Raw genomic sequence first — 72,089 nt, forward strand, 5'->3', positions numbered from 1 at the left:
ATATCTATATCTATATATATATATATATATATATATACTCTGAACTTCATGTATTTTGTATATATACGCTTGTGTGTACATAAATACACATAAGCACGTGTGTATGTATATATGTATATATACACATATATACATATATACATATGTATATACATATACACACTGTATTATTTTAAAAACAAAGAATTATTACATCTTTCTATAAAACTACAACATCAATTGGACATATTACCTGCTTTTGCTATATCTATCTATATCTATATCTATAATCTATATCTCTATATATGGATATATATGTATTATATAGAGAGATATACATATAGATAGCAATATTTATAAATCTATATATAGTATATATGTGTATATTATATATACTGAATCTGTACTATATATATCTATATAATCCATATATAGACACATATAGATATTATATATAGATAGATATTGATATTTAAATGTATTATCTCTCTATATATAATACATATATATCCATATACATAGATATAAATAGGTAGATATAGATAGATATAGCAAACACAGGTCACATGTCCAGTTAATGTTGTAGTTTTATAGCAAGATTTAATAATTCTTTAAAAAAAAATACAGCGTGTATATGTGTAAATATCTATACACACAAACATATATATATATTCAAAATATATACATGAAGCTCAGAGTATACATATTAATCTATATATATATAGATAGAGGTAGGGAGCTGTATATAGAGAAATATCAAGTATATAATATCTATATATGTATCATACATATGTAAATATATATACAATTAAAATGATTAAGGAGCACAAATACAAGGGTAAATTTTGAGCAAACTTTTAATGTGCAAAAGTAGAAACTATTTTACCAGCAGAGTTATGGGCCCAAATGGGTTGCAAACTTTGAGACTGATGTTTAGGGTTTTTAGAGACTGGGAATAGAAAGGGATGTTCTTATCTTGTCAGCTGTCTTATAGATTATGTGACTCGCCTTGACCTGGAACCAGTTAGAAAACTTAGCCTAAGACTTTGCTCTGATACCAATCAGTGGCTGAAGTGGTGATTTATAGAGACTTCTCAGGGTAGCCCAGGACCTCCTAAAACCTGAAATAAATGATCATCAGTAGCCTAAGTGATAACTGTGATAATTCATAAAGGCTAGATTCACTGTCCAAAGAAAAAATAATAACAAGGAAAGCACCCACCAGAACCCACTGAAGCTCACTGTATTGATGCCCACAAAAGGAGAGAAAATCTTCTTCAGTGATGGAGCACACTGATTATACAAAAGACAACAGATATTCTATGCACACCTCTTTCATTTGGTAAGCCAGAAGAAGCCTGTGCAAGTTTTTTCAGACTTTAAGCATTCATTTAAAAATAAAAGACAAATTGAGTCATTTTCAGGCTAAAATAAAGAGAACTTATCACCAATTGGACTGCCCTTATGAAAAATAATGCTCAAAGGAGTGGTTCAACTGAACATAAAAGGATGATCATTACTGTCATTCAAACAAAAGAAAGTTTACAACTCACTGATAGACATAAATTTGTAATAAAACCTAGAGTACTAGAATACGATGATGGTACTCTGAAAGTCTTTAAAACCCCAAGTATAAACATGAAAAGCCAAAGTAATCAATAATAATTACAGCTATAATTATTAAAAAAGACACAATAGGCAATTCCCAGTGAGAGCGACACTAAGACAACTGATTGCCACATTTCCAACTGAGGTACCAGCTTCATCTCACTTGGACTGGTTGGACAGTGGGTGTAGTCCAACAAGAGCAAACTAAGCCAGGGTGAGGTGTTGCCCCACCCAGGAAGTGCAATGGGTTGGTGGACTGCTCCCCCTACCAAACAGGCTTTCAGGACCTTTCCAGCCACTCTAGTGCTTCAGTTCAGATGCTGCACTTCTCCAGCTGTTTTTGCCACACAGAGACCAGGGGATTCCTGCAGGGCAGATAGGTAGGTTTCCAGTGCAAATCTGGGCAGCTGATTCAGCTTGTGCTGTGAGTTTTCAGGCAGAATCTTAGTGGCTGTTTTGGCTGGCGCCTGGAATGCCTGTGAGACAGAGCAACCCATACACCTGAGAGAAAAATGCCTGAAAGCTAGGGAGCCAGGTGATCTGGCTCAGAAGTTTCCACCCCCATGAAGACCAGCAAACTGAATCCCAGTGACTGGAAATATTCTCAGTCAGCACAGCAGTTTAATCTCACCCTGGAAGGTCAAGCTTGGGGGTTGGACCATGGAAGGTTTTATATTGTGGGCCTGCGGGGGAGAGTGTTCACCATTACTGAGGCAGCCTGCCATTACCAGGGCAGGTTCCCATTACTGAAGCAGTCTGACATTACTGAGGCAGTACTAGCCTTGCCAGTGTAAACAAAATAAGAAGGACGTTTACACAGAAGCTGGTCAGAGACTGCGGGAGCTCAGCAATGCCCCTGCAGGCAGACTGTGACTAGACTCCCTCCTTCCTGGGCAGTACATCTCTGAAATAAGGCAGCAGTCCATCAAGGACTTATAAATAAAGCCCACCACCCTGGGACAGAGTACCTGGGAAAAGAGGCAGCTGTGAGTTCCACTGCAGCAGACTTAAACTTCCCTGCCCTGCAGCTCTAAAGGGAGATACTGAGCTCCCAGCACCATACTTGAGCTCTGATAAGGGACAAATTGTCTTCTGAAGTGACTTTCTGACCCCTGTATATCCAAAGAAATGCCTCATACTCGAGGGCTCTGGCTGACATATAGTGAGCACTCTTCTGAGATAAAGATACCAGAGAAAGGAACATGAAGCTACCAGAGGAAGAAACATGTAGCAGCCCCTGCTGGTGATTCCCAGGAAAGCAGGTTCTGAAGTGGATCTCCAGCAGTCCTGCAGCAGAGGGGCATAACTATTAGAAGAAAAAGCAAAACAGAAAGAAATAGCTTCAACATCTACAGAAAGAACATCCAGAGACCCCATATGAAAGTCATAAACTTCAAAGACCAAAGGTAGATAAACCCACAAAGATTAGAAGAAAGCAGCACAAAAAGGCTGAAAACACCAAAAATCAGAATGTCTCTTCTCCAAGAGATCACCTCTCATCAGTAAGGGAGAAAAACTGGATGGAAAATGAGTCTGAGCAATTAAGAGAAGATGGCTTTAGAAGGTGCATAATAGCAGCCTTCTCTGAGCTTAAGGAGTATGCTCTATTTCAATGCAAAGGAAGTAAGAACCTTGAGAACCTTGAGAACAGGTTAGATAAAATGCTAACTAGAATAACCAGGTTAGAGAAGAAGATTAACCACTTGAAACAGGTGAAACATATAGCACAAAAACTTCGCAAACCTTACACCAGATTCAATAGCTTAATCAATCAAGTGGAAAAAAGGATATCAGAGACTGCAGATTAACTCAATGAAATAAAATAAGAGGGCAAGATTAGAGAAGAAAGATTGAAAGGAAATTAAGAAATACTTCAAGAAATATGGTATTGTGTGAAAAGACCTAATCTATGTTTGATTGGAGTACTGAGTGTGATGAGGAGAATGAATACAAGCTGGAAACACTCTTCAGGATATCATCCAGGAGAACTTCCCCAGCACAACATGGCAGGCCAACACACAAATCCAGAAAATGTAGAGAATGCCACAAATATATTCCTCAAGAAGAGCAACCCCAAGACACATAATTGTCAGATTCATCAGGGTTGAAATGAAAAAAAAAAAAAAAATTGCTAACAGCCAGAGAGAAAGGTCGGGTTACCCACAAAGGGAAGCCCATTAGATTCAGAACAGATCTCTCAGCAGAAACCATACAAGCTCAAGAAACTGAGAGCCACTATTCAACATCCTTAAATAAAATAACTTTCAAACCAGAATTTCATATCCAGCCAAATCAAGCTTTATAAGTAAAGGATAAATAAAATATTTTACAGAGAAGCAATTGCTGAGAGATTTCATCATCATCAGGCCTGTCTTACAAGAGCTCCTGAAGGAAGCACCAAACATGGAAAGGAACAAGTACCAGCCACTGCAAAAATGTGCTAAATGGTAAAGACCACTGATACAATGCAGAAACTGCATGAACTAACGTGCTAAACAAGCAACTAGTATTAAAACGGCAGGATCAAATTTACACATAATATTAACTTTAAAGGTAAACAGACTAAATGCCACAATGAAAAGACACAGACTGGGAAATGGATAAAGAATCAAGACTCATTGCTGTTCTCTAATTAGGAGACCATCTCACATGCAAAGACACACATAGACACAAAATAAAAGGATGGAGGAATATTTAGCAAGCAAATAGAGAGTAAATAAAAGTGGGTTGCAATGCTAGTATCTGATAAAATGGACTTAAAACCAACAAGAATGAAGACTCAAAGAAGGGAATTACTTAATAGTAGAGGGATCAAGGCAACAAGAAGAGCTAACTATCCTAAATATATATGCATCCAATACAAGGGCACCCAGATACATAAACGTTCTTAATGACCTATAAAGAGATTTAGACTCCCACACAATAATAGGTGGAGACTTAAACACCCCAGTGTGAATCTTACATCAATGAGACAGAAAATTAACAGATATTTAGGACTTAAACTCAGATCCAGACCAAGACGACCTAAAAGACATTTACAAAACTGTCCACCACAAATCTACTGATTATACATTCTTCTCAGCACCACAATGCACTTACTCAAAAAGCGACTACAGAATTAGAAGTAAATCACTCCTCAACCAATGCAAAACAACGGAAATAATAGCAAACAGTCTCTCAGACATGGTGCAATCAAATTAGAAATCAGGATTAAGACACTCACTCAAAACCATACAACTACATGGAAACTTAACAACCTGCTCTTAAATGACTACTGGATAAATAATGAAATGGAAGAAATAAAGATCTTCTTCAAAACCAGTGAGAACAAAGACACAATATATCAGAATCCATGGAATACATTTAAAGCAGTGTCTAGTGGGAAATTAAAAGAGACATAGCAAATGATACCAAAAATATAGAGAATGTCATGACAGATTATTGTGAAAAAATTATATGCCTACAAATTGGATATGTTCAATGAAATATAAAATATTGGACACATAATTTCCCTAAGATTACATTAAGAAAGAGTAGAAAATCTGAACAGGACAATGAATGAGGAAATTGATAGTAATAATAAAAAAAAAATTCTACCAAAGTAAAACTCAAGACTTTAGACATAACTGCAAAATTATACTAAACTTGAGAGAAAAACAAATACCAACTTATCTCAATCTATTCCAGATACTTAAAAAAGATAAAATAACTTCAAACCCATCCTATAATGCCAACATTATCATGAGGAAACTAAGATTATAAACAGATAAAAAAATTTTAAAACACATTCAAAAGATAATTTTCTATAAATAAGTGACACTTTCATCCCAGGTCTCCAAGGATGGTTTTATAAAGACAAAATGATAAATATTCATTAAGAGGGAAGACAAAAAATTGATCATTTCAACAGAAGCAGAAGCATTTGACAAAAATTTAACTTTGCTTTGAAAATTCTCAACAAAGTTAATATAGAAGGTACATAAATCAACACAATAAATAGAAACTCACAGAAAACTACAACAAAAAAAGTGAAAACATTTTTTTCTGATATAGAATAAGACAAGGATGTCTGTTTTCACGATTTCTGTTCTACCTAGTGCTGGAAGTGCTAGCCTAAGAAATCAGTAAAGTAAAATACATAAAAGGTATTCAAATGGAAAAAAAGTAAAATTGTACCTGTTTTCAGACATGACTTTATATATAAAAACCCCAAAAGATGCCACCAAAAAACTGTTGGAACTAATAAGTTCAGTGAAATTGCAGTATACAAAATCAATATACAAATATCAGTAGCATTTCTATACACAAATATTAATAGTAAATAATCTTTAAAAGAGTTTGACAAAACAATTCCATTTACAATGGTTACAAGACGTAAGCTATATATAAATATAAATAAATATAACTAAGACATAAATGATCTCTACAATAAATACTATAACATATAAAATATTAAAGACAGATAAAATAAATTTTATTTTATTAAATTCAGTTATGCATACTGTTAAATTTTCTTTTTCTTTCTTTTATTGCATTTTAGGTTTTGGCATACATGTGAAGAACATGCAAGATTGTTGCATAGGTACACACATGGCAGTGTGGTTTGCTGTCTTCTGTCCCCTCACCTGTATCTGTCATTTCTCCCCATGCTCTCTTCCCACCTCCCCACCCCACCGTCCCTCCACCATTTCCCCCCAATGGACCCCAGTGTGTAGTGCTCCCCTCCCTGTGTCCATGTGTTCTCATTGTTCAACACCCACCTATGAGTGAGAATATATAGTGTTTGATTTTCTGCTCTTGTGTCAGTTTGCTGAGAATGATGGTTTCCAGGTTCATCCATGTCCCTACAAAGGACATGAACTCGTCATTTTTGATGGCTGTGTAATATTCCATGGTGTATATGTACCACATTTTCCCTATCCAGTCTATCATCGTTGGGCATTTGGGTTGGTTCCAGGTCTTTCCTATTGTAAACAGTACTGCAATGAACATTTGTGTGCACATGTCCTTGTAGTAGAATGATTTATAATCCTTTGGATATATACCCAGTAATGGGATTGCTGGGTCAAATGGGATTTCTATTTTTATGTCCTTGAGGAATCACCATACTATCTTCCACAATGGTTGAATTAATTTACATTCCCACCAACAGTGTAAAAGTGTTCCTATTTCTCCACATCCTCTCCAGCATCTGTTGTTTACAGATTTTTTAATGATCACCATTCTAACTGGTGTGAGATGGTATCTCAATGTGGTTTTGATTTGCATTTATCTGATGACCAGTGATGATGATACTTTACAAAAGAAGACATACAGGACGCCAACACACATATGAAAAAATGCTCATCGTCACTGTTAAATTTTCTACACTACCAGAGAGATTTACAGATTCAAAAAAATCTTCAACAAAATACCCATAGACTCATAGACATTCTTTATATTGATAAAGAAATAAGAATTTAAAAATGTATCTGGATTAGAAAAATAACCTCAACACTGTAAAAGTGCTTGAATTGAGGAATTTTGAAGAACAGCAATCAGTGTGACAACGAAACTCGCAACATCACACAGTACCTGACTTCAAAATATACGTCAAAACTATGGTAAGCAAAGCAGCATTATATTAATATAAAAACATGGAACAGAGAGTCTACACATAAATTTACATGCATATGTAATAGTTTATAACCAAGTTGTAAAATAAAGACACATTAAAGAAACATCTCTTCAATAAATGGTGCTAAAACAATTGGGTATCCACTTGCAGAAAAAATGTACTCTGACCTCTCTCAATCACCATACATTAAAAAGTCACTCAAAATGAATTATAGCCTTAAGCATAAGACTAAATCCTGAAATTTCCAGAAGAAAACATAGGTAAAACTTTTATGGCCTTGAACAAGGCAAATAATTATTGGATGAAACCTCAAAATGAAACAAGGCACAAATACACTAATGAAAGTGCACTGTACCCACCAAGATCCATTCTTGCATGGTCCTAGCACCTCTGCAGGCCCTAGGAGGTGGCACCATCACCATCTTTCCACTCTTGCTGTGCAGCTATGGCAACAGGACTGCAAGCTGCATGAGCAGCCCTATGCAGCCCAGGAGCAGGAATACACAGCTGAGAGTTGTCTGTGTTCCACTTAATAGAGTCCTCCTAAACATTGACTTTTTGATATGAAACTGAAAATACAAGAAAACATTAACAAGGGGAAAGATCTACCTTAAATGCCACTATCCTGATAGTTTATAATGAGGAAATGATAACATAAATGAAGATTCAGTGCAGAAAACAGAACAATCCTCAAAGGTTAACTGTGACTCAACCAGAAAATAATCCTCTCAGAAACATGTAAAGAAACAAAAAGTAAAGAAATCTTTTCCAAAGGCAAAAGATAAAATAACATTTCTCTAAGCTATACCACAAAACTGGACTGCAGTGATAAGTGACAGAGCAAGCCAGGAAGTTCCCCTTCACGGTGGAGTCCAATTAAGAGCTAAAAGACTCAGACAAAGATGTTCTAGTTCAGTCTATGTTATGGTACTGCAGAATTGGTACAGTCTTCTGAGCACCTTATTAGGAGACTGAGATTCCTACAAGAAAGGAAAAAGAGAAGCAGGATCCTACATAGAAAATGATTTAAAAGAATCCTGTCACCCAGAAAGCCAAACTGCTGTTTGCATTGGAATCTGAGCTGGCCATCCCTTCTGCACCATCTTAGAGCTCTTTACTCACAGTAAAGGAGTCTACAAAAAGCCCAGAAAACACGAGGACCAAAATAGTCTTTCCACTTTTCAGTGGGTCAGAAGGAAATGACCAACTCTGCCTGTGGTGGGAGTGGGATTGGGGGAAAGAGAAAAAAAGACAAAGGAACTAGAGATGCCAAAAAGGAGACACCTACCAGCACTGAACCATCATACGGCTGAGGGTGCTGAGGTGAACCCCAAGTTCCAAGGGAATGATAACTTTTGCATGTCACCACCAACAATGTGTATTACAAGTTTGGTGACTTTCCTGGACCCTTTACATGTCTGGTGTTTCCTGACATCTGGGTCATTCTACATTCTCTATTCATTATCTTATGCAGTTTCATGATTTGGGGGGTAGAAATTGAAATTTTACCTTTCTTCTTGAAGACCTTCACGTCTCCTCTGGTTTATCCTCAGCTTTCTCATTCCCAGTCAACACTTGGACAGCTTCTAACCATTTTTATAACAACCACCATCTAAAAAGCATATGTAAAAGACTGGTAAAGCCATGTATCACTGGTTGGGTTTTAATAAATGAAGTATTACACCAAAAAAAAATGAAGGCCTTCAGGAATTTCTCCTGGTCCTTGGTAAAAATAACATGGAATTGTTAGACCTGTAAAGCAAATCCATCCAAGTTGAGAATAAGGTAACATCAAGATATATGGCTATAGTAAAGGATAGTTGAATCAAGATTAGAAAAATGACCATTATAACCTGGAGAGGAGCAATGAGCACTAAGAGGACCCAGCCTCCATGAAAAAGTACCAGTTTCCAGATTTGAACTAAGAAATACAGGTAATGTTCCTGACACCCCTGTCCTGCTAGAATGCAGGGCAGTAGACAAACATAGCAAAGATCTTACTGAAGTCATTACCAGTGTCCCATTAAAGAGGCCGCCTTTTCACACGGGGGACAGTCTAAGTGTCCTGAGGATAAGAAGCAATGAAGCACACAGAATCACATGTGTTGACATCAATTATGCCTTTTTATAGCAAACTATGCCTGATTATTTTGGAAGATTGCTGGAACCCACAACACCTAGAATAAATTAACATAGTCAGAAAATGACAAGTCATTGTGGTGACTGATATGAGTGATGTCAGTCTGTTACATATATATATATATATATTTTAGATAGAGTTTCACTTCATCACCAGGCACCAGGCTAGAGTGCAGGGGTGTGACCTTGGCTCACTACAACCTTCGCCTCCCAGGTTCAATCAATTATCCTGCCTCAGCCTCCCCAGTATCTGGAACTACAGGTGCACATCACCACACCCAGCTAATTTTTTGTTTTTAGTTTTTTGTTTTTTTTTTTAGTAGAGATGGAGTTTCACAATGCTGGCCAGGATGGTCTTGATCTCTTGACCGACAGTTTGTGATATATTATCCTAATACTGTAATTTCAGTGTGGACTAAAGTTGGATTAAATTTAGTATTTTACTTTAGTTCTGTAAATATCACAGTCTTGGGCATATGAAATGCCGGCTAATAATAATAGTAATAATAATTAATAATAATAAACTGTTGGACAGGGCCCTAGATACCTCACTGAAGGATTCTATCATTCATATGACTACCTTACTACAAAATTCAAGCAACAAAAAATTTATCTTACCTTCTGATGTAAATAAACATTGAAAAAAAAAACAGTGTTCAGAAGAGAAAACTTAAAATCTTCTGCACAGCAGCAAAGAAAATAATGAGACAAAATATAGAATGGGAGAAAATGTTTGCCTAAAAAATCTGAGAATAGGTTAATAGCTAGAATACACAGTGAATTCAAACAACTCAATTAGCAAAATGACAAATAACATGACTTTAAAATGAACAATATATTCAGAGGAAGGAAACTAGACTCCAGCTATCACTATATACAAAAATTAACTGACAATTAGTTTAAATACTTAAATGTAAGACCTCAAACTATAAAAATCCTGCAAGAAATCTTAGGAAATAACTTTCTCAAAATCCATCTTGCTAAAAAATGTATGGCTAAATCCCCAAAAGCAATATAAATAGAAACAAAAATTGACTAACTTGTTAAACTCAAGAGCTCCTTCACAGATAGAAAATTGATGGAGTAAACAGAAAACCCATGGAATAGGAGAAAAATATGTGCAAACTATGTGGTATGGTTTGGCTGTGTCCCTCCCAAAATGTCATATCAAATTGTGGCTCCCATAATTACCAGATAGTGTGGGAGATACCTGCTGGGAAATAAATGAATCCTGGTGGCACTGTCTCCCATAATATTCTCATGGCAGTAAGTTTCAGGAAATCTGATGACCCTATAAAGATTTCCACTTTCACTTGGCTCTATCTGTTGCCTGTTGCCATGTAAGGTGTCTCTTGATATTTCCTTCATCTTCCTCCATGATTGTGAAGCCTCCCTTGTTATGTGTAATTAACTGTAAGTCAATTACAACTATTTAAAAAAAATTCCTCAGCCTCTAATACACATTCTTTGTAAGCATTGTAAAAAAAAAAAAAAAAAAAAAAAAAAAAAAAAAAAAAATAGGCTAATATGGCAAATTGGTACCAGCAGAGTCGGGCACTGCTATGAGATACCCAGAAATATGGAAATGACTTTGGAATTGTATAACAGGCAGTGGTTGGAATAGTTTAGAGAATTCAGAAGAAGGTAATAAAATGTGAGAAGGTTTGGAACTTCCTAGAGATGTGTTGAATGGCTTTGGTCAAAATGCTGATAATCATATGGACAATGAAATCTAGCTGAGATTGTCTCAGATGGAAATGAGGAACTTATTGGAAAGTGGAGCAAAGTTGACTTGTGTTGTCTCTTAGCAGTGGCTGGCAAGATTTTGCCCCTGCCCTAGAGAGCTGAGGAACGTTTCACTTGAGATAATTCATGGTATCTGATGGAACAAATTTTTAAGTAGCAAAGAATTCAAAATGTTACTTGTTGCTCTTAAAAATGGTAAGTTTTAAAAACAAAACAAGGCATAAAATTTCAAAAATTTGTAGCCTGATGATGTGACAGAAAAGTTTATTGTTCAAGGCAAAATTTGTGCTAGCAACACAAATTTGCATAAGTATTGAAGAGTCAAATGTTAATGTCTAAGACAATACAAAAAAACAAAATTGCCAGGGCATGTCAGAAATTTTCACAGCAGCCACTCCCATCACAGGCCCAGAGGCCTAGGAGGAAAAAGTAATTTACTGGGCTAGACTCAGGGTCCTGTTGCTGTGTGTAGCCTCTGTCTCAGTTGCTCCAGATATGGCTAAATGGGGACAACAAAGTACAGCTTGGACCATGGCTTCAGAGGCTGCAAGCCTCAAGCCTTGGCACCTGTCACATGGTTTTGCACTTGTATATGCACGAAAGTTAAAAATTAAAATTTGGGAACCTCCATCTACTTTTCAGAGCATGTATGGAAATATCTGATATTCATATAGAAGTTTGCTGCAGGGGTGGGGCCCTCATGGAGAAACCCTGCTCAGGCAGAGAAGAAGGGAAATTTGGGGTCCAAGTCCCCATACAGTGTCCTAGCTGGGGAAGTGCCTAGTGGAACAGAGAGAAGAAGGCCACTGTCATCTAGAATGACAGATCCACTGATAACTTGTACTGTGTACTTGAAAAAGCCAAAGACACTCACTGCCAGTCTACACAACTAGCCTGGAGGGAGTCTGTTTCTTGCAGAGTTACAAAAGAGAACTTTAGTGATTTCCTTAGTAGATTTTGGTATTGCATGGCATCCGTAACCTCTTTGTTTTGGCCAATTGATCCTATTTGGAATGGGTATGTTTACCCAATACTTGTATACAACTTGTATGTAGCAAAAACAAACTTGATTTTACAGGCTGATGGGCAAAACAGACTTGTACTGTCTCAGATGTGACATTGGACATTTGATTTAAAGTTGAAATGAGTTAAGACTTTGGGAGGGTGTTGGAAAGATACAATTGATTTTGAAATGTAAGAACATAAGATTTGGGAAGAGCTCGGATTGGGATGATATATTTTGTCTGTGTCCCCACCCAAATCTTATCTTAAATTGTACCTGCCATTATTTCTGAATCTTGTGCAAGAGACTTGATGAAAGACAACTGAATTGTGGGTGTGGTTTCTTCATACTGTTCTGTTGGTGGTGAATAAGTCTCACAAAATGTTATATTTTTCATAAGGGGTTTTCGTGATCACTTGGTTTTCATTCACAACATGGCTTTTGCCTTCTACCATGATTGTGAGGCCACCTCATGCAGAAGAAATTGTGAGTCCATTAAAGTTCTTATTCCTTATAAATTACCCAGTCATGGGTATGTTTTTATCAGCAGCATGAAAATGGACTAATGAACCATGCATCTGACAATGTTCTAATGCCCAGCATCTTTTAAATAGGGGCAAATGCATGAACACACATATTTCAAAAGAAATATAGGCAGTTTGCTAACAAATATATGAAAAAAAAATGCTTATTGTCACTCATTCTCAAAGAAATGGAAGTCAAAAGCCACAAATTACCATGTCATAACAGTCAGAATGGATTTGTTAAAAAGTAAAATAACACTAGTTTTTGGCAAGGCTTCATAAAAATTGCTGGAAGTATAAATTTGTTCAGCCACAAATGGAGAGCAGTTCAAAAATTTCTCAAAAAACTGAGTTGAACAGTCATTAGAGTCAGCAATCCCATTAATAGGTATATATCTCTATCTCTCTCTCTCTCTCTCTCTCTCTCTATATATATATATATATATAGATAGATAGATAGATAGATAGATAGATAGATATAGATATAGATATAGATAGATATAGATATAGATAGATAGATAGATAGATAGATAGATAGATAGATAGATAGATAAATAGATATGTATATATATAACATAAATTAACTGGGTGCTGTGGCTCACATCTGCAATCCTAACATTTTAGGAGGTAGTTGGGTGGATCATGAGGTCAGGAGATGGAGACCATCCTGGCCAAGATGGCAAAACCTTGTTTCTACTAAAATACACAGAAAATTAGCCAAGCATGGTGACACACTGTAGTCCAGCTGCTGGGGAGGCTGAGGCAGTAGAATAACTTTAACCCAGGAAGTGGATGTTGCAGTGAGCCAATATTATGCTACTGCACTCCAGCCTGGTGATGGAGTAAGACCCCATCTCAAAATAAATAAATAAATAAATAAAATTTTAAAATCAGTTTGCTATAAAATCATATGTACTTACTTGTTCATTGCTGTGCTGTTCAGGACAGCAAAGACATTGTATCAACCAAGTTTCCAGTAAATGATGGATTGGATTTAAAATGTCATATATATACAGTACAGAATATCACAAAGCATTAAAAAGAACAAAATCTTGTCAAGTCATTATCCTAAGTGAAGTAACTCAGAAATAAAAACACAAACATCACATGTTCTCACTTATAAGTGGAGCTAAACATTGGGTAAATCATAAAATTAGGATCAGTAAACACTGGAGAATGGAAGAGGCAGGATGTAGAGATGGAGGTAACAGTAGGATAAAACCACTAATAAATAAAATTGCTATGTTTACTTTCTGGATTCAGTCATTTGTTCTTCAAAGCTCATAAACTGATTCTAGCTTCTGTTCCTCTGATTCCCTAATATAATTTACTAAAACATTAAAGCCATAAAATAAATGAACAAAAGAGTTTGATAATTTTTTTCTAAAGAGTTTATACAAATGTTCAAATGGCATATGAAAAATGCTTATCAATTATCAAGGAAAAGCACAATGAGACATTGCCTCATTCAAGTGTGAATGGTTATTCTAAAAAAAATGTGACCTCAAGAATTTGGAGATAAAAATATCTCCATATAACCTGCTTAATGTAATGAAAATGTAATGTAAATTAGCACATCATTATAGAAAACAGAATTGTGATTTATCAAAAAATTTAAAATGGAGCTACCATTGTATGCAGCAGTCTTACTGCTGGGAATACATTCAGAGAAACTAAAATTAGTATGCTTCTCTGATTTTATGCTTATTAGCTGCAATTCCATGTTTATGGAGTGGTAGTAACAATAGCTAACATATGAAAAAATCCACTTCAATTCCCATAACAGATAAACAGAAACATCATTTAAATAGGGTCAAAAGACATGAACACACACACACACACACACACACACACACACACACACAAATATATATATATGTATATGTGTATATATACATATAATTCTCTTATGTATGTGTATGTTTATATCGATATGTAATGGATTATTCTTAGTCCAAAAACAGAACAAGATTATGTCACTGTGACAATGTGAGTGTTCATAGAGTACTTTATGGTGAGCAAAATAAACTGTACACAAATGAAAACAACATGTGTTCTCAAGCATATTTGGAATCTTAAAAAGTTCGTTTAATTGAAGTAGGAAAGGACTACCTCTTTTAAAGTTAATAAAGGAGAGGAGTCTGGGAAAAGAATACTCAATGGTCTAAAGTTACAAGTGGAAAGAATAATTTTGAGTGTCTTATTGTGAAATAGATTGACTATAATCAACAATAAAGTATATCTAAATATAGCTAGAAAGAATGATTTTGTATGTTTCACCACAAAAAAGTTATGAATGTTTGAGGAGAGGAATATGCCAATTAACCTTATTTGATCATATTAATATGTATGTATTTGTCAGGGCATTATATTTTCTCTGTAAACGTGTACAATTATTATAGATTAATATAACATTTTAAAAATTATACATTATATCCAAGTAGAATTTTCTGTGTCATTTAAGGCAGGTTTTCCATGTAGGTGTCTATGTGATACAGCACATTAACACAACAAAATAAAATGAAACGGAATCTCAATTGATATAGAAGCATTTGACAAAATTCAGAAGTGATTTTTGATAAAATATATGTATTTTTAGATGGAGTTGTACTCTTGGCATGCAGGGTGGAGTACAATGCTGTGATCTCAGCTGACTGTAAACTCTGCTTCTGGGGATCAAATGATTCTCCTGTTTCAGCCTTCCAAGTATCTGGAATTACAAGCACCCACAACCACAACTGGCTAATTTTTGAATACTTAGTAGAGAGGAGGCTCCCCAACATTGGCCATGCTGGTCTTGAACTCCTGACTTTGGGTGATCTATCTGTCAAAGCCTGCCAAAGTGCTGGAAATACAGATGTGAGCCACAGTGCCCAGCCAATAAAATAACTTTTTACAGGTTAAGTATAGAAATAGTTTCTTTCAGATAATTTTTTTTTTTTTTTTTTTTTTTTTTGCAGAAAAAGTCAAAACAACATCATACAGGAAAAACAAATAAAATAGTTTCAACTATAGTACAGTACAAGCCAGGAATACTCACTCTCTTTTCTTCTGTTAAATAGAGTCCTGAATCACTAACAAGGGCAATCAGAGAAGGAAAAGAAACAGTGTTCGAATAAAAAAGGAAGAGGTAAAGTTGGATCTATTTGTCAATGACAGGATTCTACATGTAGGAAATAGCAGATTTGTGGGTGTGTGTATTTTTTAAAAGAAACCTTTAGAGCTAGTAAAAAGTTTGAAAAGATTCAAGGACAAAAAATCAGCATACCAAAATCAATAGAATTTCCAACAATTAATAACCAAACTGAAAAAAAAATCAAGAAATCAATTTCACTTACAATAAAATCAAAACACAATAGCTAAAATAAGGAGGTAAAAGATTTATACATCAAAAATTATAAAGCATGATGAAAGACATTTAAGAATACACAATACGTAGAAAAATATTCAATGTCCATACATTAGAAGCAGTAATATTGTCAAAATGTTCTTACTATCAAAGGCAATATAGATTCACAATGAATGATGTTTTACATAGGAATAGAAATTTGAAAAAAAAATTGAAAATCTGCAGAAAAAAAAAATTGAAAATCTGGATAGAACTATCGAAAAAACTCAGATAGCTAGAGCAAAACTGACAAATCAAACAAAGTTGGGAACATCACATTTTCTGATTTAAAATAATATGACACAGCTATTATGTAACAAAAAGAGTACAACACTGTCATAAAAACTGAAACAGACCAACAGAACACAATAGAGCCACAAAAATCAACCGAAGCATATGTATGCAATTTACCAGTCTTTAGCAAAGGCAACAAGATGACACAAGAGAAAAAACGATCATCTCTTTTATCAATGATCCTTGGAATACTAGATTTCCACAGGCAAAATAATAAAATGTGATCCTTGTGAAGAATGATACAAAAAAGTGAATTAAACGTGAATAAAAGACCTAAGCCCCAAAACTGCCAGAAGAGGATATAGGGAAATAGCTCCTGGACATGGCCATGGTGGTTCTTGTTTTCATAACACCAAGAAAGCTCAGGAGAGGCATACAAAGATAAATAAGTGGGACTGCATTAAACACAAAATCTTCTGCACAGAATGGAACTAATCAACAAAATGGAAATGTTGACTGCAGACTGCAAATAATATTTGTAAACTGCATACGCTTCCAAGTTCACTGTAGAAACAAATTATTAATTAAAAACTGAGTGTATAGTTTGTTCTTACACTGCTATAAAAACCTTCTCCGAGGCTGGGTAATTTATAAAGAAAAAAAGCTTAAATGACTCCTAATTTACAAAGAAAGAAAGTTTAAGTGACTCAAAATTCTGCATGGCTCAGGAGGCCTCAGGAATCTTACATCTATGACCACGGGTGTATAATTGAGTACCTTCTTCACAAGGCAGTAAGAGTGAAAAGCAGAGAAGGAGACTTGAATGCGGACACAGAGCCAATCAATAACACTGAGTAAAGGTCCTAGAAATGACATTTCTCTAAAGCATACTTTAAAATGGCCAACAGGTATATGACAATGTGCTCAACAAAGTATTAATTACTAATGCACATTAAAACCCTCTGAAATATAACCTAACACCCATTAGAATAGCTGTTATAATAAGATGACATAAATGTTGGTGTGGGTGTAAAGAAATAGAAACCCTAGAACACTATTGATGAGAATGTAGGCTAAGTTCAGTCATTATTGAAACTAGTATAAAGGTTTCTAAAGAAAATTCTATAAAAACTATTATATAACAAAAATTTATTTTCTGTGTATATAAACAAGAGACAAAGTTACTATCTCCTGAAGCTATCTGCATTACTGTGTTATGCATCATTATTTGCAATAGCCAAGATATGGAAACAAGATATAGACGATATCTGCATTCCAGTGTTATGCAACATTTTTCACAATAGCCAAGACAAGGAAAACTATATATGTGCCTGTAAACAGATTAATGAATAAAGAAAAGGTGTGCTGGACACAGTATCAGAAATCTATAATCTCAGCACTTTCGGAGACACAGTAGGCAGGAGGATTCTTTCAGCTCAGGAGTTCTACAGTATCCTGAGTAACATAGTCAAACCCCATCCCTATATACAGTGGGAAAAAAAAAAAAAAGCTGGGCATGGTGACATGCACCTATAATTCTGGCTACTTGGAAAGATGAAGTGGGAGGAGCCCTTGAGCCTGGGAGATTGAGGCTTCAGTGACCTATTGTTGTGCCACTGCACCTCAGCGTAAGCAACTAAATTTCACCCTCTACAAATCAATAAATAAAAAATAAACAAAACTAAACTAAAATTTAAAAAGGTAATGCATGCATGCATGCATATATACGTGCATATATATGTAATATAACATATTTATATGAAATATTATTCAGCCTCAATAAAGGATAGAATTCTGCCATTTGCCACAACAAAGGTGGATCTGAATGGCATTATACAAAATGAAATAAACACGAAAAAGGTATTGGAGGATCCCATTTATATATAAAACCTAAAAAAAAAAAAATTGAAAGTTAAATATACAAATGGAGTTAACTTGTATTTACCCAGAGGGTGGAAATCAGGAGAAATATGTCAAAATATTATAATTAGTAAATATGTAGAATAAGCAAGATTAGATTTGTACATCTTGAATAAAATTGTGTAGTATAAGGAATATTTATGGAAAAAAGTAGATTTTTATCTGTTCTTATAAAAATGTAGCTAGGCAAAACAGCATGTTCATGTGTATATTCCAAAATGACATGTTGTAAATCTCAGATTATATAACAAGTTTTTAAAAGTAATAAAAATCATAGCAAAATAATAAATATTGTAATAGTTATCAAGTGATAACTTGTGGCTTTGATATTTACATCTTCAATGACTAGACATTTTTAGCATTTTTTTTGTATACTGTTGGCAATGTATATTTTCTTTGAAGAAATATCTATTAATACAATTTACCTAAGTTTGATTAGGTTGTTTCTTCTGCTCTTGTTGAATTTTAGGAGTTCTCTACATAATCTGGAATAAATACTTTTCAGCTATATAATCTATACATATTTTATGTCATTTTCTGGGTCGTATTTTACTCTGTTCATAGTTTTTATTGATGCACAAGTCTTTTTATTTTTATTTTTTTTAATAAATCCAATTTGTACTTTTATGTTGGTCCTTTGGTGTATTCATTCATCATCACACTTCCATAATGACCACCCAAGACTTGGTAATTTATGAAAAAATATTTTCTTTATTAATTTCTTTTCTCTTTCTTTCTTTTTATTTTTTTATTCAGCCAGCTTCTTCTCTGTTGTCAAGACTGGAGTGCAATGTCACAATTTCAGGTCACTTCAGTCTCTGCCTCCCAGGTTCAAACGATTTTCCTGCCTCAGCTTCCTGAGTAGCTGGAATTAAAAGCATGTGCCACCACATCCGGCTACCTTTTGCATTTTTAGTAGAGACGGGGTTTCAGCAATTTGATGGAGGCTGGTCTTGAACTCCTGACCTCAGGTGATCCACGCATCTTGGGTGCCCCAGGGTGCTGGGATTACATGTGTGAACCACCTTCCCAGCCACGAGAAAAGGCTTAATTGACCCACAGTTTTACATGGCTGGGGAAGCCTCAAGAAACTTACAATCATGGTGGAAACTGAAGGCAAAGACCTTTACTCTCTTGCTTTTGCTTTCAGCATGACATGCTTGTTTCAGTTTCACCGTTCACTGGCAGATGCCAATGGCATGCTTATACAACTTATAGAACCATAAACCCATTAAATCTCTGTTCTTTCATGGTGACAGAAGAGAGAAGAACAAGCACGAGCAAGGAAAACTGCCTTATAAAACCACTGAATCTTGTTAGAACACACTCATTGTGAGGAGAACATCATGGGAGAAACCAGAAACCATCCCATAATTAGTAAATAGGTAGGATAAACAAGATTCGAGTTCTACAACATCTCTAGTAAATTTGTTTTTTTTATAGATTCCATCACCTCCCACCTGGTACTGGCCTCAACCAGAAGGGTTTCTGAGATCACAATTCAAGATGAGATTGGGGTGCGAACACCCCATATCATATCTTTCAGAGCCAAAGCATATCTTTCAGTGACATATTTAAAGATCATTAACAAACTTAATTACACGTAGCATTAGCATTGTTATATTCTGTAATGTTAAACTTCATTTCTCAAATTAAATACATAATTAAATGTAAGCTTTTCTTTTTAATTAATAGAAATAACTATATGTATGGAGAACAGATCACATAAATCTATTTTAATTTTATGTGAAATCTCTATATTGTTTTGAATATACTAATCACCATTACCATGCACAAGGCACAAGTGCTCTCTTTTGTCTCCACTCTTACCCATACTTGTTATCTCTATTTTTCTTTTTGGCAACAACCATTCTACCTCAGGTACAGTGTTACGGATGTATGATTCTGTTTTGCATTTTTCTGAATTACTAGTAAGAGTAGGAATTTTTAACAAAATAAAACTGTTGGCCATTTATATAAATGGCCATTTATATAAACGGTCTTTTGTTTTCTGTTCTTTTGTCTGTTCTTTAATTGGATTTTTTCTTATATTGAGGTTTTTATTTGTTTGTTGTTTTTAAGTTTCTTATATAGTCAGGATATTAACCCTTATCAGATGTAGAGTTTAAAAATATTTTCTTTTCCTCTATGGGGTGTCTTTCACTCCGTTAACTGATTTTATTCTTATTTGTTTCCATGTGCCATAGGCTTTTAAGTTTTATGTCATCTTATTTGCTATTTTTGCTATTGTCCTCAGAACTTTCAGAATCATATACAAAAAGGTCAGGAGTTTGAGACCAGTCTGACCAACATACTGAAACCCCATTACTTTTGTATGTGATTTCAGAATCATATACAAAAATCATGCCTTGGACAGACCAGTTTCGAGATAATGCCTTTCTATATGTTCTTCTAGTAATTTTATAGTTTGAATCTACGTTTAAGACATTAATCTATTTTGAGTTGATTTCTGTACAGGAATTTTTTGTGCAATTTTACTCTTCTACATGTAGATGTCCATTTCTCTCAACACATTTATTGACCACTGTTCGTTCTTCATGTGTATCTGAGAAATACTTGTTGAAAATGAAGAAAAATAAGTGTGTTTATTTCTTAGCTTTTCCCCAGTTTACTGATCAATGTGTATGTTTCTATGCTAGTTTTGATTTTTCTTATTGTTTATATTGCATTAGTTTGATACTCAACCATGTTCTGTTTAATTAAGACTATTCAAGGTCTTTTGTGTCTCCATGCTATTTCAGGATGCCATTTCCTATTTCTGTGAAAGGTATCAATAAAACTTTCCTAGCCATTGCATTGAGTTTGTAGAACACTTCAGCATAGATATTTTATCAATTTTAAGTCTCTCAATTTGTGACATTAAACATTTTTATATGATTTTCCACTTGGTTATCAATATTTTAGAGATTTTTAAAGTTCAGTTTTCACATCATTGGTGTGAGTTATTTCTATTTTCTCTCCTTTTAAAATATATTGTAAATATCATTGTCATTGTATTTTTTTCAATAGCATATTATTATCATATAGAAACATTACCTTTATATTTTTTAATTGGAATATTACTCTGTTGCCTAGACTGGAATGCAGCCACAGTCTTGGTTCACCACAACATCAACCTCCCAGGTTCAAGCAATTCTCCTGCCTCAGCCTCCCAAGTAGCTGAGACTAGATGCATCTGACACCATGGCTATTTTTTTTCTTCATATTTTTAGTAGAGATGGGTTTTTAGTATGTTGGACAGACTGGTCTCAAAATTCTGACCTCACATAATCCACCCACCTTGGCCTTTCAAAGTTCTGGGATTACAGGCATGAGCCACAGTGCCTGGCCTATTGATCTTTATATACTAAGGGTTTATCCTACAACTTTAGTGAATTTGTTCGTAAACATTCTAAATTATTTTTGGTGGAGCTTTTAGTGATTTCTACACATATGACAATGTCATCAATAAATATGACAATTTAACTTCTTCTTTTCCAAATTAGATGCTTTCCATTTCTTTCTCTTGCCCGTCTTATTAGAAATTCAAGAACAGAAGGGTTTAGAATGCACATTGCTATTTAAAAATGTGTACCATTTTCCCTCCAGTTCTCTTGCTTCTGCTCTCAACATGACATGCTTGTTCCAGCTTCACCTTCCACTGGCAGATGCGTGTCATGCTTATACAGCCTATAGAACCATAAGCCCATTAAACCTCTGTTCTTTTATAAGTAGCCCAGCCTCAGGCATTTTTGTAAGCATGCAAGGTGGGCCTAGTGCAAATACATTTATCCATACTGATGACCATATATATCCTGTTGGTCCCATTTCTCTGTAGAATCCAAACTAAGACAAGCATAATACTAATGCCCCAATCATCTCTACATTAACCTTGAACAGGTGTCTTCCTTCCTAGGCAGAGACATGGTGGGCTCTGAGGCTTGGCAAGATGTCTGGTTAGGGATGTAAGTGAATTAGAAATGCCAATTGTTCTTCTGTGAATCAGCAGCTCAGTTCTGCAGGTTGACTATGCTACTGGCTGAGCAGATGGCAGCCATTAGTGATAGAATCACAATAGTGCCACAAACATCTACACAATGGTTGAACTGTGCACTTAAAAATGATTAAGTGTAATCCCAATTACATGATCATTACACATTGTATGCCTGTATCCATGTATGACATGTACTTCCTCATAAATCAGAGTGTCCATTAGTTGCTTACCAAATACCAACACCGTAATCAGATGCTTCTCATTGGCAACCTGGGTACAATTCAGCAAGTCTGTGCACATGTGTACAGAAAAAAGAAAACAGAAAAAAAAAAAAAAAGCAGATGGGTGGATGATATTTCTATTCAGTATTCATAGCTGTGAAAAATAAATTCTTTTTCAGAGGAGACACTAAAGAGAAATGATGGACACATACAGGAGAAGCAAACTACTTGGCCTGTGGGTTTGAGAAACCGTGAATGTTGTCACTGCAGTTTCAGGAATCATGGTGATCTAAAGCATGATTATAGAAAGTCAGTATGTATACATTAACAGAAATAAAAGAGAAAAATCATGAAAATTCCCAAAACAAGTAACTGAAAAATAAGTGGATTACCCTGATTTGATCACTACACATTACATCTATATATCAAAATGTAGGAAATCCATGAATATGTAAAATTGTGTCACTTTTTAAAAAGAAATTTGTATCCCACAGTGCTAAATTAGAAGATTTTGGCATTCTGATAGCAGAGAAAGAGGGTAGAAAAATAAACACAGTGGACAGAGGCTGGTGTCTGGGGTACTCAAAAATAGTAATGATGAAAAACTGCCTATGGGGGGAAAAATCTCCCCACTTGAACTAAACGCCTGACATCAACACTAAGTATCTTCAATTTCTAAAGCAACTTCTACTCCATTTCACTGTCCTCTTAGAAATAAAAATACCAATGGAAAAATGGAGTCAAAATAACTGGTCGCTTAAGAAGGAGGTGGCCAAAGTGTACTGTGCTAAGAGTCTGAATCTAGCCCTGAAGGTGTACAGACAAGCAGCACTATAAGTCAGGTCAAGTTCAGGAATGCACTTGGGCTATACCTGATACCCAGGGTGAGTGGAGAATTAAATACACTCCTATGTTGAAGAGAGAAATGAAGTCTTATCGTTACAACAGTATGAGTAATATCCTCTAGCATCCTGTGCTGGTAACAGTGTGGGAAGACACAGATAGCGGGGCGACCAAAAAGACTGGTGCCTTTAACTATTTGGAAATCTCAGTCAGGGATAATGGCTGGGTGTGGGGTCTAAAGCTCTGGTGAGGGCCAGCACTGAGACTCCTCTGAGATAAAACCACCTTTACCCTCCACATCGTGGTCTTTTCTTGATAGTGATAAGCCTGAAAATTCTGAAGACAGGAAAAGATCTAGGGTTGAGAGAAACAGTGTAGAGCTGGAAAAGGTTTATCTTCCACAGCTATTAGCAGTAAAATAATTTTTAAAAGTACTTGTGGAATGTCTTAAGGCACTGGCCTTTCTCATTCCAACAAAATATATATTCCTCATACAAGGAGAATCATAGTTATCAAAGCTTGGCCAGAATCTGAAAGCATCAACATGGTATAAAACGAAGCCCAAGCATAAAAAGAAAAGAAAAGAAAAGAAAAAAAAAAAAAGCTTTCAAGCAGCTAACACAAATGCTCATGTCAAAAATAGCAAAAACCAGAGTAACTTCTGCACCATCCTAATAATAGGTGCCTGTGCAAGCTCATTATGGACCAAGTACTAAGCATTTGACAGACACAAAATCCCTTTATTTCTTCTAGCAATCCTTTGTCTACACTTTAAACATATGAAATTGGAGGAGCAAAACAAGTTAACAGAGGTTATATACATTGGAAAAGTTAGCATTCAGACTTAAAATAATCCAGGTCCAGAATCTCTACAACCTCACAAAATCCACTACAGCAGGCAGTTTGAAGTTGGAATAAAAATATTAGAATTGTAAACAGATTTAACACATGGGATAAGAGCAGATATGCTCTGCAGCCTTGCTAATGTCTTCATTTTTCTCTAAGAGGACAAAAAGGGAAGTGAGTAATCCCAACTTTTGTGAGAATCACTGGATTTAATCTTCTCTGCCTTAAACCCTGGATTCTGAGCATGTTTCATAAAGGGTGGGATTGGACCTTCTGGACTGAGTATCATCTTGATTTACGAAACTGCAGAAAAGCCCACTCCTTCTGAGATGACAGGATAATGGCCTTTGACAAAACAATAACATGCCAAATTTAAATAACTCTTTATTATGAATTCCAATGACAAAGAGTAGGATGCAGCAGCAAAACACATTCTCAGAAGAAAGTAAAACATGTATGTCTGGCTGGGTTCAGCTTCTGTTGCAACTAGAAGGAATCTGCAAACAGGTTGTTGAGAGGAACCTTGGGTAAAGGGATAGCCAGAAGTCAGCGGGTAATGTATCGTACGTAAGGGACCTTGATGTCTTCACCACTCTTGTCACTGCGGCACATCTCAAGCACCAGGGTCCACACATGGTGGCTCAGTTTTCACTTTGACACACAGCTCACAAGCTCTGTCATCCTGAGGTAGAGAACAGAGATTCAAGAAGGCAGAAAAAAAGAGGAAGAACATAGGGGCAAAGAAGTCAGGAAAGAAAATAGCCATTGTGTGTTCTCATCCCATGTCGGGACTTCCCTATCCTGCCTGGCAGCCAACTCACGGCTGATCCAATCATTTCTTAAGCTTGGAAGCTGGCATGAAGAAGGAATACAGCATGGATACACCCTGAGACAGCATGGTAATTTCTAATTTGTGCTCCATCTGGAAAGGACAGGAAGGGATTTGGGGAATAGAGTTAGTGAGACGGACAGTACTGGTCACCTGCCCAACCACCATCTCCTGCAGTGTGGAGAGAGAGAGGAAGTGGTCTTACCTTAAAGTAGGCTAGAAACTGCTTGAGGGTCATCTCTTTACCATTAGGTTGTATGCCTTGTACATCAAAGCGATCCCACAGTGTCCACTCTTGGTTATAGTACTGAGGGACAAAGGTCAGGGGAGTAGAACAGAGGCCATCCTATATAGCCCTACCCTTATTACTCAACCTGACATGTCCAGTCAGACTGATGACAACCCTGTTTTGTTGAAAACCATCTCAAAGGCTCATTTCATTTTAATCAAGCCCCTAAAAACTTTAATCAAAATGATGAGGACTAGAGCTGGCTGTATATACAAAGATACATATATCCCCTCCCCACATTATACAGTCTCACGGATACCATTAGTGTTCATGAATGCTGGCCATACCTGGTGATGAGGTGGGGCAAGGCGCTCAGAGAAGCTGAAGAAGGGCAAGGCCAAGTTGATGAAGCTATTCTTATAGGACTGAAGCTTTCAATGTCCCTGTACCACCTAGTATAGCTCTAGGCACACAAGGCCAACAATGGCTGCCATGGTTGTTGCAATTGCTGGAATGATTTTTCCTGCAATCAGCTTACTCTGTGAGGCAGGATTTGAACAACACAAATAGTTACTGAGAGAATCAATCTACAGAATTGGTCAAATGTGGGAGATTGAAGCATGAGTAAAAAAAGGTAGAAGCTTAGGTTTATACCACCACTACCTTATGTAGGTCTGCAGGGGGAATATCATAGTTCCCTGTCCAAAGGTTAGATGCAGCCATAATGAAATCCATATGGAAGTTACTGTCATCATCCTGTTTTGAGTTGGGGGCAGTCAAAATAAGAAAATATTTCCCAGCTACTGGTACACAGTAGCTTTCACCAAGTTACCTGCAGGTCTCCCTAGTTGCCAGAAAATGTTGTGCTCCTCTGAGCCTCTCTTGACTGTCTTCCCTCCCTCTGCAATCCTAACAAAGGCCCAGGCCCATACCACTGTCTTGCTCAAGACCCCAAGCCGGCACCTTGTCAAAACCGATGGGATACATCTTGAATCCAGCAAGCTTGTCTGGACTAGGAAGCGTGGCCTTGAGCTCCTCTAAGTGGCTGTCATCTGAAGGAAGAGAGAAAACATTATCAGCCTTTTAGATATCAAGCCAGGGTCTGACGTAAAGAGAGGAGCCCAGACTAAGGCAGAAAGTGTTCAGGCAGTGGACAAATGCCTTGCTTTGCTAATAGCAAAAAGTAAACACATAACACAAAAAAAGAAAGTATTCAGGCAGATAAAGAATTTGAAAAGAATCTATGTCCTGGGAAAGAGTAGACAAAGCAGTGGTAGAACTGACATCACCACCCCGAATCAGAGAAAGAGGCACACATGTGTGAGGAACACAAAAGAATTAACTCTGCATATGCTGAAGAATGGAGATGAAGACAGTGTTGAGGGATGTACATTGTAGCACTATTCAAAATAGCCAAAATACAGAAGCAGTCCAAATGTTCCCAGATAAACAAATGGATAAACAAAATGTGGTATGTGTGTCCATGCAATGCACTGGTCCTCTTGGACTTAAAAGAAAGGAAATCCCAAGACGTGACAATATGAACATAATGCTAAGTGACATAAACTAATCACAAAAAAGACAAACAATGTATGAGTTCAGTTACATGAAATGCCTAGTGTAATCAAACTCACAGAAACAGAAAGTATATGGTAGTTTCCAGAAAGTATGGGGAAAGAAAAATGGATGTTTTAAATATGAGTACAAAGTTCTGAGGGTCCAAGATGAAAAAGTTCTAGATTTGCTACCCTATGGTGTAAATATATTTAATGCCACCAAACAGAAAACTCGAAGGTGATTAAGATGATACACCTGCATTCTGACGACAGTAAAAAGACATAAGAGAAATCAAAATGAGAGTGTGATCTTGAGGAAGAATGATGTAGAAGTAAATTAGGAAATGGTACAGGAACATGAGACACAGAGTTGGAGGAAAAGGACACATTGACAAGAATTGTGGACAAATTCATAGACAAAATAGAGGATAAATTTTGTGTGAAATAATTTGAAGGAAACATCGAGAGGGAAACACAGGGAAAGAACTGGAGAGGTAAGACTATGTATAGAGGGTAACATGGGAAAATACCTGCAGAAAAGGTATCTGGAGAGACATATACAACTACAAGAAATCTGCAGAGGGGAACAGGGGCAGGTATATATTGCAAAAGAAAAGAACATAAGGTAGAAAGATAAATTCACAGACAAAATGATAAGAGGAATGAGACAAAGATCAAAAACAGGGAGAGACAGAGGAAAGTAAGAGCTGAAGTTGTCAGATGGAGATCTTCAAAGGAAGATGGGCGGACAAATGAAGGGCAACAACATAGGGTAAATATGGACTCAGAGAAGTTGAGGCTAGATATATGGATGGGGACAAAGGCAAGTCATGAAAGCAGGCTGCAGCTGCTTACAGATCAAGTGAGACAGAACTAATGGAGATCATACTTCTTTGCCCCCTAAACAAAACAGATCTATAAGAAATAGATGAAAGCAGAACAAGTAAGGCAAACATGCACAGGGAAAGGAATGTACTAGTTTTCCTGATAGCAAGACTGTAAAGAAGAAAGGAATGAGAGAATAATTCTGTATTTCAAATATAGGATATGAAGCTGAAAGGATGTGCACTGGTAAATCTCAAATCTACTGTCATAGATGATGGCCAGTGGCAAAAGACTAATGGGGAAGCTTAGCTGGACAGGGTACAAACTCATGGCCAAATGGCCAAATACACTCACCAACAGAGGCACTGGTGCTTTGCAGCTCCTGGGCAGGAATGTGGACTTTGACACCAGACTTGGGAATTAATTTGTGGACCTGCATAGACTGCAGCAATGTAACCACAGTAGCTTGGTTCCGAGAGCCTATCAGCCCATAGGTCTGGGCAAACAGGTTGGCAGCAGCCATCACATAGTCCAGGCACAAGGTCTGGGAGAAGGAAGAGCAGGGAAGGGAAAATACATTAGGTTCAAGTGAAGTCTCTACTCACTTCCATTCCCCCAGCCTCTACCTGACAGATTCCAGGAAGAGGACTCACGTTGCTGACATCAAAGGTAAGGGGATGAGGACAGTGTTTGGGCCCAGACCAGAATAGGTCTCCAGAGCTTGTAAGCTGAAAGGATAAAACATTTTGCAGGGTTGAGACCAGAGAGAAGAGGGTGCTCTGGCACTTCTTACCTGAAGTATCAAAAGACTAAACTCACTATCCCTGGAAACTCACATTGTACCAGACACAGCACTTAATCTCTTATGGGTTGTCAAGCACTTTACTAACTGTAATACCCACAGACAAACTAATCCTCAACAAATTCTTATCAGATGAGTATTATTACCTACTTCACAGATGAGACTCCTGAAGAGAAGAAAAATATATGGATGATTTGCCCTAGTATCACACAGAGCTGGCACTTGCACTCTTATCTCCAAAATGTCTCCCCTATGATAATCTCCACATCTTTACTGGGAATCAGATTTGACTCAGCCTACACCATAGGAGACAGAACAGAGGCCAAGTATCTGGGCGGAAAGAAAAGGAACAAAGCAAAGACAGGTGTCCGCAGAAAGGCACTGGTCTTACCACTTTTCTGAAACCCCCATGCCGTAAGGTGCCTGTGACACCTGCCTTAACTAGAATGAACCATGCCAAAAGCATCCAGTAAACTCCACATTTCCAGAAAGTGTTTTCTTCCAAATAGACACTGAAAGCATGCTATACCTGGTCGGGAGGAAAGTTGCGCAGCAGCTGCTGGATGTTGTGAGAATACTGGGTGTGCCACTGGTGGTAGGCCCAGGTCACACAATTAGCCCAGGTCTCTGGTCTCTGTAGCACCAGGCAGCGCTGCACATTCTCCAGCAACTCCAAGGGTTAGGTGCTTGCCAGCCACAGCGTCTGCTCCATAAACTTGGGGTTTCTATGAGGCAAACATCAGGACTAATCAATAGCCTTAGGAGTAGGCTTCATGGAAATTGTACTGTCTTCATGGAAAGCTGCATCTGACCCCCCACTGGAGTAGAATAGACAGGAAGACATGCCACCTCCCTATGTATGCAAATACACAACTCTGACCCTGGAATCACCTGCCTCATATGAGGCTCAAGCATTCATTCAATCAGAGTGAGCCTGACAGTGAGTATTAGAGTTGTTAGGGATTACACAGGATGCTTTGCCTTGGCTGGTAGGCAGGATATAGGGAGATGGGGCATTTGAGTTACTCACATGAGGTACTGGTTGATGTTTTCTGCAAGCTGCTTGAAGAGGCTTTCAAACTCATCTTGAGCCCACTATAGGCAGGGCAGATAAAATCTCAATGGTAGACAAAATGAGATTCTATTAGCAATAGAAATACCACCAGTAAAACATAGCAAGCAAGAAGAGACAACTGCTCTGGGAGAATAGAGGTGAAAAGCCTCCCAAATGGGGCTGCCCAAATTTCTCCATCTTCCCACCTCAGACTTAAAAACTAATGGCCTTGATCTGCACAGTGGTTACACAGTATACATGCATGGAAACTTATTTTTAAATAAGATGTGCAGTACTTTCTTTTGGTGTGAGTTGCCCCAGTGAAAAGAAAAAAAAAAAAAAAAAATCAACTGAAGAGAACAAGGATGATCCTCCTACAGATTTTGGGGACTGGGCAGAAAACAAGACAGATGAGGACTGTTGCGCTTATTTTTGCCCTCTGAGCCTTAGAAAGGCAGTCAATACAGTCATTGATGAAGTTGTCTGCAGGACCCAAAAATGGACATTTAGTTTTGACTCCAGGTCTGCCAAACACAACTGCCTTTTGTGACTTCAGGCACAGAGGGTAGTATTTCAAAACATACACTATGACACTAAAATCTACACCTCATGACATGCCTATAAAGGAATGAGCAAATACATAAATTATAAAGTATACTTAAAATAGTGCTATGTACATACTAAGTGCTAAGTGCTCTATAAAAGCCCTTTGAGAGACGTTATCATCACGTACATTTTACAGCAAGAAATCTGAGGCATGGAAAATTAAGTCCAAGATTATGAAACAAATCTATTTTAAAACCTTTTTATGGGCCTCCCTGCACATTAGACAAAGAGTAGAATATCACATCCTAGTAAAATTTATGTACATTCACATATTAGGGTAGAGGAGAGAGGGAGAGAGAGAGACAGACAGAGAGAGACAGTGGTGACAACACAAACATAAACATATTCATTCTGTACCTGCTTGATTGAAATGAGAATTAGTTTTTTTTTTCCCCTCTCTGTGTACCATCTTTATAATCCCCCTAGTCATGAACTCAAACATAACACTAAGTCTGAAAATGTAATGGCGTTGAATCTGTAAATTACTTTGGGCAGTATGGCCATTTTCATGATGTTGATTCTTCCTAGCCATGAACATGAAATGTTTCTCCATCTGTTTGTATCCTCTTTTATTTCGTTGAGTAATGGCTTCTAGTTCTCCTTGAAGAGGTCCTTTACATTCCTTGTTAGTTGTATTCCTAGGTATTTTATTCTCTTTGTAGCAATTGTGAATGGCAGTTCGTTCTTGATTTGGCTCTCTTGAAGTCTATTACTGGTGTATAGGAATGCTTGTGATTTTTGCACGTCGATTTTGTATCCTGAGACTTTGCTGAAGTTGTTTATCAGTTTCAGGAGATTTTGGGCTGAGATGATGGGGTCTTCCAGATATACAATCAGGCCATCTGCAAATAGAAGACAATTTGATTTCCTCCCAGGAAATCAAATTTGATCGCCACACTGTCTTCCACAATGGTTGAATTAATTTACATTCCCACCAACAGTGTAAAAGTGTTCCTATTTCTCCACATCCTCTCCAGCATCTGTTGTTTCCCAATTTTTTAATGATCGCTATTCTAATTGGTGTGAGATGGTATCTCAATGTGGTTTTGATTTGCATTTCTCTGATGACCAGTGATGATGAGCATTTTTTCATATGTTTGTTGGCCTCCTGTATGTCTTCTTTTGTAAAGTATCTGTTCATATCCTTTGCCCATTTTTGAATGGGCTTGTTTGTTTTTTTCTTGTAGATCTGCTTTAGTTCTTTGTAAATTCTGGATATCAGCCCCTTGTCAGATGGGTAGGCTGCAAAAATTTTTTCCCATTCTGTTGGTTGCCGATTCACTCTACTGACGGTATCTTTTGCCATGCAGAAGCTGTGGAGTTTGATTAGGTCCCATTTGTCTATTTTGGCTTTTGTTGCCATTGCTTTTGGCATTTTGATCATGAAGTCCTTGCCTACACCTATGTCCTGAATGGTTTTGCCTAGATTTTCTTCTAGGGTTTTTATGGTGTTAGGTCTGATGTTTAAGTCTTTAATCCATCTGGAGTTAATTTTGGTGTAAGGTGTCAGGAAGGGGTCCTGTTTCTGCTTTCTGCACATGGCTAGCCAGTTTTCCCAACACCATTTATTAAACAGGGAGTCCTTTCCCCATTGCTTGTTTTTGTCAGGTTTGTCGAAGATCGGATGGTTGTAGGTATGTTGTATTTCCTCTGAGGCCTCTGTTCTGTTCCATTGGTCTATATCTCTGTTTTGGTACCAGTACCATGCTGTTTTGATTACTGTAGCTTTGTATAGTTTGAAGTCCAGTAGTGTGATGCCTCCTGCTTTGTTCTTTTTGCTTAGAATTGACTTGGCTATGCGGGCTCTCTTTTGGTTCCATATGAAGTTTAGGGTGTTTTTTTCCAGTTCTGTGAAGAAGGTCATTGGTAGCTTGAGGGGAATAGCATTTTGTCTCTATGGGGTGGATGTCATTGAGTTCACTCATGCCCTGGACTTCTCTGAAGGAGACAAAGTTGCCACTCTCAAACCCATGCTGGGCCTCATCTAGGCAGGTGACCACATCAGGGTTGTCCTAGTTGGAAGTGGAGTAGACTTTAGAGAAAGACCAGAGTGCCAGTAGACATGCAAAACTGTTGTTGCTCACCAGGGTTTCCCTGAACTCCTAGAGGGCCCCCTTACCTTGGTGATCATAGAAACCATAGCACTGAGTGGCTGATCCCTATTGGAATCTCTTGAGAATCATGTCTTTTCTAAAGTCACAGAAGAGTTGCCTGCAGAGGGGAGTAACAGAACTGGTGCCTCAGGTCCATATACTTAGGTATTCCCTTTTCCCTGAAGGTACAATGAACTCTTGCAAAGGAAACTCAGTTTATCAATAGCAGGAATCATATGACACTCAGGTCAAACAGGAAGAGCAAAAATGCAAAATTTAGAATTCAGGTGCCTGAATGTAACATAAGTGCAATGGGAGCCTCTTGACCTGAGTTTGGCAGGGGTTGCAGGAGGAAGGAGGAGGAAGGTACTTACCCAAAGAGGCCCCTGGTGTCTGCCACCACCAGCTTGATTCCATGGTTGTGACAAATCTCACCCACTTGCAGCTGGATCTCCAAGGGAGTGTTGGTAAGGGCCACCACCTATGAAGAGCCAAAGGCCTGGGCTGAGGGCCTGGTACTGAAATACAGTGGAGTGAGATAACAGAAGATAAAGGCTAAAGAAAAGGGATGAACTGGATAGCTTCACCTAGGCTTTGCTGGTTTGGCCCTCATTTACAAACACCTGTAAAGCATCTGTGTGTGTCAGATAAAGGGATACAGGGAGGAAAGAGTTTGAAGACCACTGAATCCATTTATTTGACAAACATCTATGTGTCAAATAAACTGCTGCCTGCTCTGTGGTGACCTCAGAAACAAAAATATCAATAATAGTGTGCCCCATTCAAAGCCTCTATTTGTCCCCATCACATTCACTGGCTTTAAATCTCAGGAAAAAGTCTGTTCAGCCATGGTATTAGGGATTTCTCTTATCCCCCCCACCCCTTATTCACTGGCATAAAAGTTCGTATGCTTATTTCAGGAGTTTCAGTACCCTTCTCCTCTGGGACACCTTAAGGCAGATCATCAGTACTCACAGTTCCTTCTTTCAATACAGTTTATTAAATACACATATATGATGCTCTCCAGCTACTATTCTAAGCTTAGTCTTCAGAAAATCTCTGTGAGGCTGATGGTGCTATTGTTCCTTTTCTAGAGACAGTAACTAATGCAGAGATAAAGTGATTTGTTTATAGTCATACCATTAAACGATATCAAGACTCATAAGAAGCTAGTATAGCTCAGCTCAAGGTCAATGTTCCCAATCTATATACCACAGTGTATAGCCACATCTTCCCTCCTGAAAAGAGATGAATCCCCCAAGGATAGGTCCAGAGTATAATTCCTGTCTGCATTCCTTAGCCCTCTAGCATGAAATGTGACACAAAGGATCAGCTGTTAATCAATGTTAAACAAACAAACCAGAGATAAGACTAGAAAAAATTAGGCAGGGCAGGGGGTAGGTAATGCCCCAAGGTACCTGAAAAACTCTACAGAAGTCCTCAACCAAGGGTCCTGTGTAGGTGAGGACACACACATAGCCATTGAGTTCTGCAAGGCATGACTGTGATACTTCAGCTTGGTTTTTACCAATGTCCTCCTCTCACAGGTAAAACTATCAGAGGATGTAGGAAGGAAACGTAAGTGAACACAGAGCCCAGGAAGATTGGTTCCCTGGAAAAGCAAAGGGGCCACAGGTTACCTGGGAGGAGATGTCAGCTCACTGGGCAGTGCCCTGGTCATGTAAAGTGACAGCCTTGACCCCACTGAGGATGATGTTCTTGGCGATCTCCACACCTAGCCCCTGCAGGCCTGAAACCAGCACACTGGATATCTGGAGATACTTCATCTCCTCATGACCCAGCACATACCTGGCAGGTTATGGAGGCCTCTGCTCAGGATTGGCTAACCCAATCCTATCTTCTCTGTGTCTCTTTCCCCCTGTTGTCCCCAGCCATGGCCTCACTTACAGTTGGCGGGAATAAAGATCTTCATCTATGTGTATTCCACGGCTGTTTTTGGACATTCCCTAGAGATGGAGAAAAAAAAAAAAAAAAAAAAAAAAAAAAAAAAAAACAGATTGAGAGGAGATAGGCAGGAATGGGACAGACAAACAGGCAGAGGTACTTTCCTACCAGTCTCTCTACCTCCTCATCATCTGTCAGTGTCCAGAAATAAATACTCACCTGGCTTGGTCCCAAGGGCACTTCAGACATCACAGAGCAGGCAGAGGAACAGTCAGAATCCAACTCTGAACCAGACCCAGAAACATGATGTTTCTTGGAGAGCAGTGAGCTGGACATCTGGAGGAAAAGAGAGTGTTAAAGGTGAGGTAAATGTGGGGAGGCTTTTCTGTTAGTAGCAATTGTGGGAGAGAGTTTTGTGGTAATCCTATTTTATTAAAAGAGAGACCCAATAGGTAATAAAGCTAAAGGGAAAAATGGATGGGTTGACCTTACGCAATTTAGGGACGAATAAGCTCAGTGAGCAGATATGTGACAGATACTGAGGTGGGACTGGATTTCTCATTTTGAACTCTGCTTTTGAAGTAAGAGGTAGGGCCTAGAATAAGGCTGGAGAGGTGAGTCTCTGACAATGGTAGTTAGAACCAAATCTAAAAGTCTGTGATAACAAAACTGATGGTCATGGGAATAGATTTCTAGTGGAAGACTGTGTAGTCAAACACTCATAGGTGGTAACTGGTCCTCTGAGAGGTTATGAGAAAAGACAGTCAAGATTATCTGAAGTGACTCTCGGGATGATGAAAAAGGGGCATTCCATAAAGTAGATACGGGCACTATACCTCTAAATAACGACGTTCAATATTCCTTTCTCACAGAAGATGATACATGGATTGGGGAAGATGGTTTGAGTCATAGGTTAGAAGGATTGTAGGAACTAGAAAAATCTGTGAAGCCAAGCACTAAATCATTAAAAAAAAAAAAAAAAAAAAAAAAAAAAAAAAAAGGCAGCCTCCAAAGGAGACTGCCACGGAAGACACGACAGTCAGGATGAGATGCGGAAAAGGTGTAGACGATAGATAAACAAGGCCCAAATAGTCTTAAGCAAAGTGTAGCATGGATTTCTTTCTTTCTTTCTTTTTTTTTTTTTTTTTTTTTTTTTTTTTTTTTTTTTTTTTTGTCTCAAGATTGATTGTGGGAAAGTAGGCCAGGAAAGAGAGTGATGTCTAAAGGAGAATGCAGGATAAAAGTTGTTTTGGGGGGAAAATGAAGACCAGACACACAGACACTCCCTGGGACGTAGCCCCTTTTGCAAGCTGGAGGCCAAAAAACTGGGGGAGCGGGGGTCTGAGGTCTGACGGATAATTTCAGCTAGGATAATTTAATGAAGTAGATGGACGAGAGATGCTAAACTGCTGAAAATCTACTGGCTCAGAAAAGTCTAACACAAGCCAGGGAGCGAGAAAGATTTCTGGCTAGCGATGCTGAGCCTGTGACTCCAAAAGGCAATGCTGAGCATCTACACTCTTGGAAGTCAGCTTCCTAAACCCTGAGAAACGTTGGGAAACTTCGGCATTGTCTCAGCATCCCCTTGTCCCCACCCAGCCTCAAAATAGTCTGCCATGACCTCAGCCCGGCCCAGACCCCTACCACCTCAGGCCCAGAAGAGAGATCTTCTGAAGTCTCTAACCCTGGCGAGTCAACTGGAAAGTAGTTACCCATGCCAGTTCCCCGGCCCCAGCCCCCTGGTGAGGCAACTGGGAGGTGGTTACCAATGCCAGTTCCCGTGTCCCCCAAAACTCCACTTCACCGGGCCCTGCTCTGCCATCCCGCTCCCCCCAGCCTGCTGGCCTGCCGCTCGGCCCACCCTGGACCCCCTGCCCCGCCTCCGCCCACCCAGTCTGCCGCCAGCCTGCCGCCATCTGCCCAACAAAGTCTCAGGATACAAAACTTATGTGCAAACATTACAAGCATTTCTATATACTAACAAGATGCAAACAGACAAATTATAAATAGAATCCCTTTTACTGTTGCTACAAGATAAGAAAATGAGAATAGAGCTAATGAAAGTTATGACAGACCTCTTGAAGGAAAACTACAACCCACTATTTAGGGAAATAAGAAAGGACACAAACAAATGGAAAATCAGAAAATCCTCATAGATAGGAGTAATCAATATTGTGAAAATGGCCATACAGCCCAAAGCAATATATAGATTCAATACTATTCATATTAAACTATTAGCACATTCTTCAAGAATTAAAATAATCTACTCTGAATGTTATATAAAACCAAGAAAAGCCTCTGTAAAGCCAAGCCAAATCTAAGCAAAAAGAACAAAGGCAGAGGCATCACACTGCTACCTAATTTCAAACTATACTGCAATGCTACAATAAGAGGAAAAAAAAAAAAAAAAGATACTGAAACCAAATGAGACAGACATATGAACCAATGAAACAGAACTGAGAACTCAGATATAATACCACACATTTACAACCATCTGATCTTTGACGAAACTGTCACAAACAAGCAATGGGGAAGAAGTTCTTTACTTAATAAATGATTGTGGAAAAACTGGCTAGCAGAAAACTGAAACTGGAATCTTTTCTTACACCTTACACAAAAATTAACTCAAGATGAATTAAACACTTAAATGTAAAGCCAAAATCCATAGAAACCCTCAAAGAAAACATGGCAATAGTATTCAGGACATAGGCATGAGAAAATACTTTGTGATGAAAATGCCAAAAGCAGATCAGGATTTGATCTGTAACCCTAGCACTTAGGGAGGCTGACACAGGGAGATCACTTGTGGTCAGAAGTTCAAGAGCAACCTAGTCAACATGGTAAAACCCCATCTCAATTAAAAATACAAAAATTAGCTGAGTGTCCTAATGGACCTAAAACCCCAGCTACTCAGGATGCTGAAGAAAGGGAATCACCAGAACCTGGGAGGTGAATTTTGGATTGGCACATGATCAAACCAGCTTGAGAAACAAGAGCAAAACTCTTTCCCCAACCCTCCACAAGAAAATGAAAAAAGAAAAAAAAAATGCAAAATGTAATTTCAGCAAAGGAAAAATTGACACATGAGATCTAAATAAACTGAAAGGATTCTGTGCAGAAAGAAAAATCCATATGTTATCTCAGTGAATAGGTAAGCTTCAGAATGATGCAATCTACCCAACCAACAGAATGTCTGTTAAGAATTAATAAGAAACTTAAACATTTTTCAAGAAAACTTTTAAAATATAGTGAAACAATATGAAGAGTGACTTCCTAAAGGAAAATAATTATATGGTCAAAAATATGGAGAAAAGCTAAACATATTTGATTATTAGGAAAGTACAAATTGAAAATGCAGTGAGATTCCATTTCATGTCAGTCAGAAGAGTGATTATTAAAAAGACTAAAAACAGTATATGCTGGTGAGGCTGTGGAGAAATAGAAAGGCTTTTACACTGTTGATGAAAATTGAAATTACTTTAACCTTTGTGGAAGACAATGCAGTGATTCCTTAGGAATATAGAACCAGAAATATTATTTGATGCACTAATCCCTTTACTTGGATTATGCCCAAAGGAATATAAATTATTCTAATGTAAAAATGCAGGCATACATATGTTTATTGCTGAATTGTTTACAAAAGCAACATGAAACCAATCAAAATCCCCATCAGTGATAGATGGCATTAAAAAATGTAGTTTGTATGCACTCTAAAACACTATGCAGCCATAAAAAGCAATGATATCATGTATTTGATGGATACACAGATAAAGCTGGACACCATTATTCTCAACACATTTACACAGAAACAGGAAACAAAGCATTGCTTATTCTCACTAATAAGTGGTAGTTGAACAATAAGAACACAGAGACACAGGGAAAGAAATAACACACACTACGGCCTGTCAGGGGTTAGAGAGAAAAGAGGAAGAAAATTAGAAAAAACACATAAGGCACTAGGGTCTTATAGCATAGATGATGAATTGATAGATGCAGCAAACCACCTGGGCACATGTATTCCATTGTAACAAATCTGCACACTCTGCACATATATCCAATAATATAAATTAAATTAAAATAAAATAATTTGTTGCTGCCACTGCATAAGTTTTCAGGAACAAAGTTTCAATTTTTTTGTTTTAATTTATTTTAGTAAGTATTGTAGTTGTTTTGAATTGTTAAATATGCCTCAGGATTATTAAAATAAAATAAGGCATATTGTAAAAATTAAACAGCACATTACAACACGTTTTCCAGTTATTGCAAATTTTAGGTGCTGGATATTTGTATGTTACTATAAGAGCTCAATAGGGTGAGAAATGTCATTTTTTATATTCTACAAGAAGAGTATTTGGAACCTGTTTCCTTAAAATCCAGGCTCAATTACTTAATATAAAACAGCACATCACAAAGTGTTTTTACAGATAGCTTGTTCCTACATTTTAGGGCAAAATATTTGTATATATTTATAAGAGCTCAAGAGACTTAGAAAAACATTTTTTCTGAGTTTCTAGAGAAAAACAAATAAAAGGTATTCCAAAGATGCTGAATCAAAACACAGGTTCTATTTTGTAATCGAAAACAATACATCACAAAAGTGTTTTTACAGATACCTTTGTTCTTGTATTTTGTACTGGATATTTTTATGTTCCTATGTGGGACGAATAAGTGGGAATGTCCTTCTCCAATTCTCCAAAAAGAGTGTTCTAAATTTTGTGAATCAAAACAAATGTTTTATTCAGTGATGTAAAAAAGCATATCAGAAATCATAGTTTTTGCTAGTCACTCAGGGTAACAGCAAAAGATTAGAGAAAATATTTAGAAAAAGTCATAGTTTATTAACTTTTAATTATTAACATCAAACCTCTTGGAAGGCCAAAAGGTTTTACTGGGCAGGCCAAAGGTGGCCAACCAGTTTATTATATTAAGTTAGGGAGAAATAGAGACAATCATAGACCTTACCCTATATTCATTTGTCTTCACTCTGTTTACTCATGTTAATTTTGTGTTGGGTGGTATCTCTGAGTAAGATCAAAGAGGAATTATCTACTAATAGCCTTTACCCAGTGCTCTGGAATCTAAAGGTTTTATCTGTCCCAAAACTATTCTTTTAACCATGTTAATTATCCACAAGTGTGTTAACTTATAACCTCTGTTGTAAAAGCTTGAGAGAAAACATGTGTGATGGACAGAGGGTCTTGATGAATTTGTTGTATTTTTCCTCTGAAAGCAACCAACAGCTGTAGTAGTGTGAGAGTGGATTCCTTGGTCCATTGCTGAGTCAGAGTCCACAGGTCAGACTTCTGCAGGTAGTGACCAGTGTCTCAGGTCATGGATCAATGGCATAAGTGATGTCTCATGTTAGGAAACTTGAGGTAATATCCATAACAGGAGGTGCTCAAACATGGAGCAAACTGATGTGATAATCGCTGCAAAGAAGAAGAAGCAGTGGACCTCCCAAGGCAAGAAAGTGAAAAGGACCACATGGTCAGGTCAGTCAAGAAGTAAGTCATTGGTGCCCACTGAGGATTTCCAACCTTGGCAAGACATTTTCTTCAGGTTAGGATTTATCATGGGACACCAGTTATCAGCTCAGCAGATAAAAGTACAGAACATCTCAAGCCGCTGTTTTCCTCAGCCCAAGTTTATTGGTAAAGAGTGTGCTGGACATAAAGCTCTGGAAACAAGTGAGAAGGAATCATGCACAGAGGTATCTAACAAATAAAAGAAGGGACAAAGAAAACGCTACCGCTATAGAAATTTCTTTTTAGTAGGGAGCATTATGGAAAGAACTCTTAGACTTCTCAGTGATTGATAATCAGCAGGGGAATAGGGTATATAGATTTATAAAAAGATAAGAAAAAAAAAAAAAAAAAAAACATTTCAGACCAAAATCCGTGGCCACAAGAAATGCAATAAGATGGAGAAAATGCTCCCAAACAGGGAAACTTCACTGAGGCCAGCAGTGTCAGCCATGCAGGAGGAGAAAACAGAGGATGTGAAAGGTGTCACATATAGCCAAGTTGGTGGGGAAAAAGGAAAAAAAAAAGGGCAGGCGGTGGGGGGATAAAACTCATGATGTTCAAGCTAACAAGCTCAACCCAAGGCCAAAAACTGTGGCTGGGCAGTGAGAACAAGCAGCACAAGTGGAAAGCAGGTAGCAGCACACTTTGCTGCTGCACTGCTCTCTTCAGGTATTTCAAAGTAATTTTTCATGTGTCCTTTATATACAAGAAACATCTCAAATTGTAATTTTCTGCTAAGATTTAAGTAAATTTAAAAATTTGTATGATATTTTCTATATTAGCCACTGGTGTTGCAAACCTACTCTTAATGTGGCTCTTTTAAAATCTAACAAGTAAAGGAGTATATTTTTCTTATTAAAATTCCTCTAAAGTGAGATTACTTCTAGTTCATGAATTAGAAAGAAGCAATTAAAAGGCAGACATATACATTTGCTCATCAGTAGAAAAAGAATTCTGTAACTAACTGATAATTTGCAAAACCTGTTTTATATCTTAAAAGGTGACATGACTAGCACATGCCTTAATTACCCTTCATTTAATAAATTTAAATGTTAAATTTGAATGTTAAAAAGAACATTCAAAAATTAAAGAGCAATTAAAAGCTAAGCACATTAAACTTCACATTGTCCTTTAAATAAGAATTTTAAGCCAAATTACATAATATTTGTTGAAATAAGTAAAAATTGTTTGCCCATTTTCAGAAAGAAATAAATAAAATTGTATGGACTGTGGTAAAAGCATATTCATAAAAGACTGACTTGAGAAAGTCTCTGCTCAGCATTTGACTCACTGTTTTCAGAACAGCTTGTTATTTTAAAGCCCAAAAATTTGGTTGGCCTGAAAACTCAATGGCAAGATGTAGAGTTATTCAGTCTGTGACTTTAAGCACGTGGTTAAGGTATGTTCTTTGAGTCTCTGTTTCCAGAGATGCTTCCAGATTTCCTTTTAAACTTCATGTTGCCTATTTTAGCTTGTGATTGTAGTAATTAATGCAAATCAATTACTAAGGGAAAATCCTGATGTTATCAATATTCCTTTAAGGAAATGAGCAATGAAAGGCTTTATTGCATGTCTCATGCCTAATGCTTTAACACTGTTTACTGTTGAATCAGACAAAGAAAAGCTCCAGTCTGGAAAAGATAACATAATTCACTACTGGCAGTCAGAGAGCTGAGATTGGAGCTGTAAATCTAGCATTAAAACCTTGTTCTCCTTAGCCCACAAACATATCAAGTAACTTATATTACTCAGTTCACATACTACAAAATCTGGAAGCAGCTTTAATAAAGTCTAATCTTAAGCCCACAGCTCACTGCCTAGCCCATTAGCTTATGGCAATGGACAAGCAGATTTATAAGTAATGACATCACTGCTTAACCAAGACACACAGAAACAGAAAGATTAGAGGGAGAAATAGAAAAAATCAGGGAGAAAGAGAGAGAAACTGACACACACACACACACACAGAGAGAGAGTGCACACGCACACGTGCAAGAGGGGGAGAAAGAGAGAGAGTTAAGGAAGGCAAAAAGAGAAAGACTAAAGGAGATAGAGATTAGAAAGGGATAAAGGGGAAATGAAAAAAAATATTTAAGAAGATGTAGATATGTGAATGTACCATTAGGAAGGAAGGTTGTAAAACAGTTAAATTATGTCTAAGTTCATCAATGAAAATTGTAAAAACATGTTATAGAAAGGAATTTGTGCAAGTAGATTGTATAAATTTTTTTTTAAAAGATTAAGCAAGTTTTAAACATTAATTGTAGAAAAAATCTGTGTTTAAACATATTGGTTAAAAGTTTAAATCATATCATTTAGTGTTTCTGTAAATGGACAACAAGTTTTTATTAAAGCACAACCCTGTTCTCTTACAGAGATTATTAAAAGTCTCTTAGCACAGGCATCACCACTAAAATTTCCAGTACTTTTAAACCAGCCAGGAGACTGCATCTTCATCAAAAGATGGCAAAAGAAAAAAACAAGAGCCAGCCTATGACACAAGCCCTAGATGCCACCTGGACAATGCTGAAGAGAACAATGCAAAAGGCTAAGTGAATCTTCCTCCTTAGACATTTTTTTTTATTTTTCATTCTTTCACATTCCCTGAAAATTGTACCTGCTACACTCTATTAAGTCTATCTTCTGATCTACTTTTTCTGTCCTGATTAGACTAACACATCTTTCACAGCTTCAAATACAACTGTTCAAAAAGAGATTAACATACTCCTAGTGAAGTTTCTCATTAATGTGTAGAGTAAACTGAAATGCCAAGTAACACTACAGGTCCAATACAAAAGATCCATATGTATAAAAAGCCACTTATGACTCTTTATAGTCTCATCCATAGTCCTCCTGGCAACTGCCTGAATTTGAAAGTCACTACAAACAGGTGTTTTGTAGATTATCTGGCCAAAAATGATGGAAAGATGTGTAAGTCATCTCTCCTGGTTAGACCCCCATTCCTGTAAGTCACTCTTTAACTGGAAACCACTCGATAATTGTACTCATAATTGTCTTGTGTTGTTTATGAATACCAGAACGCAAAGTTGGAATACAAGCAAGGAATTCCTCACCTGACAAACACATGGCTGAACCTTTCAGTGACCAGCAGACAACAGAGCCTATTTTTAATAACAAAAGAAAAAGAAAAAGGGGAAAATGTTGCTACTTGCTTGAGGTAGCACCAAATATTATGGAAATTATTTAGAAAAAGTTGTAGATTATAACTTCAAACTTTTTGGAAGGTAAAAAGCTTTTATTGATTGGAAGATTAAAGGTGGCGAGTTGGTCCATTGTGTTGACTTAGGAGGAGAGAGAGACAATCAAAGGCCTTATTACACATACATTTGTCATTACTCTGTTTACTTACATTATCTTTGTGCTGGGTAGTCTCTCCAGGGAGATCAAAGAGGAATACTGGTTAATAGCATTTACTCTTAACCGTGGGGCCTAAAGCTTTTATTCATCCTGAAATGATTCCCTTTGCCATGTCAATTATCCACAAGTGTGTTAACTGAGAACATCTGTTGTAGAATCTTAAGGGAATAAATGTCTGATGGACAGAGGATCTTGGTTGATTTGTTGCATTTTGCTCTCTGAAAGCAGCCACAAGACATCCCTAATCTACTTGAGAGTGTGTTCATTCATCCATTGGTGAGTGAGTGAAGTTCTGAAGGACACATAACCACAGGTGGTGAGTGACATCTCACAGATTCATAGATTGTTTGTTTCTAATTTTTAGGGACCCTGGACACTTGCATTTTCCTGCAGGGCACAATCGGGTCAGGAATGTCACCTCTTTGATTCTTCAAAATGAAAGTTTAAATAATATTTTATAAAAATGAAGGTTAAATTCTGTGATGTAAAATGGTACTTCCAAATATTCTCCTGATAGATTATTTCTATTTTTTAAGAAATGGATGTGAATATGGTTCTATAAGAGCTCAATACGTTTTGTAATGTCAATTTTTAATACTACAAAAAGTGTGTTTAAGTGTTTCTGAATCAAAATACGAGTTTGACTCTGTGATATAAAATGGCACATCACAAAGCATTTTCACTGATAGCTTATTTCTACATTTTAGGATTAGATACTCATATGTTCTTATGTTGGTTCTACAGGTTCAAAAATATAACTTCTTAGATTCAAAAATAAAAGTATTTCAAAAATGGTTAAAACACAGGTTCCCTATGTTATATAAAATAGCACATCACAAAACATGTTCACAGATGGATTGTGTTTAATTTTTAGAACTGTAAATTTAAATTTTTCTATAAATTCTAAATAAGCTCAGAAATATTGCTCCCTAGATTGCACTAAAAGAGTTTTCAAAGTACTGCACCATAATTCAGGTTTAATTATTTGGTATAAAAAGCACATGCAGAATCTAAACAGAGCTTTCATTTTGTGATATAAAAAGGGCATCATGATGCCTTTTCACAGATAGCTCTTCTCCATTTTATATGGCTGAATATTCATATATATATCTGTAAGTCCTACACAGGCTTGAGAATATCTCTTTTATGATTCTAAAAAAAATGTGTTTGGAACACATTAGCCTAATCAAAATTCAGGCTAAGATTTGTGAACATATTACAGCACATAACAAAGCATTGTCACAGAGAGCTTGTTTCTAAGTTTGGGGAACAAATATTTTTTTTTTTTTGTAAGGGCTTAATAATACAGAAACATAATTTGTTATATTTTACAAGAATAGTTTTTTAACTTGCTGAATCAAAACACAGTTTCCATTCTGTGTTATAAAACAGCACATTGCAAAGCATTTTCAGAAACAGCTTGTTTCAAGTTTTTAGGGCCAGATATTCACTTGTTCTTAAGAAAGATATTAGGTTAAAACATTACTTCTAAGATTCTACAAATTAGTCATGAAACCTTGTTCAATCAGAGCATATAATCCATTCTGAGGTATAAAGTAGCATATTACACATTATTTTCACAGATTGTTTTTCACTTTAGGGGCTGGATATTGATAACTTTAAATAAAGGTTCAATAGCCTTAAAATAGTCACATTTTAGATGATACAAAAAGATTGTTTGGAACACTTTCATCAAAATGCTTGTTTATCTGTGATAAAAAGCAGTGCATCAGATATATTTTCACAGATAGCCTGTTTATAGTTTTTAAGGGTGGAGATATATAGTTTCTAACAAGGGCTTGGAATTGGTAAATAAATTTTAACAAATACATATAAAGTAATTATAATTAGTTAAGTATCATAACTTAGAACTTACTTTAAAAAAAAAAAAAAAAACCCTCTGATTTCACCATGTTGATACATTTTTCAGGAGTTTGAAAGCCAATATAACTAATCAAAGATGCTCACTGGACAATCTGTTATCCAATATTTTTCTTGAATTGTAGAGATACTTGAATATTAATTATATTTAACAACTTCTAAGAAAACTGAATTTTTTTTTCATTCCAGCTATGTTCCTTGAAATCTTTGTCTACTTTGGTTTGGATGTTGATATATCTTTTCAACTTTTGTGTTATATAAAAATTTTAATATTTGTATTATAAAAAATTATACATTATAATGTGAATCCATAGTGTGTTCTAATTAGCATGTGTGTATATTATGCATGCTTTTCAACTGTAGTGAAGATTACTATTCTACAAATGCCACTGACTGAGTATTTTTTTTTTACCCTAGAATTGAAGGCTGCCTAGGTTTTCATTTGATTATATTACTGTTCAATCAATATATTAAAAAGTAATAAAAAACTGAAAAAGAAAAAAAAATACTATATGATTTAGTTAATCATAGAATACCTGAAATGACTTTATAGTAGTAACACTTAAACAAACTTGAATAAAGTAAACTTTTCAAAACTTCTGAATTTTCTCTGATTTCTGAGAAATATACATTGAGTTAAGAAATATATGTATTAGTCGTATGTATGCATTTGTTCATAATTTTTTGAAGAGATGATGATTGAACACTGTTAGTTTCTTAAAGATATCTTTCACCGTAGAATTTAGTATTATTGGAAGCTTTTCTAGCCTCTCCCCACCTGATGAATGTACAGTCTCACAGCAGATCTCTCAGCAGAACCCTATAAGCCAGAAGAGATTGGGGGCTAATATTCACCATCCTTAAAGAAAAAGAACATTCAACCCAGAATCTCCTATCCAGCCAAACTAAGCTTCATAAGTGAAGGAAACATAAAATCCTTTGTGAACAAGCAAGTACTCAGAGATTTTATCACCAGCAAACCTGCTCTACAAGAACTCCTGAAAGAGGCTCTACACATATAAAGGAACAACCAGTACCAACCACTCCAAAAATGGTAAAAGAGCATCAACACAATCAAGAATCTGCATCAACTAACCAACAAAACAGCCAGGTAGAATCAAAATGACAGTATCAAATTCACACATAACAATACTATCCCTAAATGTAAATGGACTAAAAGCCCCAATCAAAAGACACAGACTGGCAAATTGGATAAAAAGCCAAAACTCCTCAGTGTGCTGTATACTGGAAACCCATCTTTAAAGCAAGGATACAAAAAGGCTCAAAATAAAGGAATGGATGAAGATCTACCAAGCAAATGGAGAGAGAAAAAAAAAAAGCAGGAATTGCAATTCTCATCTCTGATAAAATAAACTTTAAAGCAACAAAGATCCAAAGAGACAAAGAAGAACATTAAATATGGTAAAAGAATCACTGCAACAAGAAGAGCTAATGATGCTAAATATATATGTACCCAATAAAGGAGCACTCAGATACATAAGGCATGTTCTTAACGACTTACAAAGATACATAGACTCCGACACAATAATAGTGGGAGACTTTAAGACCCCATTGTCAATGTTAGACAGATCAACCAGACAGAAAATCAAAAAGGATATCCAGGACCTGAACTCAGACATGGAACAAGCAAACCTAATAGACATTTACAGAACTCCCCACCCCAAATCCATAGACTATACGTTCTTCTCAGGACCACATCACACATACTCTAAAATTGACCACATAATTAGCAAAAAATAACTCCTCAGCAAATGCAAAAGAATGGAAATCATAACAAACAGTCTCTCAGATCACAGTGCAATTGAGTTAGAACCAGAATATAGAAAATAACTCAGAACCACACAGTTTCATGAAAACTGAACAACTTGCTCTTGAATGTTGACTGGATAAACAATGAAATGAAGGCAGAAATAAAGATGTTCTTCAAAACCAATGAGAATGAAGACACAACATACCAGAATCTCTGGGACACATTTAAAGCAGACTCTAGAGGAAAATATATAACAATGAGTCCCCACATGAGAAGAAAGGAGAGATCTAAAATTGATACCTATCATCAAAATTGAAAGAGCTAGAGGATCAAGAACAAGAAAAACTCAAAACCTAGCAGAAGAGAGGAAATAACTAAGATCAGAGCAGAACTGAAGGAAATAGAGACACAAAAACCTCTTCAAAACATCAATAAATCCAGGAGCTGGTTTTTCAAAAAGATCAACAAAATAGACAGGCCACTAGCCAAGTTAATAAAAAAGAAAAGAGAGAATAACCAAATTGGTGCAATAAAAAAGGATAAAGGGGATATCATCACAGATTCTACAGAAATTCAGACCATCATCAGAGATTATTACAAACAACTCTATGCACATAAACTAGTAAACCTGGAAGAAATGAATAAATTCCTGGACACCTGCATCCTCCCAACCCTAAACCAGGAAAAAGTTGAAACCCTGAATAGAACAATAACAAGGTCTGAAGTTGAGGCAACAATTAAGAGCCTATCACCCAAAAAAAACACAGGTCCAGATAGGTTCAGAGCCGAAATCTACCAGACATTCAAAGAGGAGCTGGTACCATTCCTTCTGAAACTATTCCAGACGATCCAAAAAGAGGGAATCCTTCCCAAATCATTTTATGAGACCAACATCATCCTGATACCAAAACTCAACAGATACTCAACAAGAAAAGAAAACTTCAGGCCAATATCCATGATGAACATAGATGCAAAAATCTTCAATAAAATACTGGCAAGCTGATTGCAACAGCATATCAGAAAGCTTATCCACCATGATCAAGTAGGTTTCATCCCAGGGATGCAAGGCTGGTTCAACATAGGCAAGTCCATAAACGTAATTCACCACATAAACAGAACCAAAGACAAAAACCATATGATTATCTCAATTGATGCAGAGAAGGCTTTTGACAAAATTCAACAACGTTTTATGTTAAAAACCCACAATAAACTGGGTATTGATGGAATATATCTCAAAATAATAAAAGCTATTTGCAACAAACCAACAGGCAATATCATACTGAATGGGCAAAAACTAGAAGCATTCCCCTTGAAATCTGGCACTAGACAAGGATGCCCTCTCTCACCCCTCCTATTCAATATAGTACTGGAAGTTCTAGCCAGAGCAATCAGGCAAGAAAAAGAAATAAAGGATATTCAAACAGGAAAAGAGGAAATCAAATTGTCTCTATTTGCAGATGACATGATTGTATATCTAGAAGACCCCATCATCTCAGCCCAAAATCTCCTGAAACTGATAAACAACTTCACCAAATTCTCAGGATACAAAATCAACATGCAAAAATCACAAGCATTCCTATACATCAGTAACAGACTTAAAGAGACACAAATTAAGATCGAACTGCCATTCGCAATTGCTACAAAGACAATAAAATACCTAGGAATACAACTAACAACGAATGTAAAGGACCTCTTCAAGGAGAACTACAAGCCACTGCTCAACGAAATAAGAGAGGACATGAACAGATGAAGAAACATTCCATCTTCATGGTTAGGAAGAATCAACATCATGAAAATGGCCATACTGTCCAAAGTAATTTACAAATTCAATGCTATTCCCATCCAGCTACCAAGGACCTTCCTCACAGAACTGGAAAAAACCACCTTAAACTTCATACAGAACCAAAAGAGAGCCCGCATAGCCAAGTTAATTCTAAGTAAAAAGAACAAAGCAGGAGGCATCACACTACCGGACTTCAAACTATACTTCAAGGCTACAGTAATCAAAACAGCATGGTACTAGTACCAAAACAGAGATATAGACTATTGGAACGGAGCAGAGGCCTCAGAGGAAATACAACATATCTACAGCCATCCAATCTTCAACAAACCTGACAAAAAAAAAGCAATGGGGAAAGGATACCCTGTTTAATAAATGGTGTTGGGAAAACTGGCTAGCCATGTGCAGAAAGCAGAAACAGGACCCTTTACTGACGCCTTACACCACAATTAACTCCAGATGAATTAAAGACTTAAACATCAGACCTAACACCATAAAAACCCTAGAAGAAAATCTAGGCAAAACCATTCAGGACATAGGTGTATGCAAGGACTTCATGACCAAAACACCAAAAGCAATGGCAACAAAAGCCAAAATAGACAAATGGAACCTAATCAAACCCCACAGCTTCAGCACGGCAAAAGAAACTGTCAGTAGAGTTAATCGGCAACCAACAGAGTGGGAGAAAATTTTTGCAGTCTACCCATCTGACAAGGAGCTGATATCTAGAATTTACAAAGAACGAAAACAGATCTACAAGAAAAAAACAAATAAGCCCATTCAAAAATGGGCGAAGGATATGAACAGACACTTTACAAAAGAAGACATACAGGAGGCCAGCAAACATATGAAAAAATGCTCATCATCATTGGTCATTAGAGAAATGCAAATCAAAACTACATTGAGATACCATCTCACACCAGTCAGAATGGCGATCATTAAAAAATCTGGAGACAATAGATGCTGGAGAGGATGTGGAGAAATAGGAACACTTTTACCCTGTTGATTGGAGTGTAAATTAATTCAACCATTGTGTAAGACAGTGTGGCGATTACTCAAAGACCTAAAAATAGAAATCCCATTTGACCCAGCAATCCCATTACTGGGTATATATCCAAAGGATTATAAATCATTCTACCATAAGGACACATGTGCATGAATGTTCATTGCAGCACTGTTTACAATAGCAAAGACCTAGAACCAACCCAAATGCCCATTGGTGATAGACTGGATAGGGAAAATATAGTACATATACACCATGGAATACTACACAGCCATCTAAAACAATGAGTTCGTGTCCTTTGTAGGGACATGGATGAACCTGGAAACCATCATTCTCAGCAAACTGACACAAGAGAAGAAAATCAAACACCGCATGTTCTCACTCATAGGCCGGTGTTGAACAATGAGAACACATGGACACAGGTAGTGGAGCACTACACGCTGGGGTCCGTTGAGGGGAAATGGGGTAGGGAAGGGGGTTAGGATGTGGGAAGATGTAACATGGAGAGAAATGACAGATACAGGTGAGGGGAAGGAAGGTAGCAAACCACACTGCCATGTGTGTACCTATGCAATACACATGGCAACAATCTTACATGTTCTTCACATGTACCCCAAAACCTAAAATGCAATTAAAAAAAAAAAAAAAAAAAAAAAGGAAAAGAAAAATATGAAAAATATAGAAATAAAAAGTGCAATCATGGAAATAAAAGATTCTGTAAGGAAGATTAACAGAAAACTCAGGCAAATAAAGTTTCAGTCAATCTAAAAAAGTAATCCAGTATGAGAACATTAAATAAAACAGATTAAAAATGTGCAAAAAGGCTAAGCTTAAGCTAATCAATATATGCAATACTGGTGTCACGTATAGTCAAAAAAAAAACAAAAGACAGAAAGGATATCTGATAATATTCATGATGGAAACTTTTCCAAACTGGATATAATGTGAAAATCTACAAATTTTAGAAGGCCAAAAATCTTCAAACATAAAAAGTCAAAGACAGTGAAACACAAGAGCAGAAAATCAAATGTGTCTTTTTCTTACAAAAAGCAAACACTGCATCTTCTCACTCATCAGTGGGTGTTGAAAAATGAGAACATATAAACACAGGGAGAAAAACATAACATAGTGGGTCCTATTGGTGGTAGGAGCTAGGGGAGGCATAGCAGCAGTGGGGCTATTGGAGAGGAATAGCTTTAGGTGAAAAACCTTAATGTAAATGATGGGTTGCTGGATGCAGCAAATCACCATGGCGCATGTGTACCTATGTAACAACCCTGTACATTCTTCACATGTATCTCAGAACGTAAAGTATAATTTTAAAAATAATGACAAATTAAATAAATAAATACAAGTGTTATAACTTTAGAATGTTAAATTTAGTTACTATTACAATGACAAAATATATTAACAGGCCACTAGAAAATTGTTTGCATTATAAGTAAACATGGAAGCCATGAATTCAGTAACTTTTATTTTTGCATAGAGGCACCATGGGTCCAAGCCTCCCACTAGGTATTAAGCATGGAGGGCCAAAGGCACATATCGTGGATATTTTTTTTTCACACAACTTCTATCCCGCCAGTGCATACAAATAGGGAGAAACTTGTTTGTGCTTAGTGGTCAGTAGAACAGTGGATGCAGTGCCATTCATGGATTGGTTAACAGCCAATGAAACAACAAACATGGAAACATATGTTTCAACCATGAGATGTGAAAAACTGAAAGGTTATGGATGATGGAAGACAACTGCCTTTTGACAAGAGGGTGTGTCTCAGCATGAGGTTAATAGAAAATGTCAGCAGATTCAGAGATACCATGTTGAGGAAGAAAGATGGCTTCACTCAGATCCTGCTACCAACTGATCAACAGATAATAACACATTTAATAGAGAGGTAATGAATGAAATACAGAGTGCTCTGGATAGTAAGCTTGTGCTACTCATCGTGGTTGGCAGTGTCTTTTGCTGTGGTCTTAATTCTGAAAACTTTGTGAAGCATTTAAAACATGATTGAAGAAAATGAAGTGCTAAAGTAGTGGACACCATCAAAAACTTTTTGAATATTTTCGCTGAGTTTCATAAACCTATTTTTGTATCAATCAATGGACCAGCCATTGGACTAGGTGCATCTATACTGTCTCTCTGTGATACGATTTGGGATAAAGAAAATGCCACTTGGTTTCAAACCCCTTACACAAGATTTGGAGAGAGTCTAAATGGATGTTCCACCATTATTTTTCCAAGATGATGAGTGGAACATCTGCCAGTTAAATATTGATCAATGGGCAGAAGATGATGATGCAAGAACCATGTGCCAACAGCCTGGCCTCTCAGGTGTTTTGGCATGAAGCATTCCTATAGAAAATTATTACTAGAATTATGATGTTTTCATCATTCAATACAGTTGTGCTTGAAATGTCTAAAGCTCTTGTCCACTATAACATAAAGATAGAATTGAAATAGGCCAATGAGAGAGTGTGGGAAGTCCTTAGAAAAATCTGGGGCTTAGTACAAGAAATAAAATCAATGTTAAAATATGTGCAAAATTGAATTGATGACTTTTGATTCTCAGTCAGTCTGATCATGACACCAGACTAATCTAAGCAGAATTCACCATTAGATACAAGATGCTGTAATTTATTTTCATGGCCCAAGAAAATATTACCCATAACTCATGCTTGAGAGGAGTGCTGAAAACATCCAGACTATTTATTATCAATACAATTTTAAGCACTGTAACTTTAAAATATATAGCTGTGTTGGTGGCTCATGCCTGGAGTTCCAGCACTGTGGGAATCTGAGACAGCTGGATTGCCTGAGTCAGAAGTTCTACACCAGCCTGGCCAACATAGTGAAATGCCATCGCCACTAAAAATTCAAAAAATTAGCTGGGCATTGTTTTGGAAACTTGTAATTCCAGTTATTTGAGAGGTAGAGGCAGGAGAATCACTTGAACCCAGGAAGCAGAAATTATAGTGAGTTAAAATTGTGCCATTGAACTCTACTCTGGGCAAAAAGAACAAAAATCTATTACAAAAATAAACAAACAATAATTAAAATTTTTTTTTTTGCTCAAATGTCATTATTTTATGTACAAATACATACAAATTTAAGTATAAACTGGTAAGCACTAAATTTTTTTGTAGCTCTAATTTCAAAAATATATGGCTAATACAAAATAAAGATTATATTTTATTAGTTTTGAGTTACAGAAAATATTGAAATAACTCTTTTTTTCCTGTAGGAAGGAGAGTCTTAAAGACTATGAGAAAGCCTCCATTTCCCTCCCACAAATATACACACAGGACAACATGAAATGTTGCATTTGTTTTTATTAAGTCACAAATAGTTGAGATAGAATATTCTGAATGAAAAAAAATTATCTTTCAGGATAAATATTTCTAATAAAAAAATCACTGAGAATCAGTACCCCAGACAAAATGTGTGCTAAAGACTTATGCTGAGATGTCAATTGATTTTTCTTTCATTTTAAACTGTCTAGTTCTTACTCAGTTAACTTATAGAAAACACTGTATCTCAAGAATAAAGTTTTCTGTGCATTATAAATGAATCATAAAATACTTTAGGTAGAAACATCTAAGTGACAATGTTTATAGCATTCAGCTTTTAGGTTAACTTGAAGTATGATTTATTTAACAAGTTATAATTTAGGACACACAATTAAATCCAGAAGCTCTTTTCAAAAGAAGCAAAAATAAAATATTTACCTGATATTCGACATTTTAAATTACTGGTTTCAGCCTTTATGTACACAACATTTTCAAGAAAACTCGACATGTTCTGCAATCCAGTAGCTCTCTGAAGTCTGTGTAAGTCGGTTTTATAAATAAATTTGTAAAACATAGGGATGATTTAATAATCCACTGGTTATGGGTGATCTATGTCACCTCTGTCACAGAATACTTAGGTGGTTACTTCATCAGTCATAAACCTCTATAATTAATGTTATTTTTGCCCAAATTTTGCTGAGCCTCTCTGGTCTCATTCCACCCCCTTCAGCCTTAAATACAGGCTCAACGTTCCCTATGATCCTGTAGGTGAATCAGGCTCAGAGAAGAAAGAGGTGTAGGTGGAAGTGACTGTTATGTTCAGCCACTGAGCAGAGCAAGGCACACTGGCTGTGGCAGGATAAGAAGCTTTAGGTGCTGACAAGGGTGCCTCTCTGAAATCCTGTGGCTGCATCAGACCTACCAAAAGCTTCTTCCACTAAAAGCACTAGAAAATGCAGCAGCATCAACAAAATTAAAGATGCCAGACTGCAGAGACCCAAAAGGGGTGTAAAGCCCTGGACTGGAAAACTTTCAGATCTAAGCTTCCAGAAAGGCTGTAGTTTTTCTATTTTCTCTTCTAGTCTTGTTGCTCACAATGTGGTGAACAAGGGTTTGTGTTTTTCAGCTATATTTGTTGTATTAGTCTGTTTTTATGCTGCTGATAAAGACATACTTGAGAGTGGGAAGAGGAAGAGGTTTAATTAGACTTAAAATTTTACATGGTTAGGGATGTCTCAGAATCATGTAAGTTAGTAAAAGGCAATTTTTACATGATGACATCAAGGGAAAATGAGAAAAAAGCAAAGTGGGACCCCTTAATAAACCCACCAGCTCTTATGAGACTTATTCACTGTGATGAGACTAGCATGGGAAAAAACATGTACAGCTACAAGATACCAGAATTTACATGTTAAGTAGCACCAGCATTTGTCAGTCCCACACATTTTTCTGGTGAGTTAAGACCTAACAGGGAGAACATAATTTTACTCAAGGAGAGCTACACAAGCTGAGATAAAAAGAAGGAATAATACTTGTATTATGAAAATAACAATTCTGTCCACTGTTCTCTCCCATTAAGCTGACAGATTAATATTAACAATAACTCATTTGTCAAAACAGTCACTTTGAAACAATACTTTAAATTTTCACATTAACATGAGGTATTATACAGATTCTAACCTGCAGACCTATTAAGTTCACATTTTAATAACATTTTACATGTAACAGTTTTCTAGGAAAGAGTCACACATGATGGTATAACATAAAATTTTCATATATGAAACACTGACTCAAATCATTGTAAGTTTATTATTTTTACAAAAAATTGTACATGAAATAAATGTTTTCAATTAAGTGTGGTCAAAATTTTATATAAGAAAAACATTGCAGTTATTTTTCATTTTAATTGATGATTTTAGTTTCAGTCATGGTACTGACCCATAAAACAATAGCCTTCACAAAAATACATTTTCTTCCTCAGTAAAAAGCAATAACTACTTGACCTATATTCACAGTTTTACTGTGAAATAAGGTCAATAAAATTCTATATTTACAATCACTTTGAAAACTATATATCCCTCTCCACTTGTTTAAATTGAATGAAAATTAAGCATCAATCCATATTAGAGGCAGCTTAAATAAATTCCATGACATTTAACTGCAAATTATGTAGTTACAGAAAAAAGTGTATTAAACAGACCTTTATGTACAGACAGGTTACTAATACAAATCAAGGTTAATAATGCTGTATATTGTATATTGTGTATTCTCATTTGTGTAAAAATTATTATATGAATATAAAAGTACATATCCAGAAATATTATCTGGAGCAGAAATATAAAATTGGTGGAAAGTTTAGAAATTTAGTACATATTATATTTTATATTTTAAATACAATAGCTAAATAAATTAACTTCAGCAAAACAAATTTCACAGGATAAATCTCTCTCCATAAATATACAGGATAAATACAGATCTAACTTTCTAAGAAGTGAGTTTAGTCAGAAACTCCTACTCCATGATTAAAAATATTCTCACACAGAGAGAGACATAAACAAAGAAAATTTTACATTTACTGATTAAAAATTTATACTGAATGCTATTGTTAATTATGTTTTAAATTATTGGTTTTCATTTGAAATACAATTTTTGTTATAATTGGTCATTTTTCTTCCACATCTCCCATCTGAATTTTAGTTTTTTGAAAGATCTCAACACAGCTGTCCAGTTTGTTGGACTCAAATGAGGATTTAGAACTTAATAAATGTACTCGAGCCCAAGCACAGTGGAACATCTGTAATCCCGGTACTTTGGGGCATTGAGGCAGGTGTATCATCTAAGGTCATAAGTTCAACATAAACCTGGCCAACACGGTGAAACTCTGTCTCTACTAAAAATACCAAACTTCACCACGTGTGTTGATGGGTTCTTGTGATCCAAACTACTAGGGAAGCTGAGGCAAGGGAATCACTTGAATGTAGCAGGCAGAGATTGCTTTGATCTTAGATTACACCAACAAACTCCAGCCTGGGTAACAGAGTGACACTCTCTCTTTAAAGAGAGAGAGAGAGAGAGAGAGAGAGAGAGAGAGAGAGACAGAGAGACAGAGATAGAGAGACAGAGAGAGAAAGACAGACAGACACAGAGAGAAAGACAGAGAGAGAGAGAGAGAGAGAGAGAGAATTTAAATAAAAAATAACTCAAATGTTGTCTTTCCACATTCTGATCTTCAAAACAATACCTTTTCTAGAATTAAAATAAAATTACAAACAACAACGTTTGAGGTTTAAGTATATTTTCAATGAATATATTTTGAACATAAACTTTTTATATTATTAAATTTGGCTTCATGTTAAAGTTGTGGTCTTATTTCACATATAATTAAATATAACTTACTGTGGAAAGTTAGTAAAACCAATAGACAGTAGCATTTAAAAGACATAACTATTTATTTTCTTAATTAATGTCCTCTAAATAAAATGATTTTAATTATGTACCTGGGTTCTACAAAATGTAAAACTTGTTGATGAAATAGAATTTCAAATTAAACTATTATTAATTAACAAAAACATTTATAATTAAAATGCTCAGTAGTTACTGCTCTGTCTATGTATTATGTTTCAGTCAGTCTACTATCTGAGATTCCTTACATAGCCAATAGTTAATGCTATAAGTAGTTCAAAACCAGAATTGAAAGTAGCATTTGGACCTCAGAACTACCAACTGCAACAGCCTGCTCAACTGGCAGTTCTTCACTCTTTATATATTGCCGGTCAATATTGAATGCAGAAACATAAAATAATCAAATTTTAGTAAGCTAAAAAAAGTCATCCCTTAATATTAATAGAAACCATGGGTCAGAAAAATACACTTATTCAAATAATAGAGGCATGTTAATAGACGTCAAGTAAACTTAAAATATACTTTTAAGTTTATTTGATGAAATTAAACATGTCATTATAGTTTGAGACAAGTTTGAATTTTCTTACAAAAGAAAATTCTGATAAAATGTCTCACTATAATCAATGTGTTGTCAGTTTCCCAGAAAAGATACCTAAAATAAATTTTAGAAGCTGAGATTTTATACATAAAAATGCCATTTTAAATAAATTTACTTTTAATTACACATAAACTGAAATAAAATTATTTTAAGTAGAACTAGAATCCATTAAAATTATATAGTTTTTGAGTTATAAGACATTAAATAAATGTTGATATATGATATAAAATAAAGATTTGCATAATTATTTTTTATTTGTAAGTTCAATCAAGTGACTGGCGTGATGGCTCATGCCTGTTATTCCAAATTTATCATACAAGGTGAGTGGATCACTTTAGGCCAGGAATTTGAGACAATCCTGGCAAATATGGTGAAACCCATCTCTACTAAAAGTACAAAAAATTGGTTGAGAGCAGTGGCTTACACCTGTAATTCTTGCACTTTGGAGGGCAAAGTGGGTAGATCACAATATCAGTAAATCTAGGCCATCATAAGGAAAATGGTGTAACCTCTTCTTTACTAAAAATAAAAAATAAAAAATAAAAAAATGAATCAGGCGTGGTGGTACATACATATAGTCCCAGCTACTTGGGAGGCTGCAGCAGGGGGATTGCTTGAAATCAGAAGGTGGAGGTTGCTGTCAGCTGAGATCATGCCTCTGCACTGTAGCATGTAATAAAAGGGAAACTCTGTCTCAAAAAAGAAAGTGCAAATAATTAGCCAGGTGTGGAGGTGCACACATGTAATTTCACCTAATCAGGAGGATAAGGAAGAGAATCACTTCAATTTGAGAGTCAGAAGGTGGCAGAGCACTAGGATTTCACCACTCTACTTCAGCCTGGAAAACACTGTGACAATGTATCAGAGGAAAAATAGAAATAAAATAGAAAAGAAATTCAATTAAGTAACAACTGAGATTTATTACTTATTGTCTATTTAAAGCCTTTTATCACAACTCTGATTTGCAATTATTTTACAAAATTTGTTAAAGGGAATCATAGATTTTATAGTTACTGTCAACTCTTTAGAAATTGCAAGCATTCCTATACACCAATAACAGACTAAGAGAGCCAAATTATGAGTAAACTCACATTCACAATTGCCACACAAAGAATGAAACACCTAGGAATATAACCAACAAAGAATGTAAAAGACCTCTTTCAGAGAACTACAGAGCACTGCTTAAAAAAAATAAGGGAAGACAAAAACACGGAAAAACATTCCACGTTTATGATTGTAAAGAATATTGTGAAAATGGCCTTACTTCCCAAAATAATTTACCCATTCAATTCTATCAACATCAATCAATCATTGACTGTCTTCACTGAATTGAAAAAAAAAAAAAAAGAACACATTAAACTTCATATAAAACTAGAGGAGTACCCACATAGCCAAGATAATTTTAAGCAAAAAGAACAAAGCTGGAGGCATCATGCTACCAGATTTCAAACTACACTACGAGACAACCAAAATCAAAACAGCATGGTACTAACACCAAAACAGAAATACAGACCAATGAAAAAAAACCAGAGGTCTACAAAGAAATGTCACACATCTACCACCATTTGATCTTTGATAAATCTTACAAAAGCATGCAATGGGGAAAAGATTCCCTGATCAAAAAATGATGTTGGAAAAACTGGATAGCCATATACAGAAAGCACAAACTGGACCCCTTCCTGAAATGAAAACTAATGCTAAAATTAACTCCACATAAATTAAAGATTTAAATATAAGACCTAACACTGTAAAAACCCTAGAAAGAAACCTAGGCTAAACCATTCAAGACATAGGCATAGGTAAGGAGTTCATAACTAAAACAACAAAAGCAATGGCACCAGAAACCAAAATAGGTAAATGGGATCTAATTAAACTTAGGAGGTTCATTAGAGAAACGCAACTCAAAACCACAATGAGATACCATTTTGTATTAGTTAGAATGGCAGATTAATTAGGTTTGACCTAGGTTTTCTTCTAGAATTTTTATGGGGCTAGATCTTATATTTAAGTCTTTAATCCATCTGGAGTTAATTTTAGTGTAAGGTATCAAGAAGGGATCCAGTTTCTGCTTTCTTCACATGACTAGGCAGTTTTTCCAACACCATTTTTTATTTTGAGATTTATAGCTTTGCACTTATTTTCCAAAAGGCCAGGGAAAATAATTATAAAGCTATAAATCTCTAAAAAGGTAAATTAAAGTTGTATTTTTTCCAGGGGATTAGAAACACATTTTATGTTTTTAGAAAAAATAAAACAAAAACAAAAACAAAAAACATGTCAATAGCTAACTAACAAAAGCATAGAAATATAGTGATTAATGTCAAAGGCAGGAATAACAATATAGGAAAACGAAATCAATAAGGTTAGAAAAATTGCTTTGGTTGGGGAGATAAATAGTTAAAAACAGGCAGAAAGAGAAAACAAGACCAGAGAAAAGAAATCTAGGCTAAATAAAAAAACTGTCTAATCAGATACTATTTATTTACATAAGTGAATAATTATATTATATGTAAATTGTTTTAACTTATGTGTTAAAATATAAAATACTTTAACATTACATTGAGAAAAATTAAAACTAATTGGGAAATAATCATAATGAAATATTAAAAACAAATTTTTAGAGAAAATTAACAAATAAGTATCAGAAAAGATAAGCCACTGATATTAGACAAAAGAGAGTTTTACAAAAAAAATGCAAGCAATAAAGAGGGACATTAACAAACAGCAGAAGATGTGACACATAAAATATAAAATATAAAAATATGAAAATAATTTTAAAAATTACATTACAGTCACATATTTAAATACCTCTGTAGCATTGTCTCATAATACATCTGAAGTAAATTTTATGGATATTAATTGATGGTGATAAATACCAATTATACTGAGAGGTGTTTCACATATTACTCAGCTAGGCTAATAGTATACACACATAGTAGTTAAGAGGAGTACTTTGCAATTAACAGTTAACAGACATTTTTTTATACATATGAGTGCTGTATAAGGCAAATATTACTCTAATAAATTTAGAAAGAGATTGAAGAAGAAAATAATTTTATAGACCAATATATCTTATTAATACAGATAAAAATTCTCAAGGAAATACTTGCAAATCAGATACAGCAATATATTACAAGACATATATGTCATAAACCACTAGAATGGATCTCAGTGGTCCAAGGTTAGTTTAACATTCAAGAATCAGCTATGCAATGTGGCTAGAAATAAGGCAACAGAACCATATGATAATCTCAACACATGTGGAAAAAGTCTTTTATAAAACCAAAAACATTTTATAATAATTAAAAAAAAAAAAAACACACTCAACAAAGTGGGAATGGAAAGAAAATACTCCAGAGCAGTCATGGTGATTCCTGCCTGTAAACCCAGCACTTTCAGAGGCTGAGGTGCGCTGATCACCTGAGGTGAGGAGTTTGAGACCAGCCTGACCAACATGAAGAATGTCTGTCTCTGATAAAAAAAAGAAATATTAGCTTGGTGTGGTGGGTGCCTGCCTGTAATACCAGCTACTCTGGATGCTGAGACAGGGGAATCACTTGAATCGAGGAGGTGGAGATTTTGGTGAGCCAAAAGCATGCTATTGCCCTCCAGCCTGCACAACAAAAGTGAAATTTCATCTCAAACAACAACAACAACAACAACTCAAAAGGAAAAGAAAAAGGAAGAAGAAAGAACGGAATGAAAGACCAAGAAAAGGATGTAGCTAAGAAGGAAAATAGAAAGGGAGGAAGGGAGAGAGTGGGGGAGGGAGGAAGGGAGGGAGGGAGGGAGAGAGTTAGCGATAGAAGAATATAGCCTAAGTGCATGCACAAAAACCCCACATCTAACATGAAACTTAATGCTAAAACCTGAATGCATTTTGTTGCCATTTCTCTTTGAAATTCTACTGAGAGTTTGATTTTGATAAGTGGAAACTGAGCCAAAAAATAAAAACAAAAGGCATCAAAATTGGAAAGAAAAAAGTTGACCTATTTCTGTTTTCAGGTGACATACATGTTCCTGTATACAAAAAATCTTGAGAAATTCAAACTAATACGTAAGTCTCCATAGCTGCAGATAACATGATCAGTATACAAAACAAAGAGCAATCTAAAAATAAAATGAGATTTTAAAAATATTTTACAAAGACAGCAGAAGAAAAAAAAATAGGAGTAAATTTAATAAATGTGTAAATATTATAATTTAAAAATTACAAAATATTGTTGAAGAAAATTGAAGAGTGAAGTAAATGAAAAGAAGTTTAATATTTATAGATTGGATGACACCACTGCACAATTGACCTACAGCTTTAATTAAGTCTCTAGAAATCCCAGGTGTTCTCTTTACAAAAACTACCATGCCAGACCTACTACTCTTAAAAAATTTCATTGGAATCAGAATAAATAAAACAATACTCACAGTTCCCATTAAATATATATATATATATATATATATATATATATATATATATATATATATACATATGACAAAGCCCCAATAGTTACAACAATGGAATAAAATTGAGAGTTGAGAAAGAAACTTTCCCACTCGTGATCAACTGATTTTCAACACTGGTGCCAAGATAATTAAATCGGTGAAAAACAGTGAAAATCCCACGAAATAGAGCTGAGATTATTGGATATTCACAAGAAATTGACCCCTGTCTCATATTTACAGCATGATTATCTTAAAATGTTATACATATAAATTTAGCAGCTAAACACAATGAAATAAAATATTTCGAAAAATATGTAGATGTTTATGACCTTAGATTAGGCAATGGTTTCTTTGATATGTAACAAAAACAAAAGTAACACCAACTAAATTGAACTTCAACAAAACTAAACCTCTGTATTTCAAAGAAATTATGAAAGAAGTTAAAAAATACAATGAGAGAAAAATATTGGCATATCATATCTGGAGCTAAGCGTAAGAGAAGATAAGCTTTGAGAAAAATAAAAATCAAATCACAATGAGATACTAATTTATATTGAATAGAATGGACTGTAATCAGAAAGAAATAACAGATGTTGGTAAATATATGAAAAATCTGGACTCTCATCCAATTACTTGTTGGAACATAAAGGGAGATTGTTTCTTGAGAGAACAGTCTGGTGGTTGGGCCAGTCAGGCTCACACATGTAATCCCAGCACTTTGGGGTCCAAGGTAGGCACTTCACCAGGTCAAGAGATCAAGACCATCTTGACCAACAAAAAATAAAATGAGATTTAAAAACATTTTTACAAAGACAGCAGAATAAAATACTTGGGAGTAAATTCAACAAATGTGCAAAAGTTATAGCCTAAGAACTCTAAAATATTGCTGAAATAAATGTAAGAACACTGAAACCAATGAAAAGATATCTAATATTCATGGATTGGATAGCAACCTTCCCCATTTGACCTATGGCTTCAATTAAGGGTCTAGCAATCCCAGGTGACTTCTTTATAAAACCTTGTCTCTAATAAAAGTATACAAATTACTGGGATGTGGTCGTGTGGGCAGGTAGTCCCAGCTATTGAGGAGGCTGAGGCAAAAGACTTGTTTGAATTCAGTAGGTGGAGGTTTCAGGGAGCCTAGATGATGCCATTGCAGTTTAGCTTAATGATAAAGTGAGACTCCTGAAAAGGAAGGAAGGAAGGAAGCAAGAAAGCAAGGAAAGAAGGAAGGAAGGAAAAAAATAAAGAAAGAAAGAGAGAAAAGAAGGAAAGAAAGAGAAAGAAAGAAAGAAAAAAAAACAAAGAAAGAAAAATAAAAAAGAAAGAAATAAAAGAAAGAAAGAGAAAGAGAAAGAAAAAGTAAGAGAAAGAAAGAGAAAGAGAGGAAGAAAGAAAGAAGAAAGAGAAAGAAAGAGAAAATAGAGAAAGAAAGACAGAATTGTGGTAGGTTCTCATAAGATGGACATACATTCACCACAGGTCTCAAAAATTAAGGTATAGTTATGCCAATTTGTATACGAATGTGGGTAGAGCAGTATTATTAACCAGATAAATGTTTTCATCAACTGATATGGAGGTGATAGTGATACCCTTGAATTGGATTCGAATCATATATTCACCTAACATATATTTGATAATTGATGCAAATCTATGTATTCTATAGTAAAACCACTTTGAGTTCAAATTGTCTGTTAAACTTGAATATGTGTGATAGTCATATATGATATGGGCTTTGGTAACAGACTGTCTGGAGATATTAATTTGGGACTCATAGTACTATTCATAAATGCATTGTACAGGAAGAAATAACCAGGAGATTGAGATTAAATGCATTAGGAATAATTCAAGTAAGAGACAGACTAAGAAATAACTGTTATGTTTACCAAGTGTGATTGTCTTTTCTATGACTGCATAGTATTCCATGGTGTATATGCATCACATTCTCTTTATTCAGTCTCACATTGATGGGGATTTGTGAACAGTGCTGCAATAAACCTACGTGTGGATGCATCTTTATAATAGAATGATTCATAATCCATTGAATGTATACCTAGTAATGGTATTTCTGTGTCAATTAATATTTCTATTTCTGAATCTTTGAGGAATTGTCATACTGCCTTTCACAATGGCTGAATTAATTTACAATATAAAGGGGTTCCTATTTCTCCAGATCCACTCCAACATCTGTTGCCTCTTAACTTTTTAATGACCACAATTCTAACTGGTGTGGGATGGTATCTCAAGGTGGTTTGATTTGCATTTCTCTAATGACCAGTGATGATGAGCATTTTTTAATATGTTTGTTGGCTACATAAATGTCTTCTTTTGAAAAGATCTGTTCATACCTTTTGCCAACTTTTTGATGTGGTTCCTTGTCTTTCTTGTAAATTTTTTAGGTTCTTCATAGATTTTGCATATTAGCCCTTTGTCTTATGGGTAAATTACAGTTTTTCCCCCAACAATGACAACAAGTTAAAAAAAGAAACTATGATTTTTGGCAAAAAGTTAGTTGATGATGTTAAATAGAGTACTTTGAGTGGAATGTTTGGGATGAAATTCTCACTGGTTAAGGGAAGTGGAAATTTCAAATGAGAGCATATTATGAACGCAGTTGTTTAACATTTTAAATTTAGCAGTTAGGGTGTTATGGATGACCTTGTGAGAAAGGACTGTTGTGGGATCAAAACCTAAGAAAGAATACGAACTGATGGAAAGAAAAGAGCTAATAGAAATTCTCTGTGGAAATTAAAAGCAGAAAAAAAGAGTATCATAGAAGACTTTTTTTGGATCATAAAATATGGAGTTTTTTATATACGTATGATAAGGATATAAGGACAGTGATGAGGACAATAAAATAAATTACATTGAAGAGAAAAATATTAACCATATAGATAGGTTGTATGTATTTTAAAATGTAATAATGATTTTGTGTTTGAACAAATAAGTACATATAAATAAAAGTATGATTTAGATCACAGTAACAAACAATAAAAGTTGAAGAATTTAATACTCTGTAGCATAAAATTTAACCAAAGAATTAGAGGAAAGAATAATTGTGATAAATTCTGAGAACAGAAATAATGCAAAGAGAGTTCAAGAAATGAACATCTTATCAAATTATAATAAAATAGATGACTTGCTTCTTCCCTCCTTTTTTATTTTTACTACCACTTTTACTTTTCCCATTGATATATTTTACCAAACGGCCAACATCTTCTATAGAAATATTATATTTTCTCCTTGAAATTTGCATTAGACTGTTACTCATTTTATGCATTTTCATTATATTAACAACATTTTAATTGAGAAAAAAATTCTTTCTAAAAATATTGTTTAATTATTTACTTGATTTGAAGGTACTGTTGACTTTTATTTTTCTTATTATTCATTTTATTTTATATTGTTTTCACACATAATGAATAATTTATATTCACAGAAGTAATTTTTCTGGAAGTTTGTCTAGAAAAAAACTTAAAATTATCTTCTTTCGTCCACAAAGCAGTGTCTCAATTTACTATTACCTCTCAAAGTCTGAATTTTGTATCTATTTAAATTCAAACTTGACTTGATTAATAACCTCAGAGTTAAATAAAGTAAAAAACAAAAACAAAAACAAAACACAATTTAAATCCCAAATGACCAACATCTAAAAATAACTGGAAGTTAAAGGGCTCATTATTATGTATTCCTTTCCTGATCTGGAATGTCACCTGAATAGTTTTTTTTTTTTTTTTTTTTTTTTTTTTCTTTTTCTTTTTTAACTTCAGATCTTGCTTTATTTAAAAGGCCATGCTACAAATATTTACATTTTTATAGTTACGTGATACAAACTGTTTTTTTTTTTTTAATATCAAAAACAATGGTCCACAGAAGCAACAATTAACTCTAATTCCTTAGGATAAATACCCAGGAATTAAATAGCTAGGGCAGACTTGTACTTCAATACAGCAGGTCCTTCCAAAAACCAAGTGGTTGCCAACTTATGTCCAGTAGCATTATAACATTCTTAAGCCAATAGTGTAAAAATACCCTGACAAATTTATAGGCAAAGATTACTCAAATACAGATGCTCCAACAGAGGGGCTACATCCTGGTAAACCTGTAAGTTGAAACTATCAAGTTGAAATGCATTTGAGTACCCTGATAAAGGTTTCAAAAAGTTGAAAATTTGTAAGTCAAACCATCTTACTTCATACTCATCAAGCAACTATAATGGGATGTTTTTCAACTTTTGAGATGATAGCCTAGGCTTGTTAAAGACACCATCTTAATGTACTGGCTCTCTCTAATGACTTAAGTGGTCAAACACATCAAATTTTAGAAAAGTATATGATACTCAAATTCTCATCACTATAATTCAGAATGACTGGTTTACAAAAATATGTTCCTAGCATTTGGGTAATAATTGGTGACTGTCTAAACTGGTAAGCTAAGTGGAATGCTCCTTAATCGATCCAAGATTAGCTGGCAAACTTTTCTAGTGTAGGTAAGTCAAAGGCCCTCAAAGGTATGCTGAGCCTTGATAGCATAAGCTAGTTTAGGACTTTGCCTCAACTAACATACTAACATACTTTTTACTTTGCTGGCAGCAACTTGGAACTAAGGGCAAGTTACGTGACCCTCCAGGTATCTCATTTTTCTCCATTGTCTGCTACTTACAGAATGATCATATTTTTGCAATCTAGAAGCAGTTACAGAGAATATTTTATTAGACCCTATAAATCACTGAACTGCATAAAATAGAAACCAGTTTTGTAATCTAGTTTAAGGAGTATTTTATACAACTCATAATCCTTTACAAATAGAAAAAAATCAGTAATACACTGAATCAATTTGAAGAATCTTCAGTATAAACAAGTTCAACAAAGTCCTTTAGATGCAATTTCTTTTGGATTTACTGCAACACTTTTTGTTATGTTGTATGTCTTTTAAATTCCAGGAAGTCTATCTGAAATCTCAAACGTATTATTTCGAAGAGAAATTATTATGAACTGTGAATTTTTTTGTTCATATATATAAAATGCAACAATGGACACATTTTTAAAATCAAGGGCTGCATCAATCTCGTCCATGAAGCAAAGAGGAGTGGGCTTGTAGTGATGAAGAGCAAACACCAAAGCCAATGAACTAAGTGTTTTCTCTCCTCCTGAAAGGTTGAAGATCTTTTTCCAGCTTATCTTAGGTGGTCTAATACTGAACATGATTCCTTCAGAGAAAGGATCCAAGCTGTCTGCAAGCTCCAGTTCAGCGTCTCCTCCCAAAGTAAGCATTTGGTAATTTTCCTTTAATTTATTGGTTATTATATAAAAACCTGCCATAAATTCATTAAGCCTTTGTTTCCGAAGATCTTCATATGCCTGTCTAAAATTACCTCTTTCATGAGTAATTTTGTCCAATTCTGCTACCGTTGCAAATACAATTCTTCCTTCTTTTTATACTCTGCAACAGCACCGAGGTTTGGTTTCATTTCATGACACTGGGCTTCCAAAAGTGCAATTTGGTTTGTTATAGAATCTGGATTCTTGATTGCTTCAAGATCCTCTGGGCTTAGAACTGAAATCTCTTTTTGCCAATATTTTATTTTAGAATTATGTTCCTCAATGTGACCATCTATTTGTTCAAGTTTCAACTTAATACTAAGTGCATCTTTTTGAAGAGCATGTTCATTTTCTTGAATAACTTTTAATTCTTGAAGCAGATTGCGATATTCTTTCTGGATCTCTGGTAAGGATTTCTCTGCAGCATTTGTATTTTTTACGACCTCTGCTGCTTTGTCCTCAATACTTTTCAGCTCCGCTGTTAGGTCATCCACCTCTTTCTCAGTATCTTTTATTTTTTTCTCTGTACGAAAGACAGTGTCTTGTGCCTTTTTAAGGTTTCTGTCAGCAGTCTTGATTGCTACTTGGGCTTTAGTAATAGCAGAAGCACATTCATCCAATTGCTTATTTATTTTATCAAGTTTGTCTTGTTGGGCCTTGAGTTTATGATTATTGATTTCTACAATGATATTGTGTAAGCGTTTAACCTCAGCTTCTTCTTTACCAGCTTTCTCAGCCACAGCATCATATTCTGTTTTGAAAGCATTAACGTTTTCTTCTAACAACTTCTGCTTTTTTTTGTCAGGGGCTGTAGCAAGTATATTGGCTTCAAGTTCCTTAACTTGGACATTCAAATATTCTTCTTGCTCTATTAAACGCTGGATGCTTGCAGTAAATTTTTCTAGCGTGTTCCTCATTTCTCATTCACTATGCCGTAACTTAACTACTCTTTATTCAAGTTGTACTTTCTGTTCTCGGATTTGCCTTGCTTTCTTAGAGTCGTTTTGCAACTGTGATTCCATTTTGTTTACCTCTTCTTCAGAGATTTCAATGACAAGTGAGGAACCCATTCTTCCTTTCATTACTTTGCTTCCACCACCAGTCATTGTACCTGACTGTTCTATGATTTGTCCCTGTAAAGTTACCACTCTCCATCTTCTATCTTTTTGATATGCTACTCTTGTGGCTTGATCCAAGTTGTCAGCTACTAAGGTATCTCGTAAAGCAAAATAAAAAGTTTGGCGAATTTTGTCATCTTTTACTTTTACTGAATCAAATAAATGAGAAGTATTTTCAGGAGTCTGAATTTCGGTCTTTTTTTTTTTTTTTTTTTTTTTTTTTTTTTTTTGCCCATACAGCCATCTTATCCAAACCTATGAAAGTTGCAACTCCAATATTTTGTCTTTTAAGGAAGTTTACACATTCTTGAGCTGTATCAATAGAATCAACAACAATGTAGTCTAATGCATGACAACAGGACGATATAGCCACATCATATTGTTCATCAATGGCACCTAAATCCCCCAGTCTTCCATATATTCCTGGAATCCTGCCAGATTTTTTTTTTTCTTGAATTATTGCATCAAGGACTTTCCCCCTACTTCGATTCATTGCTAATGAGCTCTTTGCTTCTTCAACTTTTTGGAAGAGATCATGAACCAAACTTTTAAAGTTTATTTCTTCTTGTGTAAGTTTTTGAAGTTCTTTTTCTTTCTCCTTTAATTCTTGTTCAGTTTGAGGGAGTTTTCCTTCTATATCTCTGATTGCAGCTTTCCTTTCTTTGAGAGTCTCAGAAGCTGCGATTAGAGCTTCGTTGGCTTTAGTTAATTGAGACACTGCAGTATTATGACGACTGAGATAGATATCAAGTTCTGATTGGGCTACATCCATCTTTGAAAGTGCTTCATTTACTGATTTGCTGAAACCCATAAGTTCTTTCTCTCGACTTTCTTTTTCTTTCTGAAGCCCTTGTGTTTCCTGTTTAAAGCTGTTCATAACTTCCTTTAATCTTCTTTCTTCTTTCTCTTTTTCCTTCTCAAGGGCATTGTTTCTGATTGTTGTTTCATTTATGATATTCTTACTTTTGGCAGGTATACTTTTAAATTCTTCAACCTTTTCTTTATCTTTTTGAAGTTGCTTCTCCAGTTTTTTGGCTTTACTCTTTGCATGTTTTAATTTTTCTCCAACTTGAACATTTTCCAAATCTAGCTGTGTAAATTTTTCTTTATTCTCCTCAATAAATTTTGTAATTTTATTCAGTTTCTTTTCTGTATCTTTTACATCTTTATTCTTAGCTTTCATTTCATTTGATAGTATACTGCTCTTCTCATTAATTTCTTTGGTGTCTTCATTAATTTTTTCCTTTTGAGTTTCCATTTCAGCAATTCGTTTCTGCAAATCATAAATATAATATTGACAAACATGATTCTTTTTCCTAAATATTTCATTTTCCAAGGTAAGAAACTCGATAGCTATGTTTTTCTCTCCTTCTAAGGCATCCTTTTCCTTTTCCACCGTCTTTACCCTGTTTAACTTCTCTCCTCTGTGCTCGTTTAATATTTCAACTCTCCGACACAAGACTTTAATAGGTTCATTTAGCCGTCCACAACCAATTATGTCTTCTAAATATTCAAGCATACCCTCATCGTGTTCAGTCTGGCCGTTTGGTTTCATCATAGCAATTTGTTCAACTTCACCCGGTGTTTCGGCTCCCGGTCCTTCACTCGAAAATCCTGAATAGTTTTTGTAGTGTCATCATGGGTAGACTTGACTTAGGTCTTGTGTTGCATTGTTTTAGTGGATGTCAGCCACAGACATTGACTAAAAAACTCAAAAAGAAAACTTATGGAAAGAAGCATTTTGTACATAGCACTTGGAATAGGACAATCATCCTGGTGTTAAGAGATGGTTAATGCCTCAGAGAAGTTTGATTGTCTATTTCATTTAAACAATATTTTCTGAGGCTATAATACCTTAAGTTAGAGGTTTTGGTTGAATGTTTTCTAAATCAGACATAGATTTTTCTATTGTGATTAGTGATCCATATTTATCTGTTAACATTTCCTAGGAACAGTGAATTATATGGAATATCATTCTTTTCTTTTTAGATTGTTTACTGAATTCTGCTGGATTCACTGACAAGAAGAGTTTGAATTAGCAGAACCCTGAGAATGGGAACACTTTTAAAAGAGATTGGTGAAGAAAGTAAAGGAGGAGTTTCATCTTTGAAAGAAGAAACCACCCTTGACCAGAGACCCTATATAAGCTTTTTTTTTTTTTTTTTTTTTTAGCATTTTCTTCTCAACTTTTCTCTGTCATGATGAGGCTGCCTTTCTTTTTATATGTTTGTTATTTAACAAAAAGGTGATGACATTTTCTGGATGTCATTTACCATCAGCTTTATTTTTATGAGCGCAATTTTTAATCAAATTATTCTTTTTATTTTCAGCAAAGACTTGAGGAGAAATAAGGTTGTGTTACTTTTTTGGCACATTCTTCTTTTAGGAATTATAGTGAGGTAAGTGACACAAATATTTCTCATTCACTGTTTTCAACAAGTAAATTGAATGCAAATAGTAAGCTAAGAAGATTAAGGATGTCATAATGATTGTTTCTCTAATGGAAATGCTTCTCTATTTAGTTTTGTTTTGTTTTCACAATTTTGAAACTGTTGCTATGTGATTATGATTGGTTGTAAGATAATTTTATAAAATGCGAATGGAAGTAAATCAGTCATTTCTTCTGCTCTTTCTATGCACATATTGTATACCAGCCTTTTTTTTTTTTTTTTTTAATTTTTCTCATTCAGCCTAATGAACATTTTAAATAGTTATGGGGGATAAATATGTAACTCTAAATTAGGAAAGAAGAGTAGCATAATAAGAGAGAAAGCCTTGAAAATAATCTCATAAACTTGGTTGACTGAAGGAATTTAACTTTTTAATGATAGATTTTCTAGACATCCTTGAATTTGTAGCTATCACTTGGAATGTCAAAATGTAGCTATGCAATTTATTTCCACATATCTTTTGTTTGTTACTTCACTGATTTGTGTTAATCTTATAAATTTTGTAAGATCTCATTTGGAAGAGCTCTGTCTTTATAGTTCAAAAATACGAACGCGTACAAAATTACATACACTTTACAGAATTTGGAGTCACTGGGAATAAGTGTTACCCTTTATTAAAAAGATAAAACATAAAATTAGTTGGAAGTGGTGTTGTGTGCTTGTAATACCTGCACTTCGGAGGCCAACATATGTGGATCATGAGTTCAAAACTTTGAGACCAGTCTGGCCAAGATGGGGCAACCCCATCTCTACTACAACTACAGAAGGTAGTTGGGAATGATAGAACGTGCCTTTAATGGTAACTCAGCTACTCAGAAGGTTGAGGCACAGAATTCCTTGATCCCAGGAGGCAGAGAGTTTCGCGAGTCAAAATTGTGCCACTGCATTCTAGCCAGGGCAACAGAGTGAGACTCTGTATATATGTATACTCTGAATATATTTATTCATATATGTTTATTCTGTAAATGCAGAAAATTTAGAGTGGTTTACAAACACACTCAAATATTTGAAACCTCAAAATCTAATCTTCTATCCAAAGAATTAGTAACACCAAGAGCAATGAGTAACACTATCAGAAAAAGCAGAAAAATAAACACTACTGCAGAGTCAAAGAGGTAATCCCAGTGAAAGTTCGTGAAGTGATTTTGTGCCATTCTCTGGACCTAATTTAACTTTAATTTACTGTATCTCCTGAAATAAAAGGACTTAGGCAGAAACAGCAAAAAACGAAGAAGGCATTAGCCACAAAACTCACTAAATAAAACCCCTGACAATATTAAAACTAGTAATCTGAGTGTTGAAAAAACATGCCTAATTTTACTATTTAAAAGTGCTAATCAATATTTCATTAAAAATTTTGCAATAGGGTGGATGTGGCAACTCATGGTTCTAATCCCAGCATTTTGGGAGGCTGAAGTAAGTGGATTACTTGAGGTCAGAATTTTGAGACCACCCTGGCTAACATGGTGAAACCGCTTTTCTGCTACAAATACAAAATTAGCAGGTTGTGATGGAATGGGCCTTTAATCTCAGGTAGTTGGGAGGCTGAGGTAAAAGAAATACTTGAACCCAACAAGCAGAGGTTTCAGTGAGCTTAGATTACACCATTACACACCTGCCTGGATGAGAGAGTAAGACTCCATCGCCCCTGAAATAAAAATCTTGCAGTAAACAGCATTAGAGTGAAAAGAAGAATAATTTATAAAAATATGCCTGTAAGTGGAAGATACTAGATTATCCATTTCCTTTAAAAATATTCAAAGAAATGTGAGTTCTAAGTAATAAAATATTTGTTCAAAATATCTCCAACATAAACTTTATCATTTTCTTTTCATCCTCCTTTCCTCCACCACTTTTGATAACTCATTTCTTCTTTTACTATCTTTTCATATCTTACTTTCTTCCATCATAGTGTTATGTTATTCTAAATAAAAAATCTTTATGAATGGTTCAATGCATTGAAAAGAATGGCAAATTCTTCCTGGCTTGAAACAGGATATTTGCAACGTATATGTTGAGAACTTATATTTAAAATTTAAACTTATTTAGTCTGTTATCAAAAGAGGTTCTCTAAAGGAAACTAAGTTCTTCTAAGCAGAATAAGATTTCCAAATTATGATATATGTGTCTTTTTTTTCCCATGTGACATGGAGATATCCATTGACACTTAAAA

At 35.5% G+C, this 72,089-nt stretch overlaps 2 pseudogenes; both read right to left on the minus strand.

The window, feature by feature from the left end:
* Positions 1–24,608: 24,608 nt before the first annotated feature.
* Positions 24,609–34,297, minus strand: LOC141583054 (ubiquitin-like modifier-activating enzyme 1; annotated as a pseudogene).
* Positions 34,298–65,794: 31,497 nt separating this feature from the next.
* On the minus strand, positions 65,795–69,040 carry LOC141582949 (structural maintenance of chromosomes protein 4 pseudogene; annotated as a pseudogene).
* Positions 69,041–72,089: the final 3,049 nt, after the last annotated feature.

The sequence above is a fragment of the Saimiri boliviensis genome, chromosome Y (genome assembly GCF_048565385.1).
Source record: "Saimiri boliviensis isolate mSaiBol1 chromosome Y, mSaiBol1.pri, whole genome shotgun sequence".
Lineage (NCBI taxonomy): Eukaryota > Metazoa > Chordata > Mammalia > Primates > Cebidae > Saimiri > Saimiri boliviensis.